Below are 72,089 nucleotides of genomic sequence, written 5' to 3'. Positions count from 1 at the left end.
GTGGGGATGGCACCCACAACTTCACTACTGCAATAATAAAGATTGCTCAGTTAGAGCTACATTTAGCTATTTCTGATAGCTTACCTTGTTAGGAGTAACAAGATCTGTTAGATCTACCTTGCTAAAGGATTTTACAACATTAATCTGAATGTTGCACCTAGTTAGAGGATTTACAATTTATAGACTTGGTTAGAGTCTTTTACCCTGTTAAAGGTATCTCTTTCAACTTCACAATATTACAATAAAATTATTACAAATATCTGCAACTTTACATCTGAAATGTTATAGCAGATTCTATGTGCTCAGAATAAGATTACCTAGCTTATAGCATACCTCGGTAACCCATATTGTAACTCGGTAAACCCTTCTATTTACTCTGTTCTTCGACTGTTCACTGATAACCTTCTCGGTGACCTCTCTGTGTCTCTATAACAGTCTTCCTTCATACATACATACTTCTCTCTTCCCATGCTGTATAAATAGATCTCTTAAAGTGGCGATCTAATTCATTGCTTCGATCTTACAAATAAGATTCCTTGAATGAATAAATAAACAAAATATTTCATTGGTTAGATTGACCTTGCAATCATACACAATCTTTTAGTGCAATTTCCAATGTAATAATGGTTAGATGTGCCTGAATCTTGTAACATGTTTTCATTTGCATGTCTAGGTTCAATGTATCTGGTAATACGTTTCACTCGGTGAATATCAACTTGGTGAGTTAACTTTACTGCTCGGTAGCCATGAAACAATACTCAGTAAACAGCTTGGTGAATACTGCGTTCTGTGACTGCTTTCTTTTGTAACTGACTAGTCTATTCATACCGACTTCTCTGTGTGTACCGACTACATGATTCGATAATACTAACTGACTAGAATATATAGTATGACTTTTAATATAAAAACTATATATGGTGAAAATGGATAACAATAATAACGATATTGAAAGGCCTAATGAATTCAACCACAAAACCCTAGCCTAACAACAACAAAGATCCACCATAACATATGAAGATTACCTAAGACAATGCAAATCAAATGAAATCACAAAGATTATACCATCACATGTCCAATAAGGTTTGGATCTCCATTCTTCCTATCTCCATTGATCTTGCTTGATATATTTGCTCTCAGATTTTATGTGCACAAGAGCTCAACAAAGAACGGAATGTGGTTGCAAGTAGGATCGCATATGCCAAATAGTCAAATTGATCAAGTAGTTCGATAGTTAGGGTTTGATAATGAAGGAAGCATCTCCTTATATAGAAGACACAATATGAAATGGATGGATAAGATTGAGAGGTGTAAAAGGAGATCGGCTATGATTAGAGGGTAGGTAAAAGAAATAATAAAATAGTGAAAGGGTAGGTAGTGTAGGAATTAAGAGATGAATGACATGTGTCATCGGTAGAAAAGGTTAATGAATTAATTAAATAAATAAAGATTTATTTAATTAATAGAAGAAGTGGGATAATTAAATAAATAAGATATTTATTTAATTTAGAAAAAAGAAAATTTAAATAAATAAATATATTTATCTAAATGAGAAATAAGGCTAGAAGAGGATAAATGAATGAATTAAATAAATAAAGATTTATTTAATTAATAGAAGAATTAGGCTAAAGTAATTAAATAAATAAAATATTTATTTAATTAGACATGACAATTTTAGGTGTCTACATTTTGCCCCTCTTTGAGACAATGCGACTTGTCGCGTTGTTTCAAAGAAAATAAGATGAACTGATACAAAGTTGCCCCAAGATGGGAATGATATGCCCCCTCGAGAGATTGGATGAAAAAAATTTCTAAAAAGATCACAGACAATCTCTCGATAAGAAAGACGAGATAGAATGGACTAATCAGATAAAGTGACAGAGTCACAGGATAATAAAGACTGACTTGAGAGATGAGGGCTAAGGCTAGGGTAGTCTATAAGATAGACCACGAGGGAAATACATCCTCATTGTCATCCACACATCCACGAGAGCAGAGTGCAGAGCGAAATAGAGCAGCAACAGTCAACAGCGATGGCTTTGATTCACAGATTCGACCGCGTTCGCCGATATCAGAGGCCAGCAGAGGCAGGAGAGCCGGTAAGTACCACAAAACCTCCTTGTACTTTGTTGCATTTATTGTTGTTATTAATGCATGGTAGATAGGATAATAAATGCGCTCTAGGTTAGGGTCCAAAAAATGTCAAAAACGTCCAGGCGCGTCTGCGTTGGTGACAGGTGCGTCTGTGTTTGTGTCAGGCGTGTCTGTGCGAGAAAAGGCGTCTGTGCATAATGCGATCGCGTTTGTGCTGTGCAGGTGTGTCTGTGCTAGGCAGGCACATTTGTGTCTTCCATGCGCATCTATGCAGAGTATAGGCACGTCTGTGTGTTTCAGGCGCGTCTGTGTAAAACAGGCGCGTTTATATAGTCTATAAGCGCGTTTATGTCATGAAGGCGCGTTTATGTCTTCAAAATCAAATCGGCAGTTCTATGATGAACATATGCTGTCAATTGGATAAGCTGCTAAGAGGATACACTCAAGCAGGTCCTCTAGGGAAGACTAGGATAGGTCGAGGCACTTTGTGATGAACAGTGAGTACCAAGACATAGAGAGTACTTTGTGATGAACAGGGAGTACAAATATGAGCAGCACTTTGTGATGAACAGTGAGTGCAAATGTGAGCAGCACTTTGTGATGAACAGGGAGTGCAAATGTGAGCAGCACTTTGTGATGAATAGGGAGTGCAAACACGTAGTACTTTGTGATGAACAGGGAGTACCACTAGGATAGAAGCAACACTTTATGATGAACAGTGAGTGTCACTAGGATAAAGTACCATATGCACTTAGATAAAAAAGTAGCATTTTGTGATGAACAGTGAATGCCACTATGACTGACATGATTGATTTGCTTGACTGCAGGAGTATTTGCCTATGCTGGAGTCACAAGAGAGATTCCCATCAACTCAGAGGTTGCGACCTGAGCTGACCTTCGAGGACAGAGCTGCTATTGAGGCTATGGGTCTGAGACATATTCTGTATGTGCCTGAGTTTCGAGCGAACATGGGATTGCTGACTGCATTGGCGGAGAGGTGGCACTCCGAGACTTGCACATTTCATTTGTTGATGGGTGAGATGACAGTCACCCTAGAGGATGTATACTGGATTCTGAGGATACCGATCAATGGGGAGCTGATTCCCTACGATCGAGATGGAGATAGGGAGGCCTTGAGACGAGTGTTCCGAGATCCAAGACTGGAGATGAGGGCAGGGCATGTGGCATGGGATACCATGACACAGACAGGATTAGCACTACCGGCAGTGATAGGAGGAACGATCAGTGGGTTCTTGTGTCCGGATAGAGCGACACGAGGGTTGGCTGTGGGCTGGGGGAGCACTTTGGAGACACTGGTGACACAACGCACTAGATATGCCTAGGGACTGTGTGTGCTGGCACACCTATATTATGAGCTTCATCAGTTTGTGTACCATGGGTCAGTGGGATTGGGCTGTGGGGTCACATTGTTACAGGTGTGGGCCTATGAGCATCTACCAGTGACATGACCGATACATTTCAGGGGCAGAGGTCACAGACGCAGTTTTGTGCATTTGTATGACATGATCACCTCGCAGCCACGGATTGGCAAGTTGGAGTACTGGCGGCAGGCCATAGATGAGATTGATACAGTTATATGGAGGTCATACCTAGGATGTGAGCAGTGGGAGGATGATGCAGTAGAGCTACCCTACACCTTCTGGAGTAGGTATCTAATTGGGTGAACGCCCTATGTACTGGAGAGGCAGCTAGTGGACAGGGTGGGCAGGCAGTTTGGCAGGATCCAGCGGATGCCACGGGGTTCAGGCATGTATGCGCGGACGGTCAGGGATCAGACACAGTTTGGGCCGTTACTATCATATGATCAGGCTGTTACACAGCTAGTGGAGATGATGCCCCTACCCTAGGATATATGGCTAGATATCGAGGATGTCGACATGGATGCAGAGTACACAACATACTAGGTCGAGCATCCATTCCACTACAGGTGCCACTAGACGGAGATGGTGGTAGGGATGGTGATGATGATGGAGATGATGGGGGGAGAGGCCGACGGAGGAGGCGGGGTGCAGTTGGAGAGAGGAGGGTGGCACCGCAGAGGGAGGGTGGAGAGGACAGATAGGTGCAGATTATGAGGGGTCGCGGTGGATTACCACTACAGGTGCCAACAGCACAGGGTCCCAGATAGGTGTAGGGATAGGGACAGAGGCAGGTACAGGTACAACCACCAGTATAGGCATAGGCACAAGGACAGGCACCCGTACAGGGGGTCGAGGTGGAGGAGGATGAGCTGACCGAGCTGAGGGAGATCTACCAGGGACAAGCAGATGAGATTCAAGACCTGGAGAGGGAGAGGGATAGACTCAGGAGGCAGCTCAGAGATACTGAGCAGGAGCGAGACCAAGCCATTCAGCGCTACACAGAGGCTAAGACAACACTGAGGGTTGGGAGGCAGGCGGCAGAGGACACAGGGTCTAGATATGCCTATGTCCTGCGGGCAGGGGAGGAGATTGCCTACTGGCGGGATCTCTATTATGGTGCAGTGCCAACTGATCAGCGGATGAGGAGCTTCCATAGATCATCACGGACAGTGACAACTACGGGAGGGAGCCGAAGGAGACAGGAGTCTAGTGGTGGAGTTATGGGTCCTCCACCACCACCAGAGAGAGGGGACAAGAGGGATGATCCTGGGGCGGGTCCTTCTAGGGCTCAGACTTCGTTGAGGCCAGGTGGCTCCGAGGGAGGGAGTTCATCATAGCCGTAGAGGGCTCCCTATGTATCAGTATTGTACCATTTTTGTATGATGATGTAGACACCTTCGGGTGATTGTAGCCATATGATTTTGACATCATTGTATCATGACACTTATGATTATATATATATGAGATGATTCATCTTTGCGATAGCTATATGCATGCGTACCTATGTGATGTATGTTTCTATGTTATGCTTATGATATGGATGCAAATATGTACATGATGCAATGCAATATTTTTGTTCTTTTATGTTTTATATGTTATGCATATGCAAATGTGAATGTATGTAATGCAGATGAATATGATAATGCAAATGTAAATTGTGCTAACAAGTGTTGTGTGCAGGATGTGATGCAGTTGTGATATCTATATGTATATATGAAATGCTTATATGTGGTAATGCAGGTGCAACTACATGAAATGCAAATATTTTTGGTGTGTCATTATACTCAGTCATGTGATAGCAGGCTACGCGGACTCGAGAAGGATGATGGAAGTCAATCAAGAAAGGGGGATGAAAGATAGAAGTTATGAAAGTGAAAGAGCTTCTTGTGCGTTATCATCATTGAGCTTTATTATGGCAAGATAGGTTATGACAATCGAGGCATATGTTCAACCCAGAAAGTCATTGTACCCGTTTGCATGCAGATAAGATAGTCACAAACAAGGAATGCCCCGGTTCATACTAGACTCACAATGTCCTCATATCCTTGGACAAGTCATAGCATTACTAAGAGACAATCCATAGACAGCAAATAAAAATAGGTGACGATACCCCATCCTCGCCTTTCTAGTCAAAGACATCCTAGAGATAGAATCTCTAGTCAGAGACATCCTGGAAAAGCTAAAAGACATGTCACCAGAAAGATAAAATCAGAAGGAAACCAAGACTCGACACCAACATCCACTGTAGTCCTCAAATTTAGTGTCTCTTGTCACTTGTATAAGTCTTATTTGATTGTGGTCACAATGTTTACTTTCACAAAAAGGATATATAGCACTGAACCATATGTTGTTTGAGTCTGTTGAAAGATTTGATTTGTTGAAGCCCATTGTTGCTGCTGTGTCTCATCTGAAACTGACTGAATCCATGAAACCGATACTTTATTGCAAAGAAGATGGAACTTTATTGTGGATTGGCAATGCAGATGTTGCTTTATTGCGGATTGTGCGCGAATAGACTGGAGAAAAGTGGAAGAAACTATACTCCTCAAAACATGTGATGTTCTTAGTTCCACATCCATTACTAGACGTAGGATTTGCCTTAGCCACAGATAGGATCTGATTTATTATGGATAGAAAGGGAGTGAAAAGAGAGATTTATTATGAATGGCGAACCAATCTTGGGTAGATCAATAACAAGCCATGATGGGAATGTGTAAGTTTATTATGGATGAATTGGTCGTGAGTGTGTGCAAAGTGAAGCGATGAAAGAGAATCCTGAAGGAGGGAGGAGCAATGTCTCTACACATGGCGCTGGTGACCCAGTTTTCACCATGGTACTTGCCCAGGGCGCCACCGAAGTGGTTTTCACCATTGGACGAAATTATTTCTCTTTTCTTTTTTTGATTTTTCAATGTTTTTTGTGTCACAAGGCACCTGTTTGTCAGGTTTTCACCAAGTAATGATTTTTTTAATTTTTTTTAATTTTTTGAATTAGGATATTCCAAAGAGCTATGTGTAGAACCTGCGAAGGTGCATGTTGTTGATAGGATCCTCCAAAAGTTCACCTTCTGTAGTTGAGAGCTGATATGCACTAGATCCATATGCTACTATAATGATGTAAGGACCAAGCCAGTTTGGTTCGAACTTGCCCTTCTTCTTTCTGTCTTGCTGATTTTTTGGGATTTTCTCTGAGAACTAAATCACCTACCTCAAATGTGCGAGGCTTGACCTTGTGATTATAGCTACGACTCATTCATTGTTGGTAAGCCTTGAGATGATTAAAAGCAGTTTGTCTTCGTTCATCCAGTAGTTCAAGTTCTTGTAAGCGAGAGACCCTATAGTCTTCATCACTGATAATGTTTTGCAAAGAGACTCGTAAAGAGGGTAGCTCGACCTCAATAGGCAAGATGGCTTCAGTTGCGTAGATAAGTGAATAGGGTGTAGCTCTTGTAGGTGTGCGGACACTTGTGCGGTATGCCCAAAGTGCAGGATTAAGTTGGATATGCCAATTACGGCCAGTGTCGTCGACTATCTTTTTTAGGATTTTAAGGATTGTCTTATTAGACACCTCAGCTTGACCGTTACCTTGGGGGTAATATGGCGTGGAGAAATGATGGGAAATATGAAAGCAGTCACAGAGTTCACGAACATCCTGATTTTTGAAGGGACGCCCGTTATCAATGATAATGGAAATAGGAATACCGTATCGACAAATGATATAGTTGAGGATGAACGTAGCAATCTGTTTTCCAGTGACTTGTGTAAGAGGCACGGCTTCAATCCATTTTGTGAAATACTCTGTGGCAGTGATAATGAATTTATGACCGTTGGAAGAAGGAGGGTGAATATTGCCTATGAGATCAAGTCCCCATTGACAAAAGGGCCAAGGAGACACAATTGGTTGAAGTTCTTGCACTGGCGCACGTATGAGGTCTCCATGAATTTGACATTGCTTACATTTCTTGACAAATTGATATGAGTCTTTTTCCATATTGGGCCAATAATATCCAGTCCTAATGAGTTTCTTGGCTAAGGTAGGGCCACTAGCATGTGGACCACATATCCCTTCATGTACTTCACGTAACGCAATCTAAGCTTCATCGCTTTCTAAACATCTAAGAAGAGTGGCATCTAGACCTCGCCGGTATAGGATATCAGCTAAAATGACGTATCGAGAAGATTGGCAAATGAAAGTGCGATGTTGGTTGTTGGATAAATCGGGAGGTAGGGTATTGTCACGAAGGTATGTGAAGATGGAACCATATAACTGGGACTCAGGACCGATGACACATATCATCTCAGTAGGAATGATTTCATATGAAGGTACTAAAAGGTTATCCACCAAGAACTCATAGTGGGTCTCATTTGGAGATAGATCGACCAGTGAAGCAATTGTAGCCATGGCATGTGCGGCTCGATTCTACTCTCTTGGTATCTGCTCAAAGTCTATCTTTGTGAAATGTTGTTTCCAGTCATCCACCATTTTTTTGTAAGGCATTAATTTTTCATCTTTTGTTTGGTAATCATTAGTTGCTTGATGGATTACAAGTTGAGAGTCCCCAAAAACACGAAGTTCCTGGATCTTCCACTGAACTGCAATTCGTAATCTAGTCGTTAATGCCTCATATTTTGCTATATTATTAGTGCAAGGAAATGATAAGCGGTATGATTTTGGTATAGAATCCCCTTGAGGAGTTATAAAGAGGATGCCAGCTCCTGCCCCATGCTGTGTGTATGAGCTGTCGAAGTATAGTTGTCATGGCTTCGCATGTGACATTGTTAAAATGGATTCATCTGGAAATTCTGAACTTAGAGGAACATCATCTATCATGGGAGCATCTGCTAATTGATTTGCGATAGCTTGTCCTTTTATTGCTTTTCTGTCCACATACTCGATGTCGAATTCACTCAGGATCATTACCTATTTGGCTAGTCGCCCAGTAAGTGTTGCTTTATTAAGAAGGTATTTCAATTTATCGATTCTTGCAACCAACTTAGTCTTATGAGTGAGCATATAATGTTGTAATTTCTGCAAAGCAAAGACAACGGCGAGACATGCATGCTCAATTGGTGTGTAGTTTAACTCATATCCCACCAGTGTGCGACTGATATAGTATACTGCTTTTTCTTTGCCCTCAGCAATTTGTTGTGCTAAGAGTGCCCCCAGTGTTGTTGGAGTGGCTGATATGTACGGTAACAGAGGCTAATCTGGAATTGGTGCATCAAAACTGGTGGATTCAAAAGACAATCTTTTAGTGTCTGGAAAGTCTGTTGACAGTTATCACCCCATTTGAATTTGATGTTTTTATGTAGCAAGTGTTGAAAAGGATTATACTTATCTGCAAGTTGCGCTATGAATATTCATATGGACTGGAGTCTCCCTTGTAAAGACCAAAGTTGACTGATATTTCTTGGTGGTTGCATCTCTAGGATGGCCTTGACTTTTGCTAGATCAGCTTCAATTCCTCTTTTTGATACAATGAATCCCAGGAGCTTCCCAGAGGTTACTCCAAAGACACATTTCTTAGGGTTTAATCTTACTTTGTATTTTTCCAACCGATTAAAGACGACTAAAAGTATGTCCAAATGTGTATTTTTGTCTATTGACTTGCCCAAGAGGTCATCAACATAATCTTCCATAGTTACGTGCATGAGATCGTGAAAGATAGTAGTCATGGCCCTTTGATATGTAGCGCCTGCATTTTTTAGCCCAAAGGGCATGACATTCCAACAGAAAGTTCCCCAAGGACAAGTGAATGATGTTTTGTGTTGATCCTCAGATGCGATCTTTATTTGATTATAACCAGAGAATCCATCCATCAACGATAACATTTCATGACCTACTGTGAGATCTACAATCAAATCTATGTTTGGTAATGGGAAGTCATCCTTAGGACAAGCTTTGTTGATGTCTCTGAAATCTGTACATATTTTGATGCTACGATCTGGTTTACTGATAGGCACTAAGTTGGAGATCCATTCAGGATAATCAATTGGGCGTATGAATCCGACATCCAATAATTTCTCAAGTTTTGCTTTGACTAGTAATGCCACTTGTGGATGCATCTTTCTTAATTTCTGTTTCACTGGTTTTGCCCCTGGTTTAACTGTCAAATGATGCATTACCAAATCCGGATCCAATCCAGGCATATCAGCATATGACCATGCAAAGTTGATTTGTCGTTCTTTGAAGAAACTTATGAATTTTGACCTTTCTGACTCCGTCAAAGATTGGGCTAAGAATATGTTGTGTGGAACTTCTTATGTACCAATGTTTGTTTTGATAGTCTCCTCTACCAACATGGATGACTTTTCCTCATATGATGTTAGGAGAATGTCGAGCCTTCCATCTTACGTCCTTTCTTTTTACTTTTTTGGGGTCAGACAGCACCACAGTGTGGTTTTCGCCATAAGACCCTCGGTTTGTTCTTATTTTCACATTGTTGCGACTGGAACGTCCGACGCCCTCACCAAAATATGCCACGCTATTGAGTTCTATAGTGTATCCTGCTTTATGGTCCCCAGGGGGAAGATCATCTCGTATGCCAAGATAGTCAATAAAAGCTTCATCATTTTGGAATGTGTCAAACTGTGCAGGTCCTTCATGATCCCAGACAATGAGTTGGTGGTGAACAAGGGGAAGGCCTTTAATGTCTTCGAAGTTAGTGGGGCTAAGAGTGAAGATGCAATTATATTCGAGTATGTCAAGGTAATTATCGAGGTCATCGATGGCACTCTCCTCATCAGTCTCAATCACGAACGAATCCAAATTATCATCACTAGTAGCACATTCTGGGACAGGTGTTCTCATCCTATGTGATTTCAACCTAGGACCTTGAGATAAGGACTGTGTGGAATCCTCATGGGTTGTTTCTTGACCAAATTTGAATCTTTTATAAAATTCCTCTTCTTCTGTGGGTTCATCTGGTTCTCTGAATGTCTCGGTGAGCTCGTAGTCACTGGAAGATTTATCTGAACCCCATTCTCATTCGTTGGAGTCTATGGAATAGCGATCCTCTTGTTGAATTTTGGCAGCTTTGATTTGTAAGGCTTCTTCTGTCCTTTAAGTGTGGACCTTGGTGTAGCGTCCTAAAATTGCGACACTTGCAATTTCGACTGCATTTGGGTCTTCACGATGGCGGCGCAACGTTGAACCTGAATGGAGACCCTGAAACCTGCTTACGACACCAAAAACTGCATTTTTCAGCACCTTGGCCTGATCCTCCTTGCACCCTGTTGTCCTTGGAGGTGGGACCATGGCACCTAGTGCCCTGGTCCCTAGCCCTATTTTGGGCCCGGTCTCTTATGGGGCTTCGGGTCTTTAAGTTTGCAAATTGGAAAATATTGTTTCCTGGTCGGCCCAAGGTCGGGAAAATCAGTCTATCAACCCTAATTGACATATATATAAACTACTTTTCCTCTCCTAGAAAGGGAGGAAGGAAACAAGCAAGAGCAAGGCGCGGAAGCGATATTCAAACATTCAAACATTCAAGCATTCAAGCATTCAAGCATTCCTTCAAGCAATTGAGCATTCTAAGTCTCCATTCAAGGCTAAGTGTTGCATTCAAGACAAGGATTCAACCATTGAAGAGGAGATCACATACAACATACTACATACATTACACCTTCGCATGTTGCAGTTACGCGGTTGTAATTGAAGATCTGGAATCCTTGTGCAGAGGCGAACAGATCCCCCTTCGTTTCACGGATTTTTCGGAGGACCGTGTGCACGTCAGGCGCCATCATCCCGTCAACTTTCGCTCAAATTTGCAGAACAGCACCGTCTCGACATTTTACTGCTAATTCCAGGTCCACAACTTCATCCCATATCCCTATCTCTGTTTATAAGCGAATCTTTCCTACTTTACATGCATTCCTAGTTCAATCTTTCTATCTACATTCTTTACAAAAGAGGGTATCCTTGATGTCTTAACCCTTGAAACTCATTTAGAATCCAATCTTGCATTGCGTGGGATTGGATCTTGTGGGTTTCAACCCCTCTTTTGAATGCAAAGTCTCCCCTAAGTGAAAACCATCAACCCTAGTGACTCTCCCTTCTCTCTCCTTGGAGTTGGGAAGGGGAGAACGACTAGGGTTCGATTTTTCCGCTTTACATTTTGGTGAACCCGACGTGAACATCCTCATTCTGATTATTCATGATTAGATCTGAAAATTTTGTTTCCTTAACTACATTTCCATGTTTGATCTTTTGCAAATTTTAGAGGTTGATTGCATAAAAACCCTAAAATTTTCTTTTTAGTAATTAAACTTGTGAAATGTTTAATTGTTAATGCTTGTTTCAGATCTACCCTTCTATTGCAAATTGTTAATTCATATTTGTGCTTTAATTTTGAAAATTAAGTGGTTAAATGTCAAAACCCTAATTTTTAAGACCTTCTTGATTCAACCTTTGACTGATAATTTCACTAATCGAAACACCACCAAATCGGCTGTAACTTTGGATTCCGCAATAAAATCACAATATCTTTCATCCCTGAAAATTTGGAAAAAAGTTGTGAGGACCGTGTGCACCCCGAGCGCCATCGTCCCCGACATTTTTTCTGAAATTTCGGGAGCTAGATCTTACTGTATTTTTCTGCTAAAATCCAGAATTTTGGCTGATTTTATCAATTTTAACACTTTCAAAATTAAAGTCAAAGTTGGTCTAGCGATTGCTTGGATTGAGGCTTCTAATCATTCAAAAATTGTTGAAATTGAAATTCATATCAAAATTGTGTTTCTTACAGTCCTAAATCTGAAAAGTGTGTTGGCATTCACTCGAAATTTCAGTACTTTATTCAAATCTTTACAATTTGTGACTTTTGAAATTAAGTGTTTAATTGCAACAACCTTGATTTCCACTTTCAAATTCGAAATTTGCATGAAATCGAGTCAACTTTTAAATTTCAAAACTTGCATTGCTTTCAGCATTCCCTCTAAAATCATAAAATTCAAAATTTCAGTTTCCCCCTCTTTTTCAAAATTCAAATTTTACATTTTTCAACAATCTTGGTAGGGTTCAATTTTGAGATTGCAACTTTAATTTGGCCTATCTACAAATCGTAAAATCACTCAATTTTTTCAGATTAGCTTTAAAATCATCATAACTTTCATCCCTGAAAATTTTGAAAAAAGTTGCGAGGACCGTGTGCACTCCGTTCGCCACGGTCCCGGACATTTTTTTCAAAATTTCGGGAGATTGTCCTGATTGCATTTAACAGCTTAAATCTGGGAGATTGGCTGGTTTTATTGAAATTTGCTACCTCTAAAATTCAAAATCTTCTCTCTTTCTTTAGTGCATGAGTTTTACAACAATAAGTCCTACTTACACTATTCCCGTTAGACGAAGCCTTAGAATTAAGTCTTTCCAAGGTGTAATTACTGAGGAGATGGAACCTAATTTGAATGGCCTTTTTAACGAGGACATGGGTAATTCCTCTAATCCTCTTAATGATAAAGAAGCTCTCCATGAGGTTTCTGTAGAACAACTTTCAAAATTGGATAACCAATTTGATGATTTTCGACAATGGATGTCTCAAGAATACCCTGATAGTCAAGCTCTTTCATTAATTGAGGGTCTAAAACGTATGGTTCAAAGTGATAAGAATGGAATTGATATTTTGCGTGGTATTGCACACATTGTGGATTCGAATGTGATGCCTATGAAGAGTTGTGCTGAAACTTTAGGTTATACACAACCTCCTACTCAAGTTAATCATTCTATTCCTTTGACAACTTCTATTGCTAGTATACCTACTTTTACATCAAACATAATGACTACTTCAATACAAGACATTCCACCTATGATCACCAGTCATGGGGGCAATCCTTCTTCTTCAATCAACCCTCTTCCTCCATTCAATCCAACTTCTTCATTCATTCCTTCAATGAGTGTTCCTCTTATATCTCCACAAATGAACACGACGCAAGGGGGCAATTCATTTAACCCTTCCATTCCTCCTTGTAGTGTTCCTCCTTTCCAATCATCTCCTATGAATAACTATCATAGTGTCCCACCACCTTACTCTCTACCTTCTTTCAATAACATAACACCTCCATCGTAATCTAACACATCTAATATGAATTCTTCGACTGAAGCGACCATTAACAATCTTGCACAAACTGTCTCTTCTTTACAGCAACAAATTGCCTCTATGAATCAATCTAAGTTTAGTGTGCCCACATTTGATGTCGCGAGCCCACTTTCTCTTGACATTGTTCGAGCTATCCCCCCTAAACATGTTGAAATTCCGCATTTGGAGCTTTATAATGGTAAGGGTGATCCTCTAACACATGTTAAGACCTTTCAAACAATATGTACTGATTTTGCTTATGACCAAAGGTTGCTTGCAAAACTATTTACTAGAACATTAAGAGATAAAGCCCTACAATGGTATTGCTCGTTGCCTTCTTATTCTATTACTTCTTTCGAACAACTTGCAAATGCTTTCATTCAACAATTTCAAAACAATATAAGTCCTAAAGTTACTTTGATTGATTTAATGCATTGTAAACAAGGTGTTAAAGAAAAAGTGACTGATTTCATTGGTAGATATAAGCATTTGTATGCTCAAATTTCTTTTCCAGTGCCTGACAATGATATTCAAAGAATCTTTATTTCTAATTTACAAAAAGATATTAGAGAAAAACTCCTGTTTTCTGAGTTTACTTCTTTCCAACAGTTGTGCGCAACTCTTCACAATTATCAACTGACTGTGAGTCAAATGGAACAAGCAAATCCTATGGCTCCGAGTGATAAGGGTGATAGTAGTCAACAACAATTTGGGAAGTTTAAACTGAACAAAGAGTCCATTAAATTCAATGAAAACATCATCAACAACAACGTGAATGCGGCATCAGGTGTGCCTCCTATTTCTAAGTTTTTCAAGAAAGAAAGAAAGTTTACTCCTTTGAATGAATCATTGCATAGTATTATGAATAAGTTATTGGAACAAAATGTGCTTACTCTTCCTCCTATAAGGCAAATAGATCCTGCAAAGATTAACTCACCCTATTTTGATAACAAATCTTTTTGTCAATTTCATCGTCATCCTGGGCATGATACTGAAAAATGTTTTGCTTTAAAGGGTAAAATTCAAGATTTGATTGATAATAATACTATTTCTGCTTCTGGAGTGAATGATAAAGGCAACACATCTGTAGCTCCTCCTAACCAAAATCTTCAAATTTTTACCGATCCATTACCTTCTCATACCTCTAATGCGATTGATACTACTGATTCCTCTATCTCACCTGATGATCTTGTGTCTATGACTCCGAATGTGATTAACTTTGTAGAGCAGCAGAAAATCCCTAAAGAACCTTCCATCACCTTTGATTCTAGTGAAACTATCAGGGCACCTGATGGTCCTTTATATATAGTTGCAAAAGTCAAGAATACACCTTGCCGTGGAGTGCTTATTGATCCTTCTTGTATGGTTAATATCATTTCTGAAGAGTTTCTTTTCACTTTGCAATTGAATCAAGTGATCTATGACGAAACAAATGTGGTCGTGAAACTATTTGATGCATTTTCTTCTACTGCAATTGGTTCTATTACATTACCTATTGAGGTCCATAACAAATCCCTTGATGTGGACTTTGCTATTATTCCATCGTCCGAACAATTTCGTGTGAAGCTAGGCTATCCTTGGCTGTCTTCCATGAAAGCTATTGCTTCTCCTATTCACAAGTGTTTGAAATTTCCCCATAATGGTGAAGTTGTTACTGTCAATCATAGTCTCTTTAAACCAGCTGAAAGAACTTCTAACGTTCCTATTGATTACTTTTGGCCTAAACAATTCCAGTCTCTTCCTCTGTGAAGTGATCATCTTTTTAAATCTTATCAAAAGTGGAAAAAAGATATGATCCTATCTCTAAGTGAACCTAGAACACCCAAACTTGACATTCCTATCGTTCTTGAGAAGGAAGTTCTTCCTTTGAAAGATAAAACTAATGTCTTTCCTCAAGAAGATTCCCAACCCATCCCTATGGATGTGACTATGCCTATATCTAATAAACTTCCTAAAAGTAGACCTATCCCTCCTCGTCATGATGGACTTGGTCTTCTTCCTAAACCAAATATTCCTCCCTTATATGGAGCAGTTCCTCCTCCTTCCTCTTATGGAGAGAAGAGACCTTCCTCTTCTCCTATTATTCAACCTAAGAGACCACAACCTAAACACCCAAGTGATAAGGATGAGAACATTCCTCCTCCTCAATCTCCTCAACTTCCTACTAAGACTAGATGAAATCGTTCTGCACGTGAACGCCGACGAAAGCGTCGTCTTAGAGCTCAAACTTTGCAATCCCCAAAAACACCTTCAACTAATATTATTCCATTTTCTCCTCAGCCAACGATTGAGCCGAAATCTCCTAAACATAAGATGCATGATGGTCTTGATCATGTGCGAGTTAAAGATCCTATTTTTATAAATCTTGATGATGATATAGATGAAAATGTTACTCCTATTCATTCTGATAGTGAATATGAATATGTTGATGTTGATAACCATTTATCTAACGAATTTTCTAAAGCACTTATCCTAGCTCCTAGACAAGAACAACGTGGCTTGGGATATGAACATAGCCCTTGTTTGGATCTTGTGATAGCTCCATCTGCTGTGTTGGATGTTCCTCCTCTAGCGTGTTTCCTGCCTTCCCGAAATATTGATCAACAAGATCGGGGGGTAGATGACATGCTAGACTAGTTCATTAGCATAGCAGACTCTCTCCTCCTCTCTTTTGTTACTTCTTCTATGTGTTATTCTCATTCTTCTATTTGTTGTCCTTGGTGTTGTCTACTTGAGGACGATGCAAAACATTGAGATCTCTTTTGGTCTCTCTCATGTTGACTCAAAAGACACATGTGTTCCCTTCTTCTAGGTGACCTTCCTTGATTGGGGAATGAAGAACAATTATGCATACATACATATGATATACATGAATTATCATACAGCATACTGACCCCGAGGAAAGCAAAGTCACCTTGTGCTTTGTGTTTTGTGTCTATTATCCTTGGGCTTATCTCACACTTGGGGGCTAAATCCTTGTGATAATGTGCTCCTTTCTCATTTCTTATATGTATCACTACCTTAAAGCAATCACCCCCGGTGAGGCGTGTGCGATCGCTTTAACGTAGGGGGGCATACATCCCGTTCATATCTTTTCAAGATACTTAAAAATTTCTTGACAAATTTAGCTTTGCCTTGAAAATTTTTGATATCTTTCTTGCATGACTCATAGTGAGGGAACCTTACTACTGACAGTCATGGTTCTCCCTCGTGATCTTCCCTTTTACTTTGTCAATCGAAGTCGTAAGATCCTTAGTCCACTGGGGGCTTGGTGTATCTTGCCTCCTTAACGTGGTGAAAGTTTTTCAATGTTGTTTCCTTGTACTTTACCGGAAGTATGAGCGTACGCTTATACTCCTGCTAAAGTGGGGGCTAAATGTAGCGTCCTAAAATTGCGACACTTGCAATTTCGACTGCATTTGGGTCTTCACGATGGCGGCGCAACGTTGAACCTGAATGGAGACCCCGAAACCTACTTACGACACCAAAAACTGCATTTTTCAGCACCCTGGCCTGATCCTCCTTGCACCCTGCTGTCCCTGGAGGTGGGACCATGGCGCCCAGCGCCCTGGTCCTTCTAGACTAGGGCGCCCAGCGCCCTGGTCCTTCTGGACGAGGGCACCCAGCGCCCTGGTCCCTGGCCCTATTTTGGGCCCGGTCTCTTATGGGGCTTCGGGTCTTTAAGTTTGCAAATTGGAAAATATTGTTTCCTGGTCGGCCCAAGGTCGGGAAAATCAGTCTATCAACCCTAATTGACATATATATAAACTACTTTTCCTCTCCTAGAAAGGGAGGAAGGAAACAAGCAAGAGCAAGGCGCGGAAGCGATATTCAAACATTCAAACATTCAAGCATTCAAGCATTCAAGCATTCCTTCAAGCAATTGAGCATTCTAAGTCTCCATTCAAGGCTAAGTGTTGCATTCAAGACAAGGATTCAACCATTGAAGAGGAGATCACATACAACATACTACATACATTACACCTTCGCATGTTGCAGTTACGCGGTTGTAATTGAAGATCTGGAATCCTTGTGCAGAGGCGAACAGATCCCCCTTCGTTTCACGGATTTTTCGGAGGACCGTGTGCACGTCAGGCGCCATCATCCCGTCAACTTTCGCTCAAATTTGCAGAACAGCACCGTCTCGACATTTTACTGCTAATTCCAGGTCCGCAGCTTCATCCTATATCCCTATCTTTGTTTATAAGCGAATCTTTCCTACTTTACATGCATTCCTAGTTCAATCTTTTTATCTACATTCTTTACAAAAGAGGGTATCCTTGATGTCTTAACCCTTGAAACTCATTTAGAATCCAATCTTGCATTGCGTGGGATTGGATCTTGTGGGTTTCAACCCCTCTTTTGAATGTAAAGTCTCCCCTAAGTGAAAACCATCAACCCTAGTGACTCTCCCTTCTCTCTCCTTGGAGTTGGGGAGGGGAGAACAACTAGGGTTCGATTTTTCCGCTTTACACTTGGAAGTCAGGAAACCAAGTCCTTTCGAGCGTTCCTTTTTGAAAGTCAATTCAGGTTGTAAAGGTTCAATGATGCCTTCCTTTTGTAACCCAAGAGGGCTTTTTCCATCATACCCGAATTTTTGTAGGATCTTGAAACCTTTGCCATATTTCTCACATGGTAGACTGATGTGATCTTGTGTATCGTCTTCAATGTCTTTGTAAAGCATTTTGTATAAGTCTTCCTCTTCTAGTTTGCCCCATCTTTGAAAGGTAGTAGGGTCCCATTTGAGTATAATGATGGATACTTGCTTGTTAGGATGTGGTCTTCCATATTCTTTTGGTGAACTCATGACTTGTTGTAAGTACATGGTTTGATTTAAAGTGTATTCGCCCATGCCCTTGTCCTGAAATTTGCCTTTAAGCTCACCTTGTTTTGATGGCGAAGGTTTTAATGACTCGGGATCAATGTATGCCGAAGAAGGAACATCGTCGCGATTACTGGGAATGATGGTCTCAATTTTTGATCTCAGGTTATTGCAGTATATGAACGGATTAGGATCACCGTTAACTGTTACCTCCACTCCATTGTGAGGAAACTTAATGCATTGGTGATATGTAGATGGGACTGCCCTCATTTCATGAATCCAAGGACACCCTAGCAATATGTTGTAAGTGAGATCCAGATCTAGGACTTGACAAACCACATCCTTTGTAACTGGCCCAACTCTAAGAGGTAAGGTGACTGTGCCCTTGGATGAACACTCTTCATCATCATATGCCTTGATGGTGATTTTGTTCGTAGAATTCATAGCTTTATCATAATATCCCAATTGTTTAATTGTGCTCAATGTACAAATGTTTAGACCAACTCCTCCATCTATCAGGACTCATTTTATTCGATGTTTGTGTATGAAGGCTTCAATGTGTAATGGTGCATTCTGTGGTTGGCTCACGGAGGCATCGTCGGCTTCTGTGAATGTAAGAGAATGTGGAATGGAAAGGTACCCCACCATGGCTTGAAACTGGTCCACGTTCAGATCAGTAGGAATGATAGTGTCTCTCAAGATTTTGTCAAGAATAGCTTTATGTGCGGGGGATATGCGTAAGAGCTCAAGGATGGAGATGAGCGCGGGTGTCTTCCCTAACTGTTCTACAAGGTCGTACTCAGGCTTGGTTGATGAAGAAGTAGTGTTTTTGGCTGGAGCACCTAGCAAAGTGGATTTACCTCGACGAGTTGTAACATTACATTCAGAGGTAGGTTCGGAAGAAGATCCATCACCTTTTAGGACAATCTTGGGTCTCCAGGTAGAATTCTCAGGGTTTTTGTCCTTGATGATAATGGTAGAGACGTAATTGTCCATTGAAATGTGATTGATAGTTGAATCATAGTTATAGGTTGCTCTGGTATAGTTGGTTTGGTCATTTGTGGCTTTAGCTTTTCCCTTGTCATGTTTTGGGAACGGTTCCTTAAACATCTCATGTTCTTGATTGGATGAGTGTCCTTCAATCTCAATGTCACCTCTATCAATAAGATCTTGTATGATGTTCTTTAGTCGATGGCAATTTCCTGTCTTATGACCCTTGCTCTTATGAAATTCACAATATTCATCATCATTCCACCAATTGGTTTAACCTTTGGTTCATATGGAGGAAAATCTGGAACTGTGATTACCTTGTTTGCCACTAGCTTCTTGAAAACTGACTCAAGTGGTTCTCCCAATGGAGTGTACTTCCTTCGTGATTTGGAAGTTGTTTGAGTATTCACTTGATTGTTTGTAGAGCTGATCCCGAAAAAATGATTTTGGGTCGCACTGTATTAGCATCAACAACACCATCATTGACTATGTTCTTGTTTTTATTCCAAAATCTTGGCTTGTCTTTTCCTTTAAAGTCATCTTTGTTTTCCTTGAATATCTTAATGACTCCTTGTTCAATTAGGACCTTCTCTGTTGCTAAGCCTTTTTCAATGACGTCCTTGAAGGTGGACAAACAAGCTTTCCTTAGATCATAGCCAATGTCTTTGTTAACATTTTGGGTGAACATTTCTACCATTTGTTTTTGTGGAATTTCACAAGAGCATCTGCTAGCTAGATTCCTCCATCTTTGTAAAAATGATGAAAAAGACTCTCCATCTTTTTGCTTGGTGTTGCACAAAGTAGTGACTGATATGTCTGTCTCTATGTTGTAGGAGAAATGTTGAATAAATGCCTCTACTAAGTCACCCCATGATTTAATTCCAGGTGGAAGTTGGGAGAACCATTCCATAGCTTGATCACCTAAGCTTTGTGGGAATAATCTCATCAAATATGTCTCTTATGCTGCTACCTCAATGCAAGCTATGAAAAATTGTCTTATGTGTGCCTTAGGATCCCCTTTTCCTCTATACTTATCAAATTTAGGTGTCACAAAGTGTGTAGGAAATGGAGGCATTGGAATTCTCTTGTCAAATGGATAAGGACATATGTCTCTCATTGTGTATGTTGGCTTCGGTGTATTTATGTCCTCCATTTTCTTTTGTAAGTCTCTGATTTGTTGTTCCAAATTGCTCTTAGGTGGAGATCAACTTCTTGGACCATACCCCATGCTTGAGGCACCAATTGGAGGAGAAGCATGTTGCATATATGGATGATATTGATCATACACATGTTCATATGGAGGAGGTCTATAGTGATGTTGCATATATGGACCACTTGGTATAGATTCATGTTGAGGAACGCCATATCTATTTTGTCCATGTATACCATACTCTACAGGCATGTCATGTTCTAATGTGTTGCCCCCAAATTTGACACGGGGTTTCCTTGTGTCCAAATTTTGAGCATGCCTTTGAATATCCAATTGCTTTGGTGGTTGATCCTTAGCATTGGTATGTGATTGAGCATATCTTTCTGCATAAGATTTCCATAATGGTCTACGAAGGTGAGTATCATATGCTTGACCATGTGTATGTGGGACCTTTGGTTTTTGAAACAAAGATGATGGTGATTCAGGTACCATATGTGGTCCTCTATTGCCTCCACTATTAGGCCTCCTTTGATCCATGTTGGAGTGAGGTTGTTGCAAAGGTCGATTTTCCATTATTTGAGACATGTCAAAATCATGAGGTATCTTGGCTCCACTTTGTGCCATCATTTGTAAGAAGTATTGTCTATCCCTCCTCATTATTTCCTCAACTAATCGATTGAAATGGGGATCCATAATGGATTCTTCCACATCTGCTGAATGTACTGAAAAGTTGTCCATATCATCATTATGTGTATCATTGTTGTTTGTAGTGTCCATGTTCTCAACATTTGGAATGTTTCTATAGGCATCCATGTCAGGTAATGTAGTATGATCAGAATTGAAAAAGATATCATTGTAATACTCATAAGAACTCATGTTTGCGGACTCTTGAGCCTCTTTAGTTTCTCTCCTAGATTTTTGAAGACGGGTTTCAACCATGAATTAGGTATTGACCGAGATGTGTTAGACTAGATGAAAATGGAAAAAGTATGGAAGACCAAGAGTTGGATGAAATGTAAATGAATCTGAGGTTTACTTGCAGTGTCCAAAGTGTAAGACCAAGTATGTATGTAGTAGAGTAGGTGTGACTTCCAAAGAGAGGATAGTTTCTCTTGATGAGGTAAGTTGACCTTGACTCTAAGTAAGACCAAATGAGACCCAAAGGTGATAGGCCTTGATGAAGGACCACTTAGCAAAATGTTGTTGTATGTAGTGTGTTGACAAAGTATGATGAGGACAAGCAAGTGACCTTTTGACTCAAGTTTAGACAAATGTGAATGTAATGTAAGGTGTAAAGCAATGATGGACTGTGTGAGACCCAAAGACAAGTTGAATGCTAAATGAAACCCTGGAGAAATAACCTAGGAAGCTCAAGAATTCTGAAACTGACTATGTTTGTGTGCTGGACTGTAAAAGTTTTTCAATTTTGATCACAGACGCGCCTGTATCTTGCACAGACACAATTTCCTAACACAAACGTGGCTCTGTTCAACACAGATGTGTTTTTGAGATTTTTGTAAAGTGCACTGTTGATTCTGGAAAAATAGACGCATCTCTGCCCTTCACAAACGCGATTATACAACACAGACGCTATTATGTCAGACACAAACGCGTTTCTGCAAAATTTGTGCAATTTTTTCCAATCTGTGAAGTCGTTTTTGTTGTGACCAAATCTGACTGTTTGACTGTTTTTCGTGACAAGAGGACACAGTGTTGATGAAGACCCAATGTTTGCAAGTGTCTAGACTCAAAATGAGTCCAAGAAAAGTGTGTTGTTTGATGTAAAAATGTTTTGCATACACTTGAAGACACAAAAGACACAATGTTTTGTTGTTTGGTCTTGAATGTTTTGAATGTTTAAAATAAGTTAAGCACAATTCTTATGGCTGGCCAAGATAATAGTTGTTGATCCCACATGGGGTTTTACCCCCAAGGCTACGCTATTCAGAGCAAATACTTAGATGCTTGATCTCACTGGCTCCACCCTCGGCACTCACTTCTCGGGTCAGCCAAGCATCAGTCCCCACGAAAACTCCCCGTGGCAAACTTTGTATCTCTACTAAGAATCGTATGTGTGTGGGCCGCTACCAGAGGTCCGACCTCCTGCCTCAACAACTAGAAGGATTTGGGCTTCTAAAACAAAAAGGTGCTAGTAAGGGCATCCGCTCGTGTGGCCATACATGCGACACTTTCAGCTCTGTAAATACAAAAGGCTCCCAGCCGGTAGGGGTTACGCCCTACAACTGATCAAATAAATTTGATCAAACGGGTTTATGGGGAGACATAGTATCGATATGGACTAATCAGCACACGTTATTCATAGTTTTCACCCTGAATACAATTATTTATAGTGGTTTGGAAGAAGATGGCTTTTCTTTTACTACCACTTGGGTCATTCTCTTCTCACTAGTAGTCCTAATGACCACACGGGAAGACAGGCCCTCTAAAGATTAAACAAAAAGAGCCTATTGCTCAAGACACAAAAGACAATGATTCAATTTTAGTGCACCAATTGAAGTGTTTGCTAGTCTATGAAAACAAGGCACACAATAAAAATCCCCAAAACCCTTGCCAAAGACCTGCAACAAAGATTTGTTAGTAGTTTGGATTGTTTGAAATAATCACCCCTTTCTGCAAGTACACAAGTTAGGTAAATTTTAAATCCAAATGACTTTGTGAAAATAGAGGCCTTCAACCAAATGATTTTGCTTTCAAGACAAGCTGCACCAATTTCGTTAGCTAGATCTGAAAATGTTAGCTCAAAATAAACCAAATCTGAAACATTAAATGACCAAAAACTGAATGAATAAAACCCCCAAAATGAAATCAATGCACACAGACATGGTTACCCCAGACATTGACGCGACTCTCTAACATAGACACGCTTCTACGAGACACAAACGCGGCTCCAGAACCCAGACGCGACTTCTGGACACAAACGCGTCTAAAAACATTGCAGACGCAACTGAGGAACACAGACGCGGTTTTCGAAATCTGCAAAATAAAATACTGTCGAGGACATAGACGCGATCCTAGATGTCACGGACGTGGCAGAAAACCAAAAACGTGATCCGAAAGTACACAGGCGCGAAAGTACCAAAATGTCGTCGAAATGTCAGATCTGCAACTTCAAAATACAAAATCTACAACAAAATGTTAAATGCAAAAGGGACAAGAGTCCCACCGGGCGTGCCAAAATATATATGGTGAAAATGGATAACAATAATAATGATATTGAAAGGCTAAATGAATTCAACCACAAAACCCTAGCCTAACAACAACAAAGATCCACCATAACATGTGAAGATTACCTAAGACAATGCAAATCAAATGAAATCACAAAGATTATACCATCACATGTCCAATAGGGTTTAGATCTCCATTCTTCCTATCTCCATTGATCTTGCTTGATATATTTGCTCTCAGATTTTATGTGCACAAGAGCTCAACAAAGAACAGAATGTGGTTGCAAGTAGGATCACATATGCCAAGTAGTCAAATTGATCAAGTAGTTCGGTAGTTAGGGTTTGATAATGAAGGAAGCATCTCCTTATATAGAAGACACAATATGAAATGGATGAAAAAGATTGAGAGGTGTAAAAGGAGGTCGGCTATGATTAGAGGGTAGGTAAAAGAAATAATAAAATAGTGAAAGGGTAGGTAGTGTAGGAATTAAGAGATGAATGACATGTGTCATGGGTAGAAAAGGTTAATGAATTAATTAAATAAATAAATATTTATTTAATTAATAGAAGAAGTGGGATAATTAAATAAATATTTATTTAATTAATAGAAGAAGTGGGATAATTAAATAAATATTTATTTAATTAATAGAAGAAGTGGGATAATTAAATAAATAAGATATTTATTTAATTTAGAAAAAGGAAAATTTAAATAAATAAATGTATTTATCTAAATGAGAAATAAGGCTAGAAGAGGATAAATGAATTAATTAAATAAATAAATATTTATTTAATTAATAGAAGAATTAGGCTAAAGTAATTAAATAAATAAAATATTTATTTAATTAGACATGACAATTTTAGGTGTCTACAAAAACTAATGGCAATTTGATAAGTAGTAACACCAACCTTAGGGGCCAACTCAATATTATTAAGCATATCTCAAAACTCATTACCGATGACCACAACCATGCCCTAATAAAGAAAATTTCAGAGGAGGAGGTCAAATCTGTCCTTTTCAAGATGAATCCGGATAAGGCTCCGGGTCCGGATGGCTTCCCCGCCAGCTTTTTCCAAAAGTGTTGGGGTTTCATGGGGACAGAAATCACAGATGCCTTAGAGGGTGTGAGGAATTCCGGTAAGATTCTCAAAGAGATCAACAATACCTTCCTCGCTCTCATACGCCCTGATAGCTTTAATGACTTCTGACCAATTGCTCTCTGCAATACTCTGTATAAACTCTTAACTAAAACCTTAGCAGCCAGACTCCAGAATCTCCTCCCTTTAATTATTAGCGAAGAACAAACTGACTTCATAGCAGATAGATCAATCTATGATGGGGTTATTATAGCCCAAGAGGCCATTCATTCGGTTCAGCTCAACAAAACCCCAAGTATGCTAATCAAATTGGACATAAGTAAAGCATATGACAAAGTTGATTGGCACTTCCTATGTAAATGTATGGAGGCTTTTGGCTTTTCCAAAACTTGGATCAACCTCATCTACGAATGCATTTCTACCCCTAAATTCTCGGATCTAGTTAATGGTTCTCCGGAAGGTTTCTTTAGCGCTCAAGAGAACTTAGGCAAGGTGATCCTATGTCCCCCTTCCTCTTCATCATCATGGCCGAAGCTCTAGGCAGATCCATCTCCAAGGCCAACGAGGAGGGAAGGATCCAAGGAATTCCCATCACCAGTGGCCTCCCCCTCTTCACCCACCAGCAATTTGTTGATGATACAATGCTTTTTGGGCAAGGTTGTGCGGAGGAAGCTCGAGCCTTCAAAGGCATCCTCAACTCCTACATGGTAGCCTCGGGTCAAGAGGTAAACTTGACGAAATCTATAGTTTTTTTGTTCAACATAGATCCCTATTTAGGAAAATAAATTTGCAATGTCCTGGAAATTAGCCAAGGCACCCTTCCCTGCAAATATCTAGGCATTCCCCTTGACAGGGGTAGAAGATCTTCAAATTTATGGGACAATTTGGTGAACAAAATCAAGTCTAGGATTAGCACTTGGAAGGGGAAATGGCTCTGTTCAGCTGGTAGGGCAACTCTGGTTAGATCGGTCTTATCAGCTATGCCCATTTACCAGCTCTCCTGCCAACATCTATCCTCCTCCAAACTAGCTGAGCTCAACAAGCATCTTAGGACCTTCTTTTGGCAAGGTGCTAATAGCAGCCACAAAATCTCACTTATCTCTTGGGACAAGATTTGCACACCTAAAGAAGATGGTGGTGTTGGCATAAAAAATCTATAGAATCAAGGTAAAGCTTTGGGTGCCAAGTTGGTGTGGAGATTGTTCAGAACTCCTCACCTCAAATGGGCGAGATTATTAAACCACAAATACCTTAATGGTGATGATCCATTCCAAATTTTCAGAGAGACCAACCCTCCCAGAGGATCCTGCCTATGGAATTTTATGCTCGATTGCAGGAAGATAATCTCTGATAGGCTAACCTAGAACCTAGGGTCTGGGGATAAAGCCCTTTTCTGGTCTGATTCTTGGGGTGGGTATAAGGCCATTGAAAATCTCCATGACTTTGGGGCCACCCGGGCTCTTCTTGAATCACATAGAGGCCCCTTTTTAAATAATTATCTCTCCCCTTCAATGGAAGGGGCTGGAGGGCAGTGGATCGAAAGGGATGATGAAGCCATCCCGGAGAAGGATAGGCATAAACTTATGTCAATTCTCAACTCTAGGAAATTTGTCTTAAGTCATAACAAGGATAAGCTAGTATGGGAGGGCTCCTTAAGAGGGGAATATAATCCCAGGGATGGGTACTCCCATATTTCCAAAGCCCTCTTAAGACCCAAGTCAGAGCTCCCCTTAAATCTCTATTGGGATAGAAACTGTCTGCCTAAGGCAGGTATCTTCTCTTGGTTGGCGATCCAAAACAAACTCCTAACTACGGACAAATTCAGGCATATGGGATATGAGGGCCCTAGTAGATGTCCTCTTTGTGAAGCAGATGAGGAGGACACCAATCATATACTCCTTAACTGTTCCTTTGCTCACCAATGTTGGATATGGTTCACGAATAAACTTGAATGGTGTGCGGCCTTCCCCCACACCATCTCAGGAATGCTCAAAGCTTGGCCTCTCTTGAGGCGTGGTTGTCTCTTTGAAGGTTTATGGATAGCTCTTCCATCATCCATAATATGGGAACCATGGAAGGAGAGAAATAGATGTCTCTTTAAAAATGAAAAACTAGATGTCCTTAGAATCATTAATAAGATAGAGTCAGTGGTCATTGAGCTTGTGAACAATAGACTTACCTTAGGCTTATTAAAAAATGTCTTTATATCTTATTGGGATGAAGAGATGAAAAAATGATGGGTAGGCTTATCCTTCACCCCCTTTGTGGGAGAGGGTCCTACTGCTAGCCTCCGAACAAGAACGACATGCAGATGGCAGCCCCTAGGTGAAGGATGGATGAAGCTAAATTTTGACGGAGCAGCCCGGGGCAACCCTGGGCAAGTTGGGATAGGATGCATGGTTCATAACTGGGAAGGCAATTAAATAACCACCCTGACTTCTCCGGTCGGCATCAACACAAACAATTGGGCAGAGTTGATGGCCCTGGGTGAACTCACAATACTGGTTCCCACTTTTTGACCAACTTTGACACTTAGATGAACATTTTGCCAAAAACCTTCACTTTTCGACACCTATAACTTTTAAATCATTAAGAATTTGAAGATGATGTATACTAGTGATTTGTAACATCCTTTTTGTAGATTCTAAATATATTTTTTTCAAATTTTTTTGAATAAAATTTTATTGATTTTTCCATCTCCCTCAAAAGTAGTTTTTTACAGGAAACAACATTTTTTAAGAGTGATGTGCATCCCGAAACGTATAAATTTTTTTCTATAAATGATAAAAACTTATCTCTTTTAAATTTTGGTTTGTAACATCAATACCCAGGGCATGCAGTTGGTTTGATAGTGATATGTTGAATATTTTTTATTTTATTAAGTTTTGAAGTTTGACTAATTATAATTTAGATATAGGTGTACATTTGAACACATAACTTGCTCTATATATATCAAAATTAATTTTTATTTTTTTTGTTAGAAAGAAGACATCGATACCTAGGGCATAGATATTTTTCAGAATTTTTTTGAATTAGTTTGTTATTTTTCCCAATGCATTGAACAAAGAAGTTCATGTTCAGTGAAAAACCTACATTCATAAAAAATAAAATAAAAATATATTAATAAACTTAAATATATTAAAAATTATACTATTTGGAAAGCTTATAATAAGGACTATATCCTCAAGAAAACAATACTTCTAATTGAATTCGTTTGACCCCTCAAAAGCTAATGTAAAATTGATTTTTTATCAGCATTTGATAGATGCAAAGGAGACTCCATTGCAAGTATGATTTAGAAGTAGAGAGGTTCTATCCAAGAAATTTTGATCTAAGAGCCTTTGATCTAACTCTCTTCAATTAATTACTTCAAATGGGACCTCTTAAAGCTTAAATAATTATATTTTCCAAAAAATGTATGATTTCAACAAAAATCAGGATGTACCAAAAAGTGGGAACCAGCTTTGTGAGTTCACCCCCCTGGTGGAAGGTTTGTTCTTATGTAGGAAATTTGAAATTAAATCATTAGACATTGAAGGAGACTCTGCCATAATTGTCAATGCTCTAAGGAAAGGAAGCATGCCCAAGTGGAAACTTAATACCTTGTTGTCAAAGGCTTTGGACTTATGCAAGGATTTTGATAGGTATACAGTTAATCATATCTACAGGGAAGGCAATAAAAGGGCGGATGAGTTGGCCAACTTGGGAGTTGATGGCATCAAGCTCCTTTCTGTGCCATCCTAAGGCCAGGTCCTCTTCTTCACCCCAGTATCCATCTTCAAGTTTCCCCTTATGTTTTCTCACCTTCCCCTGAACCCTGTAGGTCATTGACATTCAGACATACTTTTCATTTAAAGTATTTCCATTTCCCTGTTCTCCCACACCTCAGCTTAGGAAGCTAGGTTTAACCCCCTGATTAGTATTATCCTTTATTTTCACAGTCTTTCCCTTCTATCCTCTCCATTCAGCTAGCCCCCCTCCTTCAAGTCCGTGAAGAGACCCCTCGTACAACACCCCTATATTTGTATTGGGTTATTGGCATCGATATCTACCTCGATTTAGTCTTCCATCCTTTTACTCAAAGTCATACCTTTGACATACATATACACATTTATTTCTACATATACAATCAAATTCTCCTATTCTTACAATCCAAAAATTAGGGCCCTCTGGGAAGGCCTTAATTTATGCGTTACCAATAAAATGACCAAGAGCGTCACTGTAGGGGAGTCCTTAGCTATCTTTCAGGGATTTGAGAGTAGGAACCTAAACAAATGGGTCCCATACATATCCCGACCCCTCATTGACATGAATTACAAAGAATTTAATCATACATAAAGAGAAGGCAATCGGATGGTGAATTTTACTGCCATACTGGGAGTTGATGCCCCACTTGGTAATTCCACTTTTGATATACATTCAGTCACAGTACCAGTCCGCGAATCAATCAAAGCTGATCACGCTCAAAAATTCTATGGCGGGTTTACATTTTGACGGCATGCTAGGACACTTTTGGTACGCAGGGTCTGTTGTTGATATGTAATGACTGCAGATGTTACAAACAAGTGGACCGTATGCATAGTAGATTTGTAATCTACACTAACACTTTTCGATCTCTTGGTTTACGAGAGATTTTACAATCCTCATTGTGGAAAGTGATGTTTGGTGGAAGCTCCTAGAAAGGAATGTTTCCTGCTTTTAGGGGATCATTCTTTGAATCTTTCCATACCTGAAGTGTCTTCTCCTGAGTTAGGATTGTTGAAAATGGCCTTCTTTGGAGATGTCTCGTGTGTTAACTGTGAAGAGGACCTAAGAGGGCAACTACATAAGTTGTTCTTTACAATGGACGCGGCCTATGATGCCATGGAAGGGTTGGTAGGTGTGGTCCTCAATCTTCAAAGGCACTGGTGCGACTCTAAGGTCCTTGAAGCCATGCTTATCCCGATGGTGGATGTTCTAGAGTCAAAAGAAAAAATGGTTGAGTTTTTAGGCGGATTTGTTAAACAGCTCCTGGTGGACGCAGTGGCTAACTGCATTTTAAGTTTACCATCAGATCAGAGATTGAGTATCCTGAAATTTTATTTTCAGATGGAAAACTACCTGCCATTTGATAGCTCGGATGACGGCTCGTCTGTGGAGGATGGGGAGGAGTCGGACAACGAAAGGCACAATCATGCTATGGAAAAATATTTGGCGAAGCTGGAAGAACGGGATAAAATGAGAATCTTCTGCGAAAATGCTTGGGAAGTGTTTCGCTATGCTGTTATGAACGGCAATATGGAACCCTTCAGGCGGATCACCCAAACTGAGGAGTGGTGGCTGTCAGATCAATCGACTAGCAATGTCATCCAGGTTGGAGAATGCGTTTCTGTTATTCTACAAGCCCTGCATGGCATTTAGAATGCGTTTTTGTTATTCATTCCCTCAACCCGAAGCCAATAACAATTATTAGTACTCATTTTCATGTTTAAAGCCTACACTGTCAAATCCATAAGCATACCTATAGTACATTTTACCTTAAACTGGAAATTAATTAAATCTTCATCAAGACTTGAGAAGCAACAAGCCCTTAGGCTTATATGTCCTTCATCTCTTGAATCAGAGGATGATTCTAACTCAACAAACGATGGCACTCATATCTAAACACAACAACTCCATAATAATGAACCCCGGATAAGCACTTGAATATCAAAGCATATAGGATCCCCACGTAATCCTGATCATTATGACAAGTTAGAGCTGCGGTGTGTGGCGTACCCGTTTGATCATCTGCCAAAATTAATCATGGCTCCTCAATGGGATTTCCTACAGACGACGCATCATTAAAAGATATGCACCTTTTCTTTGCCAATTAGATTTATCCAAAGTGAGTTAGGGCTCGTGTGTATCTTGAAAGAATAAGCAGACTCATTTCTTTCACATCAATAACCCATTCGGCTATTAACCAAGCTTTAGCTAATTCTAAGAAGTTCTATAATCCATCAGAGAGCCAGAATTAAAGTAAACTGGTGATGGACACTCCGATCAAACTACGCAGCACGAAGAGGCAAATGGCTTTTGAAGGGGCTATTACCAGAGATCGCCTAAAGCGTATCATACGACTTCCCCATACCTTAGTGATTGATGCGGTTGAGAGCATCTTGGGCCCAGATTTTCCCACAAACTCCGACAGAACCAGGGAAAACACGGATGTGGCCGCCATGTTTCTCATTGTGACGGTTACTTCATCCAAAAATCGTGAAGATACAAGTGCTCTATGCAAAGAGGTCTTTATTGCCTCTATATTGGGCGATTTGGAACGGATCTTAGTCAACATTGACAATGAATGGACTATCCCTCGACTGCAACACTATGACGTTCTCATTCGAAACAATAGGCCAGTCCCTAGATTCCCTAACATCTCCACGGATGGTGAGCCTTTCACCAGGGAAAGGATTAAGGCAATCAATAGAAACGTTAACTTTCTGCTCTACTTGTTTCATGTGCGACACCCTCCAATTGCAGCCTGGTTCGAGGACTTCCTCAAGGCTGAAGGCCTGGTTCTGGATGAGGAGAAAGCTTCTACCTCTCCTTCGGGGTCGGAGTGAATAGGCTTGGCCCTCATTGTATGCATGAGACCATTTTTGATAGGAAATCAGGGATATCTGTAGGGGATAATCTTGTCACTTAATATTAGGATTATATTGGTAATTCAAGTAGATTACTATATCTAGTAAAATAGGGGTTTATCTTTAGTTAACAAAAATTGGGGTAAAGATAGTAACTAGTATTAAGTGACCTATGGGACACTATATTAGTCAATTTTAATGGTCAATCTTAAAAAGTCACGAAGATTAAATAGGCATGATGGATTATATGTTTATATAGACAGATACTAGCTTTCTGTTTTGGATACCTAGCAATTTGAATATATACTTTAGATTAAAAGCATCTGGATGCATGCATTTATTGGTATTTATTCATATTGAGGGTAATTATTTTAGGATGGGTAATACTGGCTTATTTTAGAATACTAATCATCGGTTGAAACACCCTAATGCCATTAGCTGAATTCTTCTATATTTGATACCCGTATGTCATATCTGAAGACTTTGGATTAAATATGGCTAACATGCAAAATTTCAGGGCTTGGACAGAGAATTTATCCAGCCTTGATTACTCATAGATTCTGTCTTTCTTTTATAAATCTACAGGGAAGGGAGGAGGAATGATCGAATTTCATTCACCTACTCTTGTTAGTGTAGCCTGGATCACATCCTTCACTAAGGACTGCATTCAGGAGCATAAACAAGAGTTGGTAAATTGGAGATTTTTTGTTCTGATGGGTCATGGGACGATCAAGTTTGGGCTTAAGATAAATGAATCGGGAAACCCAATTCAGTTTAAAGTTTCTAATCTCTATATTCATGATCTGCTAGGATAGGTTTCACAAGATATTTTATTATGGTTACTTTTGAGCTTTACTGATAATATCTCATTGAGGATATTTTATGGACTGTTTGGTACTAACAAATTTGCCAAGTGTGTGAGAAACTAACCATGCTGGCCAAACAAATATATCTCGGGCAATTAAGGGATACTATACACAACAAAGAACAACTTCAGAACTATGCCATCGGGAGTTGAGGGTCAATTGATTATTGAAATTTGTAAACAAGGGCTTGTAAGGGAGGGGTAAAACAGAAATACCCTACCCTCTCTCCTGATCACCCTGGCCCGGGGTGCTGATGTATTAAAAATATGATACTATTGTATATTGAGATAAGACTAGCTGGACTATGGTCCCGGGCAAGGCCGGAGGTTTTATCACCTCCACTCTTTCCTACCGGCGCCCACACGAGTGGAGTAATGTAAAATTTTAAATAATTAATAAAATTCTTGGCCTCGACCTCTTACCGATCAAAAATCACAAATAAAAATAAAAATAAAAAATTAAATAACTAAAATTAAATTAAATTAAATAGTTTTCTTTCTTTAGAAAAAGAAGAAACTAAAGTTAAGTTTCTTTACACGCATGATATAAATTAATAAATTAAATCAAATAATTAAAATTAATTAAAATTAAGCAGTTTAAACATAGTTAAATTGAAGTTAATTAAAATTTTAAAATTGTATAAAAATTAAAAAATCAAATAAAACAACTTAACTAACTTAAATTAAATTAAATTAAACATGATCCACACCAACAAAATATGCAGGCATGTACATAAACATTTTCATATATATCTAATGTATCACATAAACTACTTATACTTGACGATACGACTAATACATTCGTTTGTATTTTCAGTTGTAGGCATTCCAGAGTTACCATCAACATCCATGTTTACAAAATACAACACGATAGGCAAGATAAATATTGAGTGTGACTATGAACATATACCAAACTTTGGAACAACACACATTGTGTAGGGAGGGTGCATGCCTAAGGAAAAAAAGGAGGTATGATGGTTTGCAGGTAACTATTTAATTAGTAAAAAAAAATCACATATTTAAATATATAAAAATTATGCCAATTAATGAAATATACGAGTTCATATTCATTGCAGGTATAAAGCCCCTTGGTCGTTGAATCTAGAAGGATCCAAATTATGTGAAGACACAAAGACAAGAGACAAAAAAATTGAACCAACAAGAAATGATGAGAGAATGAATTTACATAATCATCATATATTGCAATTATGGAGAGAAAACATAGATTGGCAACCTGTTATTTCCAAGCATGTTGTAATTAATTATATTGCAAAGTATGCCGCAAAAGAAGAATAAAGCTCATAAACATATAGCCAAGTGTTGATGTGTCTTTCAAACATGGAAAACCTTGATGATTTAGTTGCAAAAGCATATAGAAAGCTTCTAACTGAGACAATCATAGAAATAGACATTGGAGCTCAAGAAACATATCACATGTTGTTAGAACTTTCATTAGTAGAAAATAATAGACGTTTTATTAATCTAAATGTTTTATGTGAGGTGTTTAAACCTATATTTGTACATATTGAAGAGAGAGATGAAGAATAATCAATATCTCTCATTGATGGATATAAAACAAGGCCTCCTTATATGGAACACGTCTCATTGATTGATACAACTAGATCATGGATTTGTAATCCCAAACGAAAATAGACAACAAATGGGAGCCAAGGCAAAGTGCTTCTATTGTTAGAATTATCCCTAAGTTTATCCATTCCTCCACGTGACTCAGATAAATAGATTGACTTTTATTTTTCAAAGTTATTGTTGTACAAGCCATTTCATGACATAGAAAGAGATACTGGTCATGATCATGACTCCATAATATCAAAGTGAGAGTCATTCAACTATAATACTTGACACGTGGAACAAACAATGGCCGAAGAAAATGTGGAAAATACTAATGATTCTGAAATTGAAGACAATGAATCTGTTCAAATAAATACCATAGAGCATGAATGGGAAATTTTATCTACGTTGCATCAAAGTTAAAATATACAAGTTTTTGAAATAGATATGTTGAGAAGAAAAGACATTGATAGACATACAGATTGGTCTCATGAATATCAAGGTGAAGAGTACAAGGAACAACATGATCAGAAAAGTTGAATCTAATTGGTGCCATTAGTTAAGCCCTCGAAAATGAGGCAATACCAAGTCATTCTCCCCTTCTATTACTTGCACCAACAAAAGTTGCAACATTCAATATAGGAGCCTCTACAGTTCATTCAAAATTGAGAATCCCAATATGAGACTTCTCTTAGCTAGAAGGAACAAAACTTACAAGCTTTCAAGAAGATATGGCACATATCAAATACATTTTGATCAATGAAATGAGCTTCATTGGTCAAAACATGTTCGAAAATATAGATTCTCGACTCCAACAAGGATTCCCATAAAATGCACACACAAGCTTTGGAGATTGAACTTTCATTATGACTAATCAAGACAACTATTTTATATTATATTTATTATAATTCATATCTACGAAATTTTTATAATTTTATTACATAACTTCAAAATATTTTTTGTTAGTCCTCTTTTAGGTATATCTATAATTTTGGTTGAAGATTTGGGCCAATTGCCCCCAATAAATGATAAACTAACATATGCCATCAATAAATGGGCAAAGTTATTGTGGCAAGAATTCAAAATATGGTTACATCAGATAAAATATTCAGACAAGATAGACAAAACAATCAACAACAAAAGTTTCATCAAGTTTTGACAAATCTAAGAGATGCAAATCCATAAATTGATGAGTAAAGATTACTTATGACAAGAACCCCTATTAACATGGATGCTACAACTAATGTTGAGTTTGACAATATTGCCCATTTGTTCTCCACAAATGAAAATTCTCATAATCATAACAAAAAAATGCTATATACATTGAAACATCCTGTTGCTCGTAGTCTTGCAACAAAAGTAGGAAGTGTACATCAACCAGAAGATTTTTCAAATGATGAACTTGATCTAGAAATGTTGATCATTAAGAATTCAAGGGTGATGTTGACTTCAAATCTTTGGATACGAGAATGACTTGTAAATGGAGCTATGGGATATGTTAGAAAGATTATTTATAAACCAGGAAGTTCTCCACCTGAACCACCATCATATGTCATGGTTGAATTTGACAATTATATAGGAATACCATTTGCAGATCATCATCCAAATATAATTCCAATAACACCAACACATAGGGGCAAGACATTTCAATTACCATTGAGATTGACATGGTCATGGACTATACATAAATCTCAGAGGTTGACTCTATCAAAAGCCACAATTGATATAGGACCACCTAAAAGAACAAGATTGATATTTGTGGTAGTGTCTTGAGTAAAATATCTAGAAGGCCTCAGAATAATGCCAACATTCACATGAGTGTTACAAAAAAATGAAAATTGGTAGACAACTTGCAAAATGAAAGGCCAAAGAAAATAGATAAAGTTTTTAGAAGATAATTGATGTAATATATCTTTTTGTAGCTACTATTTTTCATTATTAACTTTACATCCTTTAGGTTGTTGTTTATAGTAACAACAACCATGTTTTGCTGCTTCTTAATATAAAAAACAATTGAAATTTTGTTCCAATATCTTTTATTTTCCCTAATTTTTACTTTTATTAATGACTTATATTGTGACAAATAATTTGATCAAAGTCATTCTATTTTAATATTATTTATTCAAAATTATCCAAACAAAATACAATTGAATACTATTTATAGTTTTATGTATCTATTTATTAATACAAACTTTATTATTATTTAAAAATATTTATTCATATATATGACTATTAAATACTTTCATAATTTGATATATCTTGACGTATCTTGCTTTTTTTAAAAAAAATATAGATATGCTAGGTAGTATATACATTAATAATTTTTTAAATTTACCTATTTTAATCCTTACCATCCATAAATTTCCCTTTGCACATATAACCTCGAGTACAAAATGCACGCAAATTGTTTCCGAAGGATTTCTCCCTATTTTCTCCACTTTTCACGACGTATTTTATTTTGTGGGCACATTCGAAGACGGACTCCAAACATTTATAAAATGCAAGAGAGGGCATTACCGTTTTACTTTAAACGTTCTCCTATGCAAACCCAAGTTCCAGTGGTGGCTTTCTTATCGACGCGTAGGAATCCATTAGCCTAATATCACTTTTACTGCAATTTGTTCTCAAGATTTTTATTAATTAGGGTTTGTGTTTGCCCACAACAGGGCTGGATAATTTATAGGTGCAGTTCTATTTGATAAGTTAAAAAAATAGCCCTTATTTTTACCAGAGACGACTCGATTCGATTCGGACGAGTGTTGAAAGGGATATCTGAAGAAAGCAGGTGGGCCTGTATTCATTAGCTTATTTTCGAAGGTTCTTGAAGTACTATGAATTTTTCTGCTGTAATATGAAGGTCATTTGTTTTCCAGTATTAAACCTTGGAATTTGTTTTCGTATATGATATTTTCGTTACAATCTGTATTCTTCTGGTACTTACTGTTTGATGGATACAAGCATTTATTGAGGTTCGGATAATAGTGTTGTTGCTTTAATTCTTTAATTTTAGTTTTATTTTGAATGATAAAAATATTTCTGCCTTCTGGTCTTTCTCATGGCCGCGCCTTTATTATTTGTTTTCTAGATTTTTAAAGTCTTGTGGGATTTCACCCTTGTGATTTTTTAATCTTTCAAGAGGAACTCCATAACTGGTTATTGCACTACTGGCATGTTTTAATCTGTATTTGATTATAAATACAAGCATTTACTAAATTTATTAGTAGGAAGAGGAACCGTGAATTTAATCCATTGCTTTAAGTTTTACACCTTTTACCCACTTTCCAAAGCCTTATCCATTGCGTTGAGCTTTACGCAACCTTCTATACTCTTTTCCAAACTTTTGGAGCGTATAATGTATTATAACTCATCCGTGTCTCACGATTCTCATTAATGCAAAATGAACACAATTACAACCATAACCTTGTATTTTTGTTTCTAAGTAAAAACTATGACACTCTTCACTTCTAAAATGGAAGATAAAGGTATTTTTAGGTTCAAATCACAACCCAAATCAGAGGTTTTTTTTTTTCAAGATCAGGGCTGAGAGAGACTTTCTTGTTCAAGCCTACTAGAGGATTTTGCCAATGTTGCTGGTTCGCATATGGGTTTATGTATGTGGATTCAGCAAAATTTTTATGGGGTTGGGTTTGTCTATTCAAAAAGGCAAATTTTTTTTTTCATAAATATATACAAATTTGTAGCCCAAAAAAAGGAATTAAGCTTAGAATAATGTAACCATACATAATAAACAAAAGCATCCTAAAAATTAAGAATACTTCTTTAATACTAACTAGTGAATCTTGAATGTTATACTAAATACTTTCTTCAATGTTAAAATAATAGTGTCAACAATTAGAGTTATGTGGGTCTTTAAAAAGATCATCATCACTGTTATTAGGTAATGTAGGCAGATTAGAAGAACAAGTAGTGCCATTGACACTAGCACTAAAAGTATCCTTTCTATTTGGCTCATCAAATGCTGCATGTTGGGAAGTGGAAACATCCAAGTTAATATGCTTTTGTTCCATATCCCACATATATATGTGTCCCCTTTCTTGTAATCATTTTGTTTGTGTGAAAGGCGGTGCAAGTTGGGATGAACGTGCATTAAATTTCCCTTTCTTGAGTGCTATTGATTGCATTTTATTGAATGGATGAAAGAATATGTGCTTCAATTCTGTTTACATGTACACAAACCTATTGAGGCAGAATTAGTAAGTTATATAAAATTTAAAATTATGAATGAAGATTCAAACTTGAAATTTTTTGAAGTGTTTTCTTTTTGCAAAACCAAATTAAAAAACTTATTTGTGATAAAGAATGCTTGGCCATGGAAATACTACCAATTGTGAATATTAATCTTTAAATTGTCACAAATAGCTTCAATACTTTGACCATTGGCGTGAACAAAATCAATAAACTCATTTTTAATTACTTTTTGCAAATCAAGGTCAAGGAAAAGTCTACAAAATGTTGCCTTGTACGCTATGTTGACATCAAAACCTCTACATGGTGCAATCCTTGTTGAAACAAAAATGATCTCAACACTATACTATTTTGGACACAATGAACAAGTAAGAAGATAGGTGTGGTCATTTTTTTTCCTCTCTCAAAAATAATCGTTTGCACCTATTTGAAGAAATTTTTTGTAGGATTTTGCTCTTTTTCATGTGTGATGGTTTTTGTCTTTTCAATCATTGAGTCGATGCCGTCATATATCTCTTCCAAACAAGGTTTATCCATGTCAGATTAATGAATTATGCTGTAAGCAGGCTTGGTGAAACTAACAAGATATTTCACACAATCCTTACAAGTGGCATCTAAGATTATTTGCTTTATACTTGTTGCCCTCCCTAAAGTTGGATTGCCTTCATATGAACCGAAATTGGTTGATGACCATGTTAAGAATTGCTTGTTGAACCTTTACAAGTCATCTCAAGACAATTTTGTTGGAGATGAAATGGGTCTCATGAACGTCATGCCCCTGCCATAAGACATTGCACACAAAACAAGTCACAACCTCAATTATAATAATCCTAGGTGACAACATAAATATCATTTAGGAGGCCGACTTAGAATTATTATTCCTAGGCGCTAGCCTGAATAATGATTAGAAGCACGACACATAATTATTCATCCTATGCGACAACATGACTGATGTTCAGAGGCTGACTAGGATAAAATGGAGCTATTTACAAAAGAGCTGACTCAGTGAAATGTGTTAGGGCAGCGACTGAAGTGATGCACCCTTTGTTAAGGTTGTGATGGTAATAAAGGTTGTGTATTCATCCCACCATGGAAGATATGAAGGGGGGATACCAATCCAATTGTGGACATCAATTGATCAATTCAGATTCTTATTATAATACAGAGGAAATACAATAGTCTATAACATTTATAAAAGTGATTGGTATGCAACATGATTGTATTTACTATTTATTTATTATTATGAACCTGTTAGGAAGCTATAATTTATTTATTTAATTAACTTGCCAATCTATCAAGAATTATAAGATTAGTAATCATTCGATTCCCACCAAGCAATCATATTTGGAATCAATTTGAAACGTTCGGTAAGGAGATGCAGCAGTACCGGTTCTCTCATCAAGTACCCCACCCCAAATTGAATTTCTTGTGGGCCAAGGGTCTGAAAGACTCAAAGGCTCATTCCATGCCGTTAGGCTTAGTTGAGGAGGAATATCTCCCAAAGCTCTATCATGCTTTCTCTTTGCATTCCTAATATAGTTGGCTGATGGAATTAAGCTATGAAATGGATCCATATGAATTATAGGATATTTTGTTTTCAATAGGGATTATTTATGATCATAATGCTTGGTGTAAATTAATTACAATTCTCTTAAGTTTAGTTGCTATTATGTAATTTATTCATAGAATACTATTTGTAAATGAAGTGTATTGTTGGAATTGTTATTTTGGGCAAAAGTTAGGTATAAATCCAAAAGGGGACACTAGAAACAACCTATAGAATAAAACAAAAAACAAAGAATACTAAGTTTAAGAGCTACATAAAATTTGTGTTGTTACACTTACTTTAGTAGCTCTAATTTCAAGGATTTTTTGAATATGCCATGTGACTTGTGGTGGTTGGTAATGAGCATTGAAATCATTTTTGGCCTCATCATACGCTTCGTTGGCACCCATCTCATATTTTGCAAAATTTTATCCTCCCTTGTGATGTGGCAACACTCTATTGATTCCCAATTGTAGTTATCATCCATTAGGGTTTGGGTTTGTGCATCTATCCAATCATGAGTAAGCCATGTTTCTATATAACCTAGTATACAAGTGCTATGTGTATGAATTGTGCCCTATATGTTCATCTTCATGTTAAGGCAGTGGGCCCATTGCACTTGACTTGGTGGGCCCGTTTGAGTTGATGCATCGAGCTTGATCTTAATGCCAAATGTTTCTTGGTTGTGCTCATTTTTGTGGTTGGCCCTATTTACTTGTGTTGGTTATTGTTCCATGCCTTGGGTTGAGTCTTATATTTTTATCATATTGGCTTCTGCAAACTCATTAAGCCTTTTGGCCTAGATTCATATTACCTTTGCACCCAGTGTCATATTTTAAGCATGTCTTAATCCCATGTGCTTTATGGTTTAACTCAATGGTGATTGCCCATAGCCCACTTCCTATGACTAATGACATGTGCTTAGTTCCCTAACACTTGTTGCAATAGCTCACGTTAATCTTCATTACCATTTGATGCTCTTTGCTTCATTGCTCCCTTTGGTTTTAGCTTTTAGTTGTCATGTGCTCTACACTGCTCTCTTCAACTATCTAATCTTCTATCTTGTTACATGTCACTACCTTATTGGTAGTGCACATCAGCCAAACTCCTAGTGCTAACCTTCTTTTTGTGCATGAGGTGCTATATTTGTAGATTTTCTCCTCTTTACTAATTGGTTAGATCCTTTGCCACTTAACACTTGTTACAATAGCTCACATTAATCTTCACTACCATTTGATGCCTTTTGCTTCATTACTCCCTTTGGTTTTATCTCCTAGTTGTCATGTGCTCTTTATTGCTCTCTTCTATTGTTTTCTATCTTGTTACATGTCACTACCTTATTGCTAGTGCACATTATTCAAACTCTTATTCAAACCTTCTTTGTGTGCATGATGTGCTATATTGTAGATTCTCTCCTCTTCTCTACTAATTGTTAGATCCTTTGCCTTATGTTCAATGTTTATCCTCTTCACAATAATTGCTTCGTCTATATGTGTAGGTTGCATCTCATTTGATGCGGTGATGTCTTATTTGCTAATGTGTACCCTGGTGATCCATTATTGCATTTGGAGCATTTATGTAACAATGTCTGGTGGGCCTCACACTTTTTCTGCAAGAACATGTCTCCTTGTGGTGGTGTCTGTTGAGACATGGACTAGCTAGGACTCGAACCTAGGACCTTCCATACGCTGCTGGAGTGCTCTACCATTGAGCTATTGGCCCCTCTTGGACCAGTCCATCGTCGGTCCGGGTGTGGCTTATTTCCAACACTAACACCCCCCCTTAAGCCACACCTCTCGTGTGCTTGGGGCTCCTAGCCTAGACTTGGCTCTGATACCATGTTGAGACATGGACCAGCTAGGACTCGAACCTAGGACCTTCCATATGCTGCTGGAGTGCTCTACCATTGAGCTACTGGCCCCTCTTGGACCAGTCCGTCGTCTCAACATTGTCTTCTTTGTAGCAGCCTATTGGCAAGTGCCATTTGGTTGTTATATGGTAAGATGGCAGGCCCGTTCTCTCACTATAGGTTTATGTCTTCATATGACATAGCATGGGTGTCTAGCACTCATTGGTGGGCAGTGCACTGAAGTGCACCAACAACTAAACCTTTTGGGTGCACAACTTTGATGTACCATGTGCTAGTTGTGGATCTCGATGCTCTACATTGTTCGTTGTTTGATCATTTCCAAGATGATTGATATTAACTGACATCTACACAATTGTTCCAACTCAAGGTACTAGTGGCATTCTTCTCTTATGTGGAGATGAATCCTTACATGCCATATGTCCATGTGGTGATGTCATATAGTGGACTCAATCTCTCTTGTTTGTGGGTGCATGGTTCATAGAGTTGGGTTACATGGATTAAACCTATGTCATAGGGTTTGTCAGATTTAATCCATGAAGTTCAAAATTTGGTGAAACTTAATAGAAAACGTAAAAAATTGTTGTAGTTCACCCTAAAATTTGTATGGAATATGGCTTAGTTTTTTTTTATTAAATATGTTTTAAAAAGTGAGTCTTTGACATCTTCATAGTTCGTGGTTCTATGTTTAAGCTATTGCAAGTTTAATTTATGCCAAGGTTTTGTGGCTTGAACCCAAATATCTACAGTTTTCCATATGTAGAGATGAAGTGAATTGACCATACACATGCAGTTTTCCATGTGTGGAGTTTTGTTTGCTTTTTTGCATTACTATTTCTCTTTACGTTTATTTTTAAAATTAGAGGTTTTGTATTTATTTTTTGTTTTTTATAAAATTTAATATATTAAAATTTAAGATGTGAAGATTGTTTTAATATTGACATTTAATATTTTAGAACGTTTAATTTAGATTTTTAATTATTGATATATTTAAATTTTATCAAATTATAAATTTAACTTATATTAGTCAAATTTAATCATGAATTTTTTAGCAAATTTTAAAGCTGCCAAACATCATCCAAATTTTATCTGTGCAGAACATGGACATGAACCTTGTGACATAGGATTAAATTGCAAGTCATGGCTCACCGCTTGTTGCTTTTGGCTTTGGCGAGCCTAAGCTCTTCTCTACATAGTGTAATCTTTCATGAGTGCATTGTTTGCTTATGATGTGTGACCTATGTGGTGGTGGTGGTGGTGGGGCCTCTTGTTAGACGAGGCATCCATGTTTCAGCTCAATGACTTTTCTTGAAGGTGATGGTTTGATTCTGTGAGCGGCATGGTGCATTCTCACCGGGTCATGATTATTATGTTTAAAGACCGTGCCTCTTGCACTTAATTGGTGACACATATGTTGTTGATGGTTTGACTCTGCAAGTGGCATGTTGCATTCTCACAGGGTAATGATTATTATGTCTCAAGACCATGCCTCTCACACTTAATTGGTGACACATATGTTGTTATCTTAAGTGTTTTTTTCCAGCATGCTTATATCCATGGATTTTTGCCAATACCTAATTAACACCTTGCTTGTGGTCATTATGCTTTAAGTGATTGTATGCGCCAATTTTAATGGTTTCGTGCTTGACATGTGGACCAATAAGCCCAACATGAATTTTGGAGGCTGCATGTAACCACTGGGTGCCTGTAGATAACCAATGGGCTTTGCTATTGTCTTTTGGTGGCTTACGTGAGTGTTCTTATGACTATGAGCTCTATGACATTGTGCCCTATGTTTTTGTTTAGGGTTTTCACTTTGTTTCTTGTGCAATGGCCTTGGCTATTTTGCACAGGCCCTCTAGATGGATGTTGGCTTTGTGGCATTGGCTCTCTCTGTGTAGGTCTGGTCTATAGTTGTAAGAAGGATACATTTGTGTAGTGGATGTAGGGTAATTGTAGAGGGCCATATGTTTTGCTACAAGATGATTTATTTTCGTAAGGGGGACACTGCATGTTTGGTACTCTTTCTGCTTTGGTGCATTCTATGCAATACAATGATGCATGTAACATGCAGGCTATCCTTTTCCTTGCTGTAGGGTCCCTTAGGCCACTTTTGCGATATGATAACTGTTAAGAACTTGTGTCTGTTCTTCATTTCTTTTTAAAATTGTCCAGTTAAGGATACCATACAGAGCAGCCCTCTTGGCCTAGCAGAGCCTACAGCAAAAGGAAATTTTACCCACTTTAATCAATTGGTCCTTAGTTATTCACATTTTGTTGATGGGTCTTAGTCCTATCCTCTTAATGACATGTTCATTGAGCCTTGAGGGTTGGTCTTGCCTCTAGAAATGTGTAGATTTAACTTTTATAGCCAACATATCTGTTTGATCCAATAGTAATAAAAGTGAAGAGGAAAAAATGAAAACCAAAAAAGCTTCCCATACGATCTCCTTGGCAGCGAATTGGCTGTCCTGCACAAGTAGGAATAGAAATCCTAGCACTTTGGGGCCTTTAGTTATCAATTATCAATTTATCAGCTCTATTCATGTAATGGCAAAGCAAGGTAAAGTGAGTTTGTTTTAGTGTTCCAAACGCTTTACAAGTCACTTTTAAAGTTAGGAATTACATTTTAGTCATTGTTCAATTCCAGAAAACAATAAAAAAGGTGAAAAAAAAAACCTGCTGGTCTGCTGTGGGGTTACCTAAATTCGCAGGCAGAAAATAGAAACTTGGATGAATACCCAAGTGAATCAATTAGGATCCGTATCTGATTCAAATCTTATCTTAACACAGGGCCTTCTAGCGCTGAATTGGCAATACTGGATCATTTTGCTTTATTTTGAATACAGTATCTGTTAATGTGTGTAACTTCGTGAGACATCATTTCATGCAATGTCTGTGAGATTCGTATTGCTGATTGCACCCTTTCACAGTTCATATATTTTGCTCGATTGTTTTTTGAGCTTTGTGTTCGTGATAATTCTGTTTTTTCATCTCCACGCATGTTGTATGTGATTTCGGTTCGTTCCAATATCCATCACCGTATGTGTATGTTGCTTGCGGCTTCGTGGAAGTATTGTGCGTTGGCTGCCGTTACCGTCTGATCTGGATTCCATCCGTTGTTCACTTCTCTTGATGTCGGTCATGTAACTGACGTCTTTCTCTTGAGCGTGGTTTTTCATCTTCACTCCGTGGAGAGTTATACTTCTTCTATTCATTTATATATTTCTATGTTTTCCGGCTGCGATGGAGTTCAGGCATTCTATTTATTATATGTATTTTGGTGATTGTCAGCAATGTGTGCTTATTCTTCAGAAAAGAGAAGCTATATTCAGTGAGCAGTATGATTTAAAGGAAGACCATTTATTCTTTTGCTTTTGTGTTCATTCGTGATTAAGATTGAAGGAGGTATTCTTTAGTAGCTTCCGTGTATCACTCGATCCTTTCTATATTACCTTTGTGTGAATGATCGATGTGCAAGATATATATATGTTGTAAAGGAGGATATATGCGGTATGCATTGTACAAGTCATTTTTTGACTTATTCGGTTGATTGTTAAATTGATAACAATCATTTCTTGCTAAGTGTATCAGCTTTGTATCAGACTTGTTTTGATAATAAAGATATTTTTAGTGTGGCTGGGTTTTTCACCTTCAGGTAGACAGGATAAGATTTGTGTTCTTGTAAGAATTCTTGATTCAGATTTCTGAGTTTTTATCTTTCTGGTTCTAATTTTAACATGGTATTAGAGTGTGTCTAAAGAAAAGATCCAGAACCAGATTGCTTAGTTTTGAAATTTTCTTTGTTTGAAGCTCTAGTCTGTTTATTTCAAGTTTTTCCATCATGGTGAATGGACTCAAAGTTGAAGACAGATTGGATGGTGCAACCAATTACACTTAATGGAAATTCAGGATTCTTATTGTGCTAGAAGAGAATGATCTTCCTAACTATGTGAAGTCTGTTGTAGATGAACCTTCAGATGACACCGAGAAAGATTAATGGAGGAAGAATAATCTCATGGCTAAAAAGATTCTAATTGATTCTGTTAATGATCATCTAGTACTTGTTATATCCAAGTTGAATTCAACCAAAGATATGTTCGAGTGCCTTCAAAGCTTGTATGAATTCAATAGTACTAGCAGAGCTCTAGCATTGAGACGTCAACTTCTTCATATTAAAATGAGTAGAGGTGAATCTGTTGTTTCCTTCTTTATGAAGATTACAAAGTTGAAGGATCAGCTCAATGCTATTGGTGATTCTATTGAGGATAAAGGCTTGGTTATGCCGTCCATGAATGGCCTTCCCCACTCTTGGGAATCTTTCATTCAAGGTATTAGTGGAAGAAATGAGTTACCCAAGTTTGATCGATTGAGAGTTGATTGCATTCAAGAGGAATGCAGATTGGAGGCAAGAGGAATTGGACGTAAATCTCATCATGAAGAAGATCATGTTCTTGCTACCCATACGTCTAAAAGAAAAGGAAGGAAAGGAAACTTCAAAAGGAACAGAGATAGAAATTCTGATTCAGCTTTTGAATCTAAGACAAGAAAGGACCTCTCTAGAGTACAATGCTTCAGATGTGACAAGTTTGGTCACTTTGCTAGAGAATGTCCTTCTAGACCCAAACCACAAGTTGCAACAACAAATGTTGAAAATGTTTCTCCTCATAGAGAGTCCAGTGAAAATTCAGAGGGGTTCTTATTTATTTCTGCTCTCTCTAGTAATATTCCTATTGACAGTGATATATGGCTTATTGATAGTGGAGCCTCCCACCATATTACTGGTTATCGTGAACATCTTTCCAACTTGAAGGAAAAAGATTCTCATCTTCAAGTTATCATTGGTGATGATGCATGTTATTTTGTAAAGGGTGCTGGTTCTACTTCCTTTCAGTTGGATTCTGGTATTCCTCTTCTTCTGAGCGATGTTCTTTTTGTTCCTGGCATTAAGAGGAATCTGATTTCTATTTTAGCATTAGAAGACAAGGGTTATGTTGCTTTTGCTGATGGAAAAGTTCTTTCATGGAAGAAGAACACCAGCATCCAGTCAGCTCGTGAGATTGGTGTTTGTCATGACAGCCTTTACAAGCTTTCAGCCCGTCCTATCCAAGCATTAGCTCATGATTCTACAAGTTCAAGTGAGCTGTGGCATAAAAGATTTGGTAACCGAAATTTCAGAACTTCGTCTTCCAAAGCTAAATCAAAACCATGAAGGTGTCTGCAAGGGATGTGCTCTAGGTAAGAATGTTAAGAGTACTTTTCATAGTAGTGAAAATAGAGCAAAGGATATTCTAGAGTTAATTCATTCTGATTTGTGTGGCCCTATGTCAGTTGCTTCCCTTGGTGGTTTTTGGTATTATGTTACCTTCATTGATGACTTTTCTCGTAAGTGTTGGATTTATTTTCTTAAGTCTAAAGAATGTGATGAAGTGCTGTCCAGATTTAAAGAATTTAAAGCACTTGTTGAAAATTTATTCAACAAGAAAATAAAGGTTCTAAGATCTGATAATGGGGGAGAATATTTTTTTGGTTTATTTCATAACTTTTGTGTTGAAGCTAGGATTAAGGGAGTTCCGTGTTCCTTATAATCCTCAACAAAATGGTGTACCTGAAAGAAAGAACATGACAATTGTCGAGGCAGCGAAGGCTATGATCCATGATCAAAGTCTTCAATCATTTTTATGGGCAGAGGCTTGCAAGACAACAATATACATTTAGAATCGTAGTCCTCATCAAATCCTAGACAACATGACTCTAGAAGAAGTTTTTTCAGGTATCAAACCAAACATTAGTCACCTCAGAATTTTTGGATGTCTTGTTTTTTTTTCAAGTTCCTAAAGAGAAAAGAACTAAGTTGGAACCTTCAAGAAAGAAAGGCATCTTTGTTGGTTATAGTGAATCCTCAAAAGCATGCAGAATCTACATTCCAGGTCAAAAGCAAATTGAAATCAGCAGGGATGTCTCTTTTGATGAAGATGTAGCTTGCAAGAAATCCAAAGAGTCTATCATGGAATTTGATAGAGAAGACTTTGAGCCTCCTCAAGACGTAGATATGGGTAATCCCGATTCACCTTCAGAGATCCATGGGGAGAATACAGATTTAGAAAACTTTGCTGATCCTGTTGATCCAATTGATTATATAGATACTTATGTAGGTTCCAATAATATTTCAGCTAATAAGAAAAGACCATTGTGGGCTCGACACACTATGGAAGAGGCTGAAAAATATGCAGCCCCTCGTGGCACCTTTAGAGAGAGTAAAAGGTCTCATAAGTTTGTAGGATATGTAGCTTTAATGAGTCACTTTATAGCATCCGAGGCTTCTAATTTTGAAGAAGCTTCAAATCAGCAAGTGTGGAAGGATGCCATGATGGAGGAGTATCAATCCATTATCAAAAATGATGTGTGGGATATTGTTCCTAGGCCCAAAGGTAAATCTGTTGTTTCTTCTAAGTGGCTATTCAAAATTAAACATGTAGCTGATGGGAGTGTAGAAAAATATAAAGCTAGATTTGTAGCTAGAGGTTTTTCACAAAAGGTGTTAATGCATGATAGCTTCGGTAAGATAAATGATTGAATGAGAGATAAATGAAGTCTCTCATTCAATCATTTATCATATCGATAACCATGATAAAACCTTCAAGCAATTAATTCCTCTTTGACGCCTATTCTACATTTGCATATAAATAACCTATTCATTGATAATCATACTATGCATTTTGTTTATGTTAATCGATTAATAAATCTTGTATTTAGATGTATATCGATTAACATATATAATGATAAATAAATGATTAAAGAAAACACCGATTAATATATCGGGTTGCATATAATATATCGGGTGGCATTATAACAAAGGTCACCGATAGTTATCGAGTGTTAAGCCTGCACCGATAACTATCGGCTGTTAGCATTGAGCAAACACCAATAGACATCGGTTGTAATACTACTCCCACACCGATTGGCATTAACGTTGAACATGCATTTGTTTAGTATAAACAAAGAGGCACGATCAAGTAATGTCTTGATCGGTCATGACCGATCAAGGCATTGCTTGATCGTGCCCCATTTGTTATATACTTATATTGAGTGGCATTCGTGAGATAGGACATAGAAAATATTAAATGCTCCTCTCACCTGCCACAAACAAGAAGATAGTCAGATTTATACATTAAGGCAATAATAAATACAAGAAGATTATTTTAATAGAATACAACTTGCATATTGAATGTAAATTGAACATCATTTACATGATATCAGAGCTATAGTTAAATCGAACCTGAGGCTGTTGAATTTTACGTAAAATTCAAATCAAGTATATATTCAACATCACAATCCTATCAATGGCTAGCGCTATCAGATTTGAAGATAGAATCGCAGGGGGTGACGACTTCTCCGCATGGAAATTCAGAATTCAAATGATTCTAAAAGAAAATAAAGTTGAATCATTTGTAAAGGCTGAAACTAAAGAACCTGAGACTGAACTTGACAAAGCAATTTGGAGAGAAGGAAATGATAAGGCTATCAAAATCATAGTCGATGGGGTAAGGAACAATATTATGCCCATTATAAAGAAACATGAAATAGCTTTCAACATTTTCAAAGCACTTGAAGACGCTTTTGAGATATCCAATGCCAGTAGAACATTGGCTCTAAAAAGAAAGATAAATCATATATCCATGATAAAAGGGGAATCAGTCAATGCCTACTTTATGCGAATATCTACCTTAAGGGATGAACTAGCAACCCTTGGATATGAGATCCAAAGCAAAGAATTAACCCTCATTGCTTTAGATGGGTTGCCTAGTATTTGGGAAACGTTCGTCCAAGGCATCAGTGCAAGGGATAACTTTCCAAAATTCGATAGGCTAAAGGCTAACTGTCTCCAAGAGGAATCAAGGCAAAATAAGAAAGGGATCAAACAAAAGAATATAGATGAAGATCTTCAAGTTCTAAATACGAACTCAGACAGAAAGGGCAAGAAGAAGCAATTTAGGAAGAGAAAAGGTCGTCACAGCAAGAACTCCTTCAAGAAGGACCTCTCTCAAATTCAGTGTTACAGATGTGACAAATTTGGGCACTATGTTGCAAAATGTCCAGAAAGAGCTAAACAAGCCACATTTGTCAAAACAGGAAAATCGGAAAGGGAAGAGGACTCCGAGAAGTATGTACTCTATTCAGCACTCACAAATCAAGCATCAAACAAGTGAACTCCTGGGTGATCGACAGTGGCTCATCCAGACACATCACAAGATTCAGAGAAGTACTAGACTCCATGAAAGAGGAGAATGATGAAGAGGTAACCATCAAAGATGACTCTACAAACCCTGTCAAAGGAGTTGGAAACTGCACCATCAAACTAAAGTCAGGTGTATCATTACAACTTAGAGGAGTGCTATATGTTCTAGGCATTAAGAGGAATCTTGTCTCAATATCAGCACTGAAGGACAATGGATACAAAGTGACCTTCATGGACAACAAAGTGTTGGTTTGGCCAAAAAACTCGTCCATCAAGAAAACTAAAACAATTGGTCAAAGACAAGGCTACTTATATGAGTTATGCATAGAGCCCAACTTAGCCCTAATTCATGAAACTACAGATGCCAATGAAATTTGGCATAGAAGACTAGGCCACCTAAATTTTAGAGCTTTATCATCAATGGGAGACCTTGTCACAGGTCTACCTAAGCTAAAGCAATATCATTCAGGGGCATGCACAGGATGTGCCCTAGGTAAAAATACTAAGGGTGCTTTTCAGAGTAGTACTAGGAAAACAAGTAAAATTTTAGAGTTAGTTCATTCTGATGTATGTGGACCTATGTCTGTAAATTCATTGGGGGGATTTCTGTATTATGTAATATTTGTTGATGACTACTCTAGGAAAACCTGGATCTACTTTCTGAAATGTAAAGAATCAGAAGAGATCCATAATAGGTTTAAAGAATTCAAATCACTAACAGAGAACTACTCAGGAAACAAAATTAAAACCTTAAGAACTGATAATGGGGGGGAATACACATCAGAATTATTTAAAGAGTTTTGTAAAAATTCAGGGATTAAGAGGGAGTTAACAATACCTTACAACCCTCAACAAAATGGGATAGCAGAAAGGAAAAATAGGACAATCGTTGAAGCTGCCAAAGCTATGATTCTTGATCAGAATCTAAATATCAATCTTTGGGCAGAAGCAACTTGCACTGCTGTATATATTCAAAACAGATGTCCTCACTCTCATCTTGAAGACAAGACCCCTAAGGAAGTCTTTACTAAATCAAAACCAGATATAAGCCACCTTAGGATTTTTGGATGCCCTGTCTATATTCATGTACCTAAGGAGAAAAGATTAAAATTAGAGCCTTCTGGAAAAAGGGGAATTTTTGTAGGATATAGTGAAACCTCCAAAGTCTACAGGATATATATACCTGGTCAAAAGAATATTGAACTAAGTAGGGATGTGATCTTTGAAGAAAACTTAGCCTTCAAAAGAGCCCAAAGCTCTCTGGATCCTGAAGTCTATATTCCCAACCCTAGCTTAGATAGAGATCCTACTCCTGAGCTTCAGAGAGAGAATCCTGAGGAAACTATGAGTGAAACTCAAAGTCCACCTAGAGAAAACCTCAAGAAAAGACCACTATGGGCCACCAAAACTGTAGAAGAAGCTCAGAAGTTTGTTGCTCCCTTGGGAACCTTCAGAGAAAGCAAAAAGCCTAATAAATTCACTAGCTATGTTGCTCTTATGAATGACCTCTCTAAAAGCTGAACCAAACAATGTATCAAATGCACTTGAACATCAAGTATGGAAGGATGCCATGTCTGAAGAGTATTAGTCCATTATGAAAAATGATGTTTGGGAGATTGTTCTTAGGCCAACCAAGAAATCTGTGGTTTCATCTAAATGGCTGTTCAAAATCAAACATGCTGCAGACGGCAGTATTGAAAAACACAAGGCCAGATTTGTAGCCAGAGGCTTCTCACAAAGGGAGGGAATAGATTATGAAGAAACCTTTGCACCTTTTGCCAGGTATACATCAGTAAGAGCTGTATTAGCCATTGCAGCAGCAAAAGGATGGAAGGTACACCAAATGGATGTTAAGACAACCTTTCTAAATGGTGAGATCTCAGAAGAAGTCTACCTAGAGCAACCTGAAGGGTTTGAAATTCATGATGCAGAGTCTCATGTGTGTAGACTCAAGAAAGTTCTCTATGGGCTCAAACAGGCTCCCAGGGCTTGGTATGAAAGAATTGACACCTATCTCTCAGGACTAGGCTTCTCCAAAAATGATGCAGATCCTAATCTCTACTACAAAAGAAATAAAGGTGATATGCTAATATTGATCTTATATGTTGATGACTTGTTAATCACAGGAAATGACCACCTTATAGATCAATGCAAGAATGATCTATCAAAAGAATTTGATATGAAGGACTTAGGACTCTTTCATTACTTCCTAGGATTGGAAGTATGGCATAATTATGACAACATTATACTAAACCAAGGAAAGTACACCTTGGATATTTTGAAGAGATTCGGAATGCTGAACTGTAGACCCATGACCTCTCCTATGGAAACCAACTTACATAAACTTAAAGAAGCAGCAACAGAGTCACAACCCTCCGATCCTACTCAATACAGACAGATGATTGGATCCCTGATGTACCTGGTAAATACAAGACCAGATATCTGTTATGCAATTAATGCTCTAAGCCAGTTTATGTGTGAACCGAAGGAGATACACCTGGTTGCAGTAAAACACATTATGAGATACCTACAAGGTACCCTAAACCTTGGTTTCAAATATGAGAAAGTTGATATAAACCTACATGGATTTACAAATTTAGATTGGGCTGGAAGTGTGACAGATAGGAAAAGCACTTCAGGGTGTTGCTTCAGTCTAGGTTCAGATATGATATCTTGGATCAGTAAGAAGCAGTCTTCTGTAGCTCAAAGCTCCATCGAGGTAGAATACATTGCAGCTTCTATGGCTGCCCGAGAGGCAGTATGGCTTAGAAAGTTGCTTGTGGGGTGGTTTGGAGAACCTATGAAACCCACTGTTATACACTGTGACAACCAGAGTTGCATAAAACTTTTAGTAAACCCAGTGTTTCATGATAGATCCAAGCATATTGAGATTCCATACCGCTATGTGCGAGATATGGTAGATAGGAATGCAATCCAACTAGAATATGTTTGTATAGGAGATCAAACTACAAATATTCTGACCAAACCCCTTTCCAGAGTGAAGGTTGATCACTTCAGAAAAGGTTTAGGTATGATAGAAAGGTAATTTGCTTTGTAATCTATGTTTGCATACCTATAAGATGTTTAATGTGTAAACCTCTTTGTCATGTTAGGACAATTTTTGGATTCTATCCCCTGGGTTCATATCTAAGAGGTGATGATCTCTCAAGATAGTGAACACTTGTATGGGGACATTATAAGGTGACGATCTTATAATGTCCAAACCAGTTATCATGTTGGATCTCTGGTGTGTCATGGATATGCCATGATTGTGTTGTGATAAAACATTTGTATAAAGTGTTAGTGCACATATCACAACTTGGATAAGGTGAGAAATTAATCTTTCTCATATGATTATCGTTAAGTATTGCGTGTGTAGGCAATACTGATATCACATGCTTAGGTGATATCCTGTCAATCACAAGATTGATGTGATGAACTTCAGTATCACGTGTTCAAGTGATACCTCATATCATATGATTAGGTGGTATGACTTCCTAAGAATGTCTAAAATGCTAACTATCAATTGAATTTTGATGCTTGAATATATTGTCTACATTCATCTTACCTAGCTAAGAGGGAGTGTTAATGTATGATAGCTTCAGTAAGATAAATGATTGAATGAGAGATAAATGAAGTCTCTCATTCAATCATTTATCATATCGATAACCATGATAAAACCTTCAAGCAATTAATTCCTCTTTGATAGCCATTCTACATTTGCATATAAATAACCTTATCATTGATAATCATACTATGCATTTTGTTTATGTTCATCGATTAATAAATCTTGTATTTAGATGTATATCGATTAACATATATAATGATAAATAAATGATTAATGAAAACACCGATTAATATATCGGGTTGCATATAATATATTGGGTGGCATTATAACAAAGGTCACCGATAGTTATCGGGTGTTAAGCCTACATCGATAGTTATCGGTTGTTAAGGCTAACACGTCGATAACTATCGGCTGTTAGCATTGAGCAAACACCGATAGACATCGGTTGTAATACTACTCCCACACCGATTGGCATTAACGTTGAACATGCATTTGTTTAGTATAAACAAAGAGGCACGATCAAGTAATGTCTTGATCGGTCATGACCGATCAAGGCATTGCTTGACCGTGCCCCATTTGTTATATACTTATATTGAGTGGCATTCGTGAGATAGGACATAGAAAATATTAAATGCTCCTCTCACCTGCCACAAACAAGAAGATAGTCAGATTTATACATTAAGGCAATAATAAATGCAACAAGATTATTTTAATAGAATACAACTTGCATATTGAATGTAAATTAAACATCATTTACAAAAAGATGGCATAGACTATGAAGAGACTTTTGCACCTATAGCACGTTACACTTCTATCGGAAATATTATTGCTATTGCAGCTGTTAAAGGGTGGAAATTGCATCAGATGGATGTAAAGACATCATTATTGAATAGTGTAATTGAAGAAGTTTTTATTGAACAACCAGTTGGATTTGTGATCCATGAGAAAGAATCACATGTATGCAATTGAAAAAGGCCTTGTATGGCCTTAAGCAAGCTCCACGCGCTTGGTATGAAAGAGTTGATCAGTATTTGTTGAACTTGGGTTTTCTAAAAAATGATGCAGATTCAAATATCTACTTCAAGGTAATTGATGCTAAAGCCTTAATTTTAGTTTTATATGTTGATGATTTATTTCTTACTGGAGAGGATGATCTCATTGCTAGATTTTGGTTTGATGCAATATTTTCTTGGTTTAGAAGGGTGGCAAAGACCAAATGAAGTCATATTGAGTCAGGTAAATATGCCATTGATCTTTTGAAAAGATTTGGTATGTTAGATTGCAAGTCTATGGCAACCCCCATGGAAGCAAATTTGAAAAAGTTACATGAGGTTACAACTAGTTCAGACTTAGTTGATCCTACTATGTATAGACAATTGATTGGATCTTTGATGTATTTAGTCAATACAAGGCCTGACATGTGTTATGTTGTTAACACTTTCAGTCAATTTATGTGTGAGCCTAGACAAATTCATCTTGTTGCAGCTAAACATATATTGAGATATGTGCGTGGTACAGTGGGATATGGCCTGAAATATACTTCTTGTGAAGTCTTGAAATTGCAGGGTTTTTCTGATTCAGATTGGGCATGATGTGTTCCTGACAGGAAAAGCACTTCAGGATGTTGTTTCAGCCTAGGATCAACTATGATTTCCTGGTGCAGCAGGAAACAATCATGTGTTGCTAAGAGTATAACTGAAGCGGAATATGTTGCAGCTTGTGTGGTTGCAAGAGAAGCAGTGTGGCTTCGCAAATTGCTTGAGTCTCGGAGTTTTGATCATGCCTAATGCCGTTTAGGGTTTTTGAAGTTATAGGATCAAGTTGCAAACGTTGGAATTTTAATGATCCTAATTTTGTCTAAGTGTTGACCTTCTTGAGCGTTAATGTGCTTTTAAACACGCGCGTCGGTGATTTTAAAGTGCCAAGGTATTTTTCAGACCTTTTGGAGTTGTTTTCTCGCTCTCAAGGTATTATTCAAGTTGATTTCGCACTTTATCCCGATAAATTTCCTTATGTTTCGCTCAATTTTTTGGAAAATTTGCCTAAGTCCAGTTGAGTTTTATCAAGTTTCAGAGTTTTCTAGAGATTTTGAGTGGTTAAAATGTCAAATTCCTAAAGGGAAATCCATATTCTAAGGGTTGAAAGGTCAAAATTCCATGTGAGAGGTGCTTTTCCCCTCATATTCCAGACTACCCATCTTTTTCTCCCACTCAAAATCCACACTACACATGGGTTTCCCCTGAAATCCATATTGTCTATGATTTTCCACCACTGTTTATCCATGCTTTGGGTCATTTTTCCCCTGGAAGCATTAAAATTTGACTATGTCAGGATTTTTCCAGACTGCCTTCGTTTTTCCATCGGGAGTGAGGATGAAGTTGAGGATGATTCCATGCCTGGGTCGATTTTCCACTAGGTTGTTTTGTGACAAGTTAATGCAGATTTTTGTGCAGACTCTCAGTCCATACCCAAGTCGATTTTCCATTGAGAGCAATTTGATGAATTTTGAGTCTGGATTTTCTTCCAGACTAAGGTCGAAATTCCATCGGGGAGTATTTTTTGCAAATGAAGTGAATTTGGAGTGTGGATTCCTTGTCCATGCTCCCATCGATTTTCCCCTGGCCTGTTTTGTATGCATTTTGATGAGTTTTATCATGGATTTTTATCCATACTGACATCGATTTTCCCTTGTGGGGAATATTTTGGTGTTTTAAATGATTTTAATGGGATTTCTTAATCCCTATCCATATCGATTTCCCCCCAAAGGCTCAATTTTGACTTAAAATTGAAATATTTAATAAAATGAGCCACATTTTAATTGTTTTTAAATGGTGATTGACGATTATTTAAAATTTTAAAAACAAAATTAAATAACTTGCAATGACAATTTAATGTTTTTTACCCTTCTAGAAGCAAGTTAGTTTTACCAAACAAGTATATAAGCAAGTATTTTATCCCACATTGCTTGTGTGGTGAAAGTGAGGCAAAAGCAAGTATAAGAGAGGAGTCTCCAACAATATTTTATTTTGCCAGGTGTCTCCATGTTTGGCGATTTTCCTCTCTTATTGGCGAATTTTGGCGAAGTATTGAAGTGAAGTGTTTGATTGAAGGCTTCCATTTTTTTTTTCCAGCTTGGCAATCCTTTCCATTGTTGCCATTGAAGATCATTTCCAGATTTTCGATTTTTTGGTGAAGTTTGCCATTTTTGGTGAAAATCACGATTTTGTGGAAATTGGCGATTTTTGGTGTTTGATGACTTTTGGCGATTTTTTCCACCATTATTGCTGGCTGTCCCAGACCTTCATTGCAGATTGTGTTGCAGATTCGAGCTTGATTGAAGACATTTTCATAATTTTCTAATAGCTGGAAATTTCGATTTTAGTTTGGCAAGTGTTTGTGCCATTGTTTGGGCTGCTATCATTCCCAGCTTGCTGATATGTTGCAGATCTGAGTTTGTCCTCCATTATTGCAGCTTGTTCAACCTCCATAGCTGGCTGGAAAATCAACTTTCAGACTTAAACCTTGTTCCCAACTATTTTGTGCCTTAAGAGATTTTATCCAAGGAGCTGATTGTAGACATTTTCAATCAATTTTCAGAGTTATCTTCCATTGTTGCAGACCTGAAACTCCATTGTAGGGGTGCTGTCCTCAGAAAACAAGTTTTTCCAGCCACCTACCTACCTTGCAATTTCACTTGGGAAGCATTTTTGCTTCATTCCAGAGTTTATTTCTGAGTATTTTATCATTCCTAAGGGTGCTGGTAAGTCTGAAAACTTCATTTCCAGATTTGTCTTTAGTCTAAGTTTTCATTTCCTGCCCTATATACACACTCAGATTTTCTTGTGTTTGCCTTGGAAGGTTGATTCTCATCAAATTATGCATATCTAGATGATTACAACATGTTTTAAAAGTTTAATTTTCAGGTTGTCCTCAGATTTTGTTGACTTCCATTGTTGACTGCGGAAGGTGTCCTCAGACATGCTTTGTGTGAAAACACAACCTTTCACACCTTTCCTTAGTCACTGCTGATCCGGTATACTCCTTTGTACTTTAGTTTGCATAATTTCTAAGTGTAAAGAGGTTTTAATGAATTTTATAGAGGGTTTCCATGCCCTAACGTTGTCACATTTCGAATCTAATTGTCAAGATCTACCAAGAGTGTGGACTATTTTCTTGACTTTATGCTCTAATTAGCTTAAAATCTTTAGAAAGTCAAGAATTTTATTTATTTTCCTAAGTTCTAACTTCAAGCTTCGTACATGTGTGATGTCGAAGTTCGGATTTAAGGAAAGGAAAGAACTGTTGAAGATGCCGGAGACTAGATTCTATCCAGAGCCTAAGATTTCATCCAGATGGAGAGAGATCATAGATACGAACATGCATTTCCTAGACCTGAACCAGATGCGACAACGGATGTTCGGAGTTGGAAATCAGATTCCTTCCCCGACATATGTGAACATTATGAAGAGTGGTATTTTTCATGCCGCTGGATTTCCACAGTCCATACAGTGCAGTGAGCTTATCCTGGAGTGTGCACGATGTTATGATCCTCTCACACGAATGATCGAAAGTCCTAAGGGCGTTGTCATTGGCTACCTTGCTGAGGATGCTATTGCTGAGGTGTTCGGAATTCTACGTGGAACAAATATGAAGGATGTGACCAAGGATGAGTATAAAGAGCGGTACATGAAGAAGATGGGTGCTTGCAAGAATATGATAAATAAAGAGTGGATGATTGAGCCTAGGCTTCATCATTCCAAGGCTCCCAAGACACTCATGTGCACAGACTTCAAAGAGAAGTATAGTGACTTAATATTCCTACTCAACAGAGTGATGGGGATGCCGCAGGGAGCAATATTCGATGGATGGATGTTCTATTTCATCTAGGATTGTCTTAGAGGAACATTGGTAAATTGGTCTAATATTATAAGTGACAATCTAGACTTTCAGTTGAGGAATGTAGAGCAGTCCAAGTCATTCGCCATGACTTCCTACCTAATATACTTGCTTGCACGATTCTTTTCATAGAGAGGATTGATATGCAAAGGTGAAGTCGGGAATGGGTAGGGACAATTCAGGAGTCATGAGTGCTACCCCTAGCTAAGCATGTACAAAATTGAAGACTACAAGAGAGTGAATAACGTATTCGCAATGTACATCACATGGATGTTGCAAGGCGGAATCCACAAAAGATTGTCCAAGGAGGCAACAGAGCTAATAGAGAAATATGGATCGTGGTATATTTAGTTTTCCACTTTCACGTACCTTAGGATTCATGGGTTTCAATTCGAACCCTATAGGCTTCCTAGGTATCCGTTTGACAGAATGATCTTGTTGGAAGTGGTGAGACAACTTCTAGAATTTGATGCCATTCAGAGAGAGAAGCATGGGACAGGCATGACATTCCCTATTTTAGTTGGGAAGATATCAGAGGGTTGCCAGTCAGCCTTAGCCACTAGCACTGCGAGTGAGGAGCTTGCATTCTATTGATTTGCAACCTTCAAGAAAAAAGAAAGATTTTATCCAGATAAGAAAGTTGGAAGGTATAGAGAAGAAAAAATCAGACTTAGAGAGTATATTGTAGGGATAAGGCGTGAAAATCCCACCCTTATTTCCCCTATTGCAGTTGACCATGTAATACATTCACACTATGAGGCAGCGAGAGATACACATGGATTGAGAGTACAAGAAAGCAGGCAGATGATTTCCTTACTCAGTTTGTCTAGGCATATGATAGGATAATAGGGCTCGTATTTAGAATCCAATATTTGGAGGGAGTTTGGGAAGAATTCCGGCCTATTCAGGAGAAGACTATTCCACGTCTCCAGGCTTCGAAGAAGATTCCTAATTCCACCTTGGTCAGCGAGAACATTGTGCACAGTGGAGATAGATGCGATTTCCATGGTTGGTATTGTTCATTGGCCATGAAGAGATCAACTTATGAGAACGCCCGGTCGAGTTGCATGGAGATGGAGGGGTTGATTCAGGACATTCAGATGAAGATCCTTGCCTCAATTGATGAATTATTGGGTGTTGATGTTAGTGATGCTAGTGGTTTACACTTAAGCCGAATTAAGAGACAAGATGAAGTTTATGTATTTTTGCCAGTTGGACTCTTTGAAGAAGAGCCAGATAGACGACTTGGTCTCTTTGTTGATTCATGTTTATAGTTCGTAGAAGCTCATGCCAGATTGGGAGAACACTTTGGACGCTTGCTCGGATTCATCGGACGTGATTGATTTATAGCAGGATACCTTGCCTAGCATTTCCATGGAGGAGTTAGATTCATTATTGACTAGATTCTTGGAATATGCTAGGAGAGAGAGAGATGCAGGGAGGAATCTTCTAGAAGATTCCCTATTTGATGACTAGGTATCTTTTTATTGGGCCATATGTTGGTGGCACCATTTTTGATGTAAACCCTAATTAGGGCAATTCTAGGGTTTTGTTGGCATGATCTTGGCCATTGATCTTGGATCAATCTTGGCCATACATATTTTAAGAGACTTTATATATACCTACTTGTCTCTCATTTGTAAGGGAGAGTTTTTGTAGAAGTGTTGGTATATGCTTGCAGCTATTTGAATCATAATCATTGTTCTATTGTTGGTGATTTTTCTCTTCAAGTGTTGTATTTTCATTCATGGTTCTCAATTCCTCCAAGTTAGATTAGAATTTTAGATTAGAATTTATTTTCATGTAAGTTAGATTGAGTGAAAGATTTGTTGAATATATTTGTGTGGAATCCTTAATCCATACCACTAGCCTCTTGCCGCTAGTAAGTGCGCCTTGTGTGGTCAACTGGAAATTTGAGTAAGCTTAACTTCAACTATTACGCGTTTTTTGACAAGCATCAACTTGGATGGTGTCAACGTTTGATGGTGTTAGTCTAAAAATCCTTAAGTATACTTTAGACGATTGCACTAAGCTTGTGTCAATACCTGTTTGTGAGACCCTGCTTAGTTTGATTCCACTAGATTTGTTCACCATTTCCGACATTCCTAGGCCTAGAATAGATTTCTTGAACCCTATTCCTTTTGCCCTTTTTTTAGTAAGAATTAAATCCAGAGCCATATTGATAAATCCTAAGTTGTCAGTACACCTATTCCGCATCTTCATGATCGAAGAAGATAATCCAAAAATTTGCTTAAGTCCCCAAGTGAACACTGCAATTCACATCGACCATTGAGTTACCCACTCGTCAAGACCTAACACGTAGAAACCTTGGAATCATTTTAGTTGATCTTATCCTTAGCATTTGAGGTGATTTTGTTTAAGAGAGGGTAAATTACCTTGGTATTTTATTCTGAAATGTTATGTGCATAAAACACACATCAACAAAAACCTACAGTGATTCTTTGTGATAACCAAAGCTGTGTAAAGCTTTCAGTTAATCCTATTTTCCATGATAGATCCAAGCATGTGGAAATAAAATATCATTACTTGAGAGATATGGTTCAAAGGAAAACAATGGAGCTCAAGTACATTTGCATTGAAGAGCAAACAACAAACATTCTCGCCAAGCCACTTCCTAGAGTGAAGTTTTGTTATTTCCGAGACAAGCTTGGTATTGTGGAGAATGATACTCTTGTTGAGAAAGAATCTCAGCTGTAATGAATCTTTTACATGTTGTTAATGAGTTCTTCTCTGTGAAGGAGAAGTTCGAGGTGTAATCCCTTGTAATGCACTTTTCTCTGTGACAGAGAAATTTGAGGTGAAAGCCCTTGAGGCTCTTTTCACTAATGGGAGTAGCCATAGTGAATGTCATGTTGAAAGACTCCATGATAACATCACGTTGAGTGACTCCGTGATGAGAGCTTGTGTTATTTCACTCATGGGAGTAGCCATGGTGAACATCATGTTGAGTGAATCAATGATGCCTATCACGTTGAGAGAATCCGTGATTAATTTTTGTTGTTTTCATATTGTGTTTGTCATGTTGAGAGATTCCATGACTTGAATATCAGTGAATGATATCTCCCTTGTTAAGAGGGAGTGTTAATGTGTATAACTTCGTGAGACATCATTTCATGCAATGTGTGTGAGATTTGTATTGCTGATTGCACCCTTTCACAGTTCATCTATTTTGCTCGATTGTTTTTTGAGCTCTGTGTTCGTGATAATTCTGTTTTTTCATCTCCAAGCATGTTGTATGTGTTTTCGGTTCTTTCCAATATCCATCACCGTATATGTGTATGTTGCTTGCGGCTTCGTGGAAGTATTGTGCGTTGGCTGCCGTTACCGTCTGATCTGGATTCCATCCGTTGTTCACTTCTCTCCGTTGTTCACTTCTCTTGATGTCTGTCATGTAACTGACATCTTTCTTTTGAGCGTGGTTTTTCATCTTTACTCCGTGAAGAGTTATACTTTTTCTACTCATTTATATATCTCTATGTTTTCCGGCTGTGATGGAGTTCAGGCATTCTATCTATTTTATGTATTTTGGTGATCTTCAGCAGTGTGTGCTTATTCTTTAGAAAAGAGAAGCTGTATTCAGTGAGCGGTATAATTTAAAGGAAGACCATTTATTCTTTTGCTTTTGTGTTCATTCGTGATTAAGATCGAAGGAGGTATTCTTCAGTAGCTTCCGTGTATCGCTCGATCCTTTCTATATAACCTTTGTGTGAATGATCGACATGCAAGATATATATATATATATATTGTGAAGGAGGATATATGTGGTATGCATTGTAGAAGTCATTTTTGACTTATTCGGTTGATTGTTAAATTGATAACAATCATTTCTTGCTAAGTGTATCAGCTTTGTATCAGACTTGTTTTGATAATAAAGATATTTTTAGTGTGGCTGGGTTTTTCACCCTCAGGTAGAGATTTGTGTTTTTGTGTTTTGTAAGGATTCTTGATTCAGATTTCTGAGTTTTTATCTTTCTGGTTCTAAATTTTAACAGTATCCAGATTCAGCTGCACTCTATCCTCATTTTACCTTTTATTTGCCTTTTATATCATTCTTATTTTAGCTCCTGAGCTCAGACCTCATGAAACTGCATGGCCTAGCTTTGGATTTTCTTTTATTGAACCTTTAGCTTTTGTAGGTCGCGTTTGGAGAATTGAATGTTTAAGAGTATTTTGGAAAATCTGCATAAATAGTTTTGTATTACAAACATTTCTTGTCACATAGTGGACTCATTATCAGTGAGTAAAGTTGGTGCTTCCATTATGTGGCTCCAACATATTTAAGCAGTTTTCTAGAATATACTCAAATTAAATCTTTCTTGATTATCCACCTACACCAGGAGACTAGTAACACCTACATCAGGAGACTAGTAAACTGAAAGATGCACTTGCTCTTCTTGTGGGTTGTCATAGGTCTGACTGGCATCTTGTCTAGTCTGGGACCTTAAAGTTGGCAATGCTATTTTTGTTTTTTTGTTTTACTTTACAGGATTATATTTGCTTTCAAGAGTGTGGTGTTTGCTATTTGGTGCCAGCCTTGCGTTATTTTATCTCTTTATCACTTATGCAAACCCATTTTATGGTTGTATAGTTTTTTAATGTGGTTGCATAATTTTTTACCTGAGGTTTTCTACAGCTTTCTTCCTTGCAACTTCTTTATGATTTTGAAGATTTTGAGGGATGTGCATGTTCTCTGTCATACTGCATCTGTTATCACGTGTTTGGTTGTTTAACATTAGTTTATCTACTCTAAGATTCTAACAGACTATTGTTTGTCTTATCAAACAGTTAATTGGGGAAAACTTTTGTGGATAAGGCAATGTTCCCATGGATGGGGCTATAGCATATTTCTTAGTGGGTGCTCTTGATAATATTTTTAGGAAAATAATCCAATGAAAGATAAACATTCATCTCTCTGCTACATATTTTTAAGACTGTCAAATTTATGAGCAATGTATTTTTCTGGAAGAATTCACCTTACAATCTCTATGATTTGGGATTTTTTTTTTTGAAGCACCTAATTCTGTGCTACAAAAGTTCAATCCTTTCTCCTAAGTTGCCGGTACGGGTACGGATACGGTATGCTGGTACGGCAATTTTTTTTGGGGGGGTTTTGGGTACGTCCGTACACAAAAACATAAAAAATCATAAATATATACGTATATGCAACCTAAAAAGTAGAAAAAAAATAAAAAATTAGAATCTCAAATATTATCAATGATTAATAATTATGAAAGTAAACATATAATGATATTAATATAGTTCCAAACTTTTAAATTACAAAATAATTAAAATATTTGTATTTATCTTAATAATAATACAAATGAAAATTGAATATTTAATTATTTAATTTTAATTTGTATTATTATTAAATAAAATACAAATATTTTAATTATTTTGTAATTTAAAAGTTTGTAAAAATATCATTATAACATATATGATATATGTTTACTTAATTGAGTTAATGATTATGAATAATTATATTTTTACTTTAAATTAAATTTAAATATTTAAGTCCAAGGGGTTGAGCTTAACTGGTTAAAACACTGGGTTCTCATTGTGGAGACCCAAGTTCAATTCCCAATAGGGACATCTAAAGTGGAATTCTAAGCTGTGACTCTTGGCCTTCCATAAAAATGGGGAAGGTCTAGGGTCAATCTAATCAAACAATAATAATAATAATTCAAAATATTGCGGCTTCGGCCTATTACCTACCCAATTTTTTTTTTTTAAAATATTTAAGATTTATTATTATATAAATATAAATCATTAAATGATAAAAATATAAATTTAAACTTAACAAACTAATTAAATAAACAAACAAATAAAAATTTGTCTAAAACTATAATCATGTCATGTAGCAAAAATTTGAAACAAATTAAAAAATTGAAACTTACCTGGTCGCTCATTCCTTGCTGTGGCTCAGCTCCCGTTCGCACAACTGTTCTTGCCGCAGAAGAAAAACGGCTGCTCTCACTGCAGCACAGGAGAAAGTGTGCCCAAGTCGTGCCTTGTTCGCCCGCGTCGTGCTCAGTTTGTGCCCAAATTGTGCCCTTTCTTCTTGCTATCTGCCGCAACACAGGAGGAAACAAAAAAATGTGTTTTCTAACTTTTCGTTTTAGCCTTTTAGGGTTTACACGACCTGTTTTCATTCTGAAAATTGGAAAGAAAACATTCGAAAATCATGTCTGACTTTGATTCGAAAAAAAACGTGATGGATTCGTGGTTGAAAATGCAGAAGCGTTTGAGGAGGAAAATGAAAGAACCCTATCCGAATCCACAGGGATTCCAAAATGATTCAGAATCTGAAACGTATCGTACCTGGATACGGTATTCATCGTCACTGCTCAAGGGCACAGATTGATTGTTTTCCTGGCAAATGATAGGTTTTGGTGGTGCTTGTCTCAAGTGTAATTTGTTAGGATTTTCCTTTCTAGTACTACTAAGAATTGCTTGTGTGAATTATAGTCCTAGTTACAGGTTCTAAATATGTTGACATGCCTTCTAATTGGCTGTTCTCATTGAATTCTGTTTGTGATTAAGAAAACAAAAATAAAATATGCAGTCTTTTAGAGTGCCCCTATTTTTTAATAAAATGTATAAAATTTTAAGGACATTGGACGAATTATTTCAGATTATCACCAAACATAGAAAAATGTAAATTCTATATGGTAAGAAAGAATAGGGTAAGATCTCAAATTGGATTACGTTATAGATTATCACCAAATTTTGAAAAATGAAAATTCTGTATATACAGTACATAAGAACAACAAAGATTTCTAATTCAATCACAATTATGAGCATATTGGAGTTTAATATGAATGTTTTAGAAATAATTTCTTGTTAGTTTAATAACTGACTTTTTCTACTTCGACAGAGCAATATGTTTTTGATACCATATAATGATGCTGTATATTTCTACAATAACAATTGCATTAATATACCCACAGGAATGGCCTTAGAATCACCTACAAGGTCCTGGGACAGGCAGGAAGATTTACCTAGGGGCACGAGGGAGGAGTATGGAAGAAGATCAGCCGACCTTGATCTCAATCAAGCTGTGACAAAAGATGAAGGTGATGATTATGATTACCAACCTTATGAAGAGAAGCCTTGGCAGGAAAATACAACTGGAGGTGGCCTCTCGATGCAGATGGAAACTGACAATCCCCGAGTATATTCTCCTGTGCGGATGGAAATGAGCAAAGGGCCTTCAGTGTCTCCAGTGCCAAAGTCTAGATCAGCATCACCCATTCCAAGACAAATGTCAAGTCCGCATAAGGTTCAAATAGGATCATTCACTGATGGGAGGTTTGATTCTCCAGGGAAGACCCCTCCAAGGCAATCATCTACACCATTGAGACAAAGGTCCCCATCTCCTGTAAGAGCTAGATTGCCTTCACCTGCAAAAAATGTGTCAGCATCACCATCTAGATCCGCATCACCGGCAAACTACACATCTGCTTCACCTACCAGGCACCAATTACATTCTCCTACAAATTCTGTGCCTCATGTTTCACGCAGATCACTTTCTCCTGCAGAGCATCCTTCTTCACCCATTAGGCGCAGACCAGCCTCTCCTGCGATGCAAATGTCAGGTTCTCCTGGTAGACACAGATCAGGCTCACCTAGGAGGTACAATTCTCCGTCACCTGAAAGGCGCAGATCAGCCTCACCTAGGAAGTACATTTCACCTTCACCTGAAAGGCACAGACCAGCCTCACCTAGGAGGTACATGTCCCCTTCACCGGAAAGGCACAGATCGGCCTCACCTAGGAGGTATATGTCACCTTCACCTGAAAGGCACAGATCAGCCTCACCCAGGAAGTACAAGTCACCTTCACCTGAAAGGCACAGACCATCTCTTCCCAGAAGGGAGATACCATCTTCTCCAGCAAGGCACAGGTCTCCAGTTTCTAGGCATGTATCTCCATCTCTGAAAAGAAGGTATTCACCTCAAGAAGTTCGACGTAAGCATGACCAGTCACGGTCCCCTGTTGGAAGACATGGTGTTTCACCTGGTTACGGAAGAGGTTATCATGGTAGATCTCGGTCCAGGTCACCTGCACGAAACTATTATCGAAGATCACCCAGGTATGTCACTTGTTTCTGTTTTGTTTTTCTAGTTCTTTTGCTATGGCCTTTAAAACATACTTATTAGCATTTTCCGGATATTAATTTTCCACGTACATGCTCAAGAGTAAAATATAATGCTACCATTTTCTTCGTTTTTTGAAATATCAAATTATTTTAATTGCATGAGCTTTATGATTATGGATTGCAGGGGTCGTTATTCACCAAGGAACAGATATTCTCCAAGGCGCAGGTCCCCTCAAAGATATCGCCCTCGACACCGGTCTCCAAGACGCAGGCCTTGGTCCCCACCACCAAACAGGAACACTGGTCTTGGAAAACCTGGAAATAACTTATTTATAGCAGGATTCAGCTTTGACACCACAGAGAGAGATTTGGAGAGGAAGTTTAGTAGATTTGGAAAAGTCACTGATGTTCGTGTTGTTCGAGATAAGCGGTGAGATTTCTTCAGACTTTGTTTACATTTAAGAAGTTGTGTATCTTTTTCATGCAGGGTACTAATTTGGACATCTTAAATATAGTTTGGATATCAAAGTTGATTTTGTCATCTGCTGAGCTTTCCCCTGATTCTTTTGAAGTTTTTTTTGGGGGTTGGCTATTTGTTCTGTCATGAATTCTCTAACGTTCTCTTTTTCCCTAGTGCTCATGCATTTATGCTAGTATTTACTACTCATTTGTTGACCACCGGTGTGTTGGAAGCTTTGTCAGAAGTATGGAACTTGCATTCTTAGTTAACAATCTTTCTCTCCTGTCCTCATCTCATTATAAATCACTAGCAATACACTTGCGGCTGACCTTTCAGAACAATCTTTGAAATTGGATTACCTATCAGTTTTAAGTTCGGTGCTTTGAGTTGAAAGGGCCATTTAGCTAGCTTTGTGAATTAGCAGATGCTCAAGATATGATTTTAAAGTTGTTGTACCCTTACATATTCACTCTCTTATTTTGCAGGTCTGGAGATTCTAGAGGTTTTGGGTTTCTAACACTCGAGAGAGATGAGGATGCAGATGCTGCAATAAGAGCACTTGATCAAACTGAGTGGAAAGGTCGAATTGTTCTCATCGAGAAGGCAAAGACCCCAACAAGATACTGAATAAGCTCGAGAGGTTATCCTAGAATATTTTTTACTAATTGCTTGTATTGGCATTTAATTTGTTATTAGAGCATTTTAAAGTGTTAAACTTGACAGAATACTCAAAGTTCTATCAGTTAGTGCATATGATATGTGGCATTCAACGAACCTCTGTTCGACTACCCACTAGGTTTTGGAAGCACCAGAAGTACACAGATGCTTGGTAGTTTCTAAAGTATGTAATGTTGTGTTCCATGTTAGTTTCTAAGATTCTGAATCTTTTTATACTTAAACAACTATGAATATGTAGTTGATGTTGCTGAGAAAGCTATTGAAGCTTGTAGCCTTTTATGGGCATTCATTGAACAAACAATGGTGATCTGTCTTCTATTTGGTTAGCAGCTTAGGTTAAGTGTTAAAACTGTTTTCCTTTTTGGTCGTCTTATGAACAACCTAAGTTAATAAAGTATGGAAAATTTTAATATATATTCATCAAATTTGAATGATTAAATGATAACTCTTTGCATGCAATCCTCTTTCAGGGTCGCCCAGCGGCTATCTGTACCTTTTTCCATTTGTTCCCGAGAACTTGTACATTATCTTTTCTCGAGCATTTTTATGGTTGGCGCTTTTGTACCCGGAACATTTTGGACTTGGTCATGATTGCATTTGCACTTCCTGAACCACACGGTGGCATTGTCAAATCTATGTACCTTCCACATGTACAGTCACTAGCATTGCATGTACCATATTGCCATGTTTTTTGACTTGGAGCGATGAGTGAACAATGAACATCAATGGTACACTGCGTGATGATCACTGTGCAGAGCTTGTGGATAATGTTTTTCAATTTTATAGCAATTTTTTCTTTGTAATTTACACTGCAGGAAACACAATGGCTATCATATATAAGGGTAAGTTAATTTTAAATTTCAGCAGGAAATACATAATTTGCTCAAGTGGCCAAAGAAGCTGTCAGGCATGTGAAGGTATGGTAAGATTCCTATCAGTGGATTGTATGTATGGATTACCAGGTGGCATGTCTTCTATTGTTTGGTGCTATAGAATATTAGTTGTCAAGTCTTCTGTTGTTTGGTGCCAAGAGTAACAGTGTTAGATGAGTATAACATGTCATGCTTTGACATCAACAGGATATTACTAAGTTTTTGAGCTGCTTAGTATCATGTGATGTAATAGAGGATCAATTTTTAGGTTCTGTGGCATCCTTGCCAATCACATGATTAGCAATGTAGATTATTTTTCCCTATGTTGGTACAGGAATTACTTGTGGTGAGCCTAGATCTATCATGTAAGTTGTTTGGTTTGACAATTATGAGGGGCATGCTTAATTGTGGAGGTCTAGAATCTTATGATCGTGCAATATTTCTAAATAGTGATCCAAATCCTGGGAAATTTTATACTAGCAGTTGATAGGTGCTGTGCGGAATCCCCTAATCTTGGTACATTTAAATGCATGAACATGAATTAGTTGATGTGACACAAGCGTGTACTTTTTGTAAGCAGTTGACTACCATTTTCTGTCTTATGGACTACATTACACAATGTTCTTTTAAGTAGCTGTAGATGTAGCTGATTATCATTAAACTATATATGCTTTGAACAAGCGAGAGTTAACACCAAATTAGTGTGCACAAACAACGGCTCAGCATCTGGAAATGTGCCAATTTCGGTTTCCATGCATGCCTAATTGCATCCCAAGTTCCTTTTTCTGTTAACTAAGACACATGCTTGACCTGAAGAATGAAGATATATGATGGTTCTCTTGACAACCCTTTGCAGGGGATAAATGTCCCTACAGATACCAACAGGTATGTTCTGCAGATTTGTCTTTTTATTTCAAAGATCACATAATTCTAACTACAACAATTTTTTGTTCTGCATTGACTACCACTATGAAAAGCTTCAGGGCTACATTTTTGGAAGTTATACAAAGAAGCACATGTTTGTGCTCTACAAATTTAAAGTTCCATACTGAAAGCTCCAGGAATTTTCATAAAGATTTTATATCAAAAGCTTCGCCATAGTAAGAAGCCACTGCATGTGTTTTAACATTGGTCTGAAGAGGTTGGATAAAAACAGCTTTGTTTACAACGTACAGACTTATCAGACAAAAGTAGTTACTTGAACTGATAGCAATCATGGTTAAGTGTAGTGTTGAATGCAGATGTATTGTAGGTTATTCTCGCATGTTCCATATCAGGATGCAACATTGGGGGTTGTTAAATACTGGAGTAAAACTTGACAATCAGGTTTAATGGAGAAATTTGACAAGGGACTGGTATGGAAAATTTGGCTAGATTGTGCTGTGAATATAACAAAAGCCAAAGGAACTACTGTACCAGTATGGAAGATTCTGGTAGATTGTGCTGTGAATTACAAAAGCCAAGTGAACTCTTGTACTGTTATGGAAAATTCTTATAGATTGTGCTATGATTGACAGGCCGAAGGAACTATTGTACTGGTATGGGAAATTCTGGTAGATCTGCTGTGAATGACAAAAGCCAACAGTACATGTTCAGATCAATTAGAAACATGCCTAGTGTGCTATCTCATGGAAGATTCTTTACTGCAGTTTTTCTTGCAAATATCTGTAGCTGCAAACGTGATTTTATGTATACTTTTGTCCACTCTTCATGATAGATTGGGCTTTTGTCAACCCTGTTGAGGATACAAAATAAATTCTTTTTTGGCAACATTTAGGGATCTAACGTGTGAGGTTGGGCTTAATGTACATGTCTTTTTGTAAGAAGGGAAGCATGCCATTTTTTGTAAGGAGGGAAGCATGCCATTTTAATATCATTATGCTATAATTGATTTTTTTGTGCTATTTTGTTCATTCCCAATGGAATCGGTCTGTTAGTGTCTAAGAGGTCGTTTTAATGTTTACTCTGATTGTCTATGAAGAAGAAGATAAGTGTTATGGTTCTCTGAATGATTGAATTTTTTCAAAGTCGGTAACCAGTTCTTAGTTTAAAAATTCACATCTTGATTGTAGACAAATTTCTAGAATACCATAGACACAGTATACAAGTTGCGTTGTGGACCATGTGGTAAAGGTTGTGTCAGCATCTTAGATGGGATTAGCAAGGTTTTTGTTTATTAATGTCTCGTGACATATACAGATTTAGGTTGTGTATCATGTAACGAAGCTTCTGTGCAGCTGCATGATTATGGAAGTCACATAGAAATGGTTGTGTTCTGGTAGATGGTTAAATGTGCATGCCCACCTGTAGGAGCCATATGTACCTATTCGACCAATTTTTGTAAATATATATGCAGGAGAGGAAGGGGAGTTCACTATTTGCAGACAACGGATATGACAATGCCTCTCAGATTGAGATGTCTTAGGAATAATTCCTTTATTTGGGCATTACTCAGGGCAGGGTGAATCTTTCTTTGTAATTCTACCCATGAACTAGGGATTTCAATCCAAAAATGACTTGGTAATAAAAAAGCTGAGACATTGTAAGCAGTAACTATTATGTTCTGTGAACTTTTTAATATTTCTCATGTTACTCATTAATATTACTTTTGTAGTTTATTCGAGTGTTTCCAAGTCACATTTATTTACAAGCAAGACATAAGAACAGGTTGTTCGCCTCAAATTGCTTATGTTGTTTTCTGTTTGTCCTAAGTTGAAAGTTCTGTTATAGTTATGGGCTAGCTAAATGTTCCTTGCTAGAGGTTTCATTTTTGGAGATAATTATAAGCATTAATATTGGCTTATAAATGGAGTTACCGTTATAATTGTTTTCAAGACTTTTTATAATTTATAATTAGTACAAGGCAAACAGTTCTGATTTTTGGGAGCAGGTCGAAATTCCTTACATGTTTGCTGTTGGCTAGTTCATGTCTAGTACAACCACCATTTTCCCATGATCTGTGAGAGTGGGGGCCCTGCAGGGGGACCTTGTCGTAATTGAAACATCTAACTGCTGCACCATAGATTCTAATCCATTTTTATAAGATATTACGTGTTTGTTGTCTTCGTAGATAATTATGTATAGCCATTAGTCTTATTATTTTGTTCAAATTTGTGAGCCGTCTTAACAAAGAACAGCCACCGTGATGTTGGTCAAAAACGTGAACTTTAATATTTTCAAATCCATGATCTTGCAACAAAAATTTGCCTGCCAATCCGTAGCTTTGGGAGAATTTTCAACCCAATTCACTTTAAAATACAAACTTACGATAAATAGTAAATAATACAAGAGATCAAGAGATACAAGTTTGCTTACACTTGGGTATCTATACCATACCATCAAGCTTGAATAAAGTAATTAATTATCAATATATTTCAAGTACTTTTGAATTCTTATAATTTATTATTATTAGAGTCATATAATGTATGGTGTTATTTTATGGTGATGCTTAGGTATGATATGTTAGATAATAGATTTTATTTAGGAAAATGTATGGATGGGATGGAGGTGTTAGGGTTTAGGTAGACTGAAGCAATAGACAATATTAAATACAATGTCGAATTCACAATTTTGAGAATTTGCCTAGATCTAGAGTTAATGGAAAGCACAAAGAAGAGAACAAAATGTGACAAGAATAAATTGTATTCCTATCAATGATGCAAAATATCGATCAACTGGATCATTAAAAATTACATACAATGTAGATGAGCTTTTTTATAAAGGCAAGACTGTGACTACACAATCATGCCATGTGGTTAAATGAAAAACAAGGGTTGGTAGGGTAGGTGGGAGTAGGTAGGTGAAATATT

At 37.7% G+C, this 72,089-nt stretch overlaps 1 protein-coding gene across 5 annotated transcripts; it reads left to right on the top strand.

Moving 5' to 3' along the window:
- The first annotated feature begins 36,255 nt into the window (after nucleotides 1–36,255).
- On the top strand, nucleotides 36,256–70,052 carry LOC131026993 (uncharacterized). Of its 5 annotated transcripts, none has more exons than XR_009102429.2 (5): nucleotides 36,256–36,615; nucleotides 65,121–66,264; nucleotides 66,455–66,700; nucleotides 67,216–67,571; nucleotides 67,879–70,052. XR_009102429.2 is itself a non-coding variant. In XM_059212014.1 (5 exons), the coding sequence occupies exons 2-4, from the start codon at nucleotides 65,123–65,125 to the stop codon at nucleotides 67,355–67,357; spliced, it is 1,530 nt and encodes a 509-aa protein (XP_059067997.1). In that variant the 5' UTR covers nucleotides 36,256–36,615; nucleotides 65,121–65,122; the 3' UTR covers nucleotides 67,358–67,370; nucleotides 67,879–70,052. The 5 variants fall into 5 exon arrangements, 4 of the variants coding, with proteins under 4 accessions (XP_059067997.1, XP_057812982.2, XP_057812981.2 ...); XM_059212014.1 differs by having other exon boundaries at nucleotides 67,216–67,370; XM_057956999.2 differs by lacking the exon at nucleotides 67,879–70,052 and having other exon boundaries at nucleotides 36,256–36,410; nucleotides 36,497–36,615; nucleotides 67,216–67,820.
- Nucleotides 70,053–72,089: the final 2,037 nt, after the last annotated feature.

Source organism: Cryptomeria japonica, chromosome 10 (genome assembly GCF_030272615.1).
Source record: "Cryptomeria japonica chromosome 10, Sugi_1.0, whole genome shotgun sequence".
In the NCBI taxonomy this organism is placed as follows: Eukaryota; Viridiplantae; Streptophyta; class Pinopsida; order Cupressales; family Cupressaceae; genus Cryptomeria; species Cryptomeria japonica.
The sequence above is the reverse complement of the archived record's forward strand: the minus strand, read 5'-3'. Positions and strand labels throughout refer to the sequence as shown.

Coding starts and splice junctions, on each gene's coding strand:
- LOC131026993 (XM_059212014.1), top strand. CDS start 65,123: ATGGCCTTAGAATCACCTACAAGGTCCTGGGACAGGCAGGAAGATTTA. Junction 66,265..66,454: donor TATTATCGAAGATCACCCAG/GTATGTCACTTG, acceptor TATGGATTGCAG/GGGTCGTTATTCACCAAGGA. Junction 66,701..67,215: donor CGTGTTGTTCGAGATAAGCG/GTGAGATTTCTT, acceptor CTTATTTTGCAG/GTCTGGAGATTCTAGAGGTT.